General features: G+C 46.6%; 1 protein-coding gene across 1 annotated transcript; it reads right to left on the reverse strand.

The window, feature by feature from the left end:
* Window positions 1-25,961: 25,961 nt before the first annotated feature.
* On the reverse strand, window positions 25,962-53,296 carry LBH (LBH regulator of WNT signaling pathway). The gene is made up of 3 exons (XM_066378596.1): window positions 53,034-53,296; window positions 50,513-50,615; window positions 25,962-28,600 (listed from the first exon to the last, which is right to left on the reverse strand). The coding sequence occupies exons 1-3, from the start codon at window positions 53,057-53,059 to the stop codon at window positions 28,412-28,414; spliced, it is 318 nt and encodes a 105-aa protein (XP_066234693.1). The 5' UTR covers window positions 53,060-53,296; the 3' UTR covers window positions 25,962-28,411.
* Window positions 53,297-71,816: the final 18,520 nt, after the last annotated feature.

The raw sequence follows: 71,816 nt of genomic DNA on the forward strand, positions 1-71,816 counted from the left end.
TTTTTTTTGTATTTTTCTGAAGCTGGAAACGGGGAGAGACAGTCAGACAGACTCTCGCTTGCACCCGACCGGGATCCACCCGGCCCGCCCACCAGGGGCGACGCTCTGCCCCTCCAGGGCATCGCTCTGTTGCGACCAGAGCCACTCTAGCGCCTGGGGCAGAGGCCAAGGAGCCATCCCCAGCGCCCGGGCCATCTTTGCTCCAATGGAGCCTCGGCTGCGGGAGGGGAAGAGAGAGACAGAGAGGAAGGAGAGGGGGAGGGTTGGAGAAGCAGATGGGCGCTTCTCCTGTGTGCCCTGGCCGGGAATTGAACCCGGGACTTCTGCACGCCAGGCCGACGCTCTACCACTGAGCCAACCAGCCAGGGCTCGATTGACTTTAAAAAAAAAAAAAATTTAACTCTTTCTTTACCCTGGTATGGACAAAGTACATTTTCATCCCAAAAGTCGTGGTTCCAACAGTACACCTGATGAATGTTCTTAGAGCTCCTGCCAAAAAAACAGGAGAAAAGAAAGAAAGGGGGAAATGATATGTGTAGTATATAGTTTATGGAGGAACATTTTATTCTGAAAATAGAGGATGGATCACAGATTGGGACTGAACAGACTCTGTGGGCCTTGAGGAAAGGTCTCTGGCCCAAGGAGAACCAGGAAGGCCATTTCAACATTTCATGAATGAAATTCTTCATTAACATTTTGTCAATGGAGAGAGACAGACCTAATCCTAGACTGATATAATTGCAGTACCAGAGAGATTAACGTAGATTTTAGGCATCATATCACATGATAAAAATGCAGTGCAAAAAAAAAAAAAAAAAAGCCTCTAATTTGCCAAGCTCTACAGGGCACCAGATGGCACGTTTACACAGGAAATCTTTTCCTTGAACGGGAGAAAGTCTGTGATGTCTTAGGAGAAGACACGGATGCTCAGGATCTTGATGGGAATACTGATGTTCTTCTGAACCAGCAGAGGAAAGAGCGCAGCAGATAGATACCCGGAGGGGAAGCACTAGGTTGAATGGGTCCCAGAGCTGCCTCCTTCCTGGTATTGGTCTTTTGGTTTCAACAGACTCAAGAAGGGATGGTTGTAAACTCCTGGCTTCTGGTAACCCCAGTAATGGCTTCATGCAGATTTCATTTCCTCTGAACCCACAAGAATGCCAAAGGGGAAATCTTGGACCCTTTCAGACTCACCCTGTTCCCTCTTACTCTGCCCACGCTAAGCACCATGGATTCCAACCCTGGTGTTTCCAATGGTGTTGGCTGCTGCCTGAGCTCCAGTCTTTATTCCCTTGTCTAGAAGAGCCTGGGATCTGCTTGGGTCTCTGTCCTCCCCAGCCTTTCTCTTCAACCTCCTTCAGGCTCCAGCAGAGGTTTGCTTAAATGCAAATGCTATCACGTCCCTCTCTTGTTTACAAATCACTGCCTGGCTCAGGAATGGGAAAAGTTGGCCCTAAATTAATTATTTTGGGCCCACCTAAAAAGCTTCAAAGCAAATCTCCAAAGGTCGGATTGCTTCCAGGTAACTTTAACTGAAGCCCCAAATAAAGCTAAAAATATTTAAAGAAAAAAAAAATCATCATTCAACTGTAAAATTCACATTATCTGGCATTCAGGCATCAAAAAACCAGGAAAATAAAATCCATAATGAGAAAAACCAATTAATAGAAACAGATACAGAAATAACATAGACAATAGAAATAATAGACAAGAACATTTTTTAAAATTTATTATAAAAAAGACTTATAAATATGTTCAAGCAGATAGAGGGAAGCATGAGACTATTAGGAAAAACATGAAAGATACTTAAAAAAAAAGACTCAAATCAAATTTTTAGGGATAAAAAACAACAATCTCGCCTGACCTGTGGTGGTGCAGTGGATAAGGGTGAATAAGGCATTGACTCCGGATACAGAGGTCACCAGTTTGAAACCCTAGGATACCCCAGTCAAGGCACATACAAGAAGCAACTACAAGTTGATGCTTCTGGCTCAACTCCCCCCTTTCTCTCTCTCTCTCTTTAAAATCAATAAATAACATCTTTTTAAAAAATGACAATGTCTAGGATGAAAAACATTTGCATGGGTATAATACACACTGTGACTGAAGAAGAAAACAAATGAAGCTTCAGTAAGCTGCAGGGCAATTTCAAGCAGCCTAACTTGTCCAGGAATAACTCCAGCCCCACATTGCAAGGGGCAGGAAGGGATGAACAGAGCAAGACGTCAGTAGTGCTGCCCCTCACCGTCCCTTCCTGGGGAGGTCAAATCTCCTCCCTCTGTGAACCGCTGTAAAGCGGGACCACACCAGTCCCCATAGTCACGGTGACCTGCCTAGCGAGGGTAGACGTCAGGGAAAGTGGAAGAGAGAAGGTATCTGGGTGAAGGGCTGGTTTGCTCTTCACGTTGGGCAGGACTGGCTGTGAGAAGGGTGCCCACAGGGAGAGTTGTGGGTGGAGTGCGTGGGAGAGGCGCCAGGTCAGCGCGGCCCCCACACCACGGGTGGGCGTTTCCGCGGACTACAGCGCAGGGCCCCTTGAGTGATTATGGCACTGGTAGGATTTCCTATGAATGAATGAAACCTTTTCTGCTGCCCGGTAAAGAATGCAAACAAGTTGGGAGGGCCTTCCAGAGGGTAGAGATTCTCCTCAGGTCGCGGTGTGAGCTCAGGCCTAATGAAGTGCAGTGTGGCCTCCTTGATTCAAACTGAATTTGCCCTTCCTCCACCAAAACTTGGCCATGCACACAAAGCCAGAATCTAGCTCCCAGGAATGGTCCATCATGGCTGCTGGCGATGACCTTTGTGTCAATGGGAACTGTCATGATTGTGAGGGCAGTGTCCCTGGTGCTTGTTGGTGAGCACATGATGGGGTCAGACAGATGGGGACGCAGGACAAGCAGACATCTGAGCAGTGAACAAGGCCAATAGGGTGGGTGGGACCGAGGACGCTCTCTGAGGCCCAGATGAGCTGCTAGTCCCAGGGAAAAGTCCTTCCTTTAGAAGGAACAAAGGGCTCCTATCCCAGGGTGGGGGTGGGGGTGGGGGTGGCACAAAGATCCCAGGACTAGGAGCAGCACTTGTGAAGTGTTTAGTCATTTTAGGCGATGTTTTCCCAGAATTGGATTTCAGGGTCTCACATCAGAAAGGCCCACTCATGACTCCCCACACTTGACAACACATGGAAATCTCCTTATAGGTAAAGGATAGCGGGGCCTAGGAGGATCAGGGAGACTCTCCCAGATGTAACCAGCTGGCAGGGATGTCTAGGTCAAGGATAGGTGAGGCTCTGCAGCTGGGGCCTCGTTTCTTTCCCTCTCCTACTATTTCTTCCAGAACAGAGAACTCACCCGCAATCTACCCAAGTAAGCAGCCCAGAGTTGCCTGAGCTGTTCAGCTGTCCCCAGACCAGTGCCACAGCCACCAGCCAGACTCTTTGCCCCCGCCTCCATTTTCTCACTTCTCCCTCCACCCCACCCCACCCTACAAGAGTTACCTTCCTGCAAATCAGCTCCCTCTTATCACAGAGCAAAACCAATCATTTTCAGCCTGAATCCTCTGCCAATCTTAATTTTCCCTGAGCAGAAGTGATGTGCATTTCTACAGTATGTTTCCCCACTAGCCTGCCATAGCCTAGTTACCCCAGAAAGCACAGCCAGCGACATACACTTTTATTAGGGCATGCGTTTTGGGGAAGCAAGCACAAGCGGAAAGCTTGGGTGGGGGGCGCTGAGGCAGGAAGCCAGGAGGACCAACATGTGATCTGCTAAACCGGCCCCCACTTCTATTAAATAAACTTATTTCTTGATATTCTGGGGCCATCTTCTAAGAGGTGTATGAAGCTTTCAGTTTCAGGACAGCCCATTCATGGGGGAGGAAGGAGGAAGAATGTGTCCACTGTCTCTGGTTGCCATTGGTCAAAGGTCTGCCCAACCTTACTTAGCCTTTGAGGTTGTGCATCTGAGGCCCATTAATAGCATCTCATAGCTCAGATGAAACATGGAAGCCCAGAGGTGGGAAGGAGAAATACACTGTGCGGGCATGAGGCGAGGGGATTGCAAGATTGTGCCCCCTGCAGGTGGGCCAGAACTGCTGCTGAGCTGGTCACCTCAGAAGCAGCTGGGGCACAACCAGTAGCCCAGGACCCAGGAATGCTGAGGCTCCGAGGGTCGAGGCGGCCCACACAAGGTGCAGTTAGCCCCACAGTCACCACGCGCAGAGGGCTCTCAGGAAACATGTGAGAAGGGGTAGGATCTTAAATAGGACCATCTGGGTGAAGTGCTAGGCCTGGTACTTTGGAAATGCTCAGACAACTTAGCTTCTCCTATTACTATTATCACCCACAGGTCAGCCTCACCGTGACCTGGAAGAGCAGGGCAGTGCCCACTCTCCAGCACTGTTCCTAACACATTGGCCGGTGGTCCTTTCCCAAAGGCCACCCCTCAGCCCCCACTCACATCACCCTTGAGATTCAGGCTGTGGGGCTGGCAGAGGGAAGAGAAAGTGGGCCTGTGGACAGGCAGGGTGGGGCCATGCTGGGTGGCGGGGCCTCAGCTGCATCTCCCCAGGTGACACCCCCCCCCCCCGGCCTTGCTTCTGCTTCTCTCCACTTGGTCAGCAGACATGAACCACACAGTCACACAGTGGGCCTCCTACCCAGCTGCCCGGGGCCGGGACCCACATATACACAGCAGTGGTTCTGAGGGTGCAGAGGCTCTGCCTCGGGGCCAGTGCCTCAGGCAGGAGGGAGCAACTTCTGGAAAATACCAGGCACTTCCATCTCAGGAGCCTGGCCAGGAGGCACCTGTTCTTCATTTCCTCATCCTTGATGCAGACCGTCACCGCACTCCATCCTGCTGTGGTCTCTACCTACCCTCTCCAGTCTGGAACTAAGGCCTGCTGCCTTTGAACAGTTCAGTGGTTCCAAGTTGGGGCCTAAGGCAGGATGAGGCTCCCCCAGGAAAACAGATTACCAGCAATGGCGGCGGGGGTGGGCTGGGACTCCACCTCCCCATCCCCCATCCCTCAAGAGCAGAGAGTCCCATGGCCTTCCCCACACTAGAAGCCCACCCAATGGCCTGCATCCAAGACCTGCTCCAGACCTGTCTGGAGAAACAGAAGAGGAAAATCCCAGGCGCTCTGGCCGTGGGGGTGCAGCACAAGACCTTTAACTATGGTCCAAGTTCAGCACATATGTTGGGGGGCAATTCACATGTACATTTATCACTTTAAAGTTATAGTCCAGTAATGTGCTCACATTAGCTCAATCATCCAGCAAATAAATTCACAACACTGGAAGAAGAGGACATGATCGTGGAGTCCAGCTGCCCCAGGGAGAAGGCCCATAAGCAAGTCACTAAAATACCAGGAGAAGGCCTGACCTGTGGTGGCGCAGTGGATAAAGCGTCAACCTGGAATGCTGAGGTTGCCGGTTCAAAACCCTGGGCTTACCTGGTCAAGGCACATATGGGAGTTGATGCTTCCTGCTCCTCCCCCCCTTCTCTCTCTCTCTCTCTCTCTCTCTCTCTCTCTCTCCTCTCTATAATGATTAAATAAAATCTTAAAAAAAAAAAAAAGTAACTAAAATACCAGGAGAAGGAAAGACTATCAGTTTACAGAGAAGGAGGAAGCTAATTCCTGCCTGAGGGAACCAGGAAGGAATTGTGGAGAGGGGCCTTTTAATCCGGCTCAGGAAGGATAAGTAGTTTTCTAGGAGGGACAGTGAGGAGGCTGTGGACAGGGTTGGCGCATTCCAGGCAAAAGGAAAAAAATGTAGCAAACTAGGGGGAATGAAGGAACGTGTGTGTTTATTATCATTCTGTAAAATTGTATTAAAAGCCTATTGGGTTCCAGGTAATTGGATTAGGTACCAGGATGCAGAAATAACAAGGCAGACAATGATCCTTCTCTCGTTCTAGTGGAAAAACAGAAATCAAACAAACAAAAATCACACAGATAACTATATTTATAATGGTGCCAAGTCTGTGAAGGGGAGGAGGAAGCCATGGAGCACAAGTGGGGTGAGAGAGGGGCCCTTTTGATCTGGGAATCAAGAAAGGCCTCCCTGAGGAAGACAGCTACGCCATTCTTGAAGGACGAGTGGATTAGACAGGCAAAGCATTCAGGAAGAGGGAACAGCGTGGGTGATGGTCCTAAAGTGGAAAGGGCATAGAATCCAGAACGTGGATTCCGGAGCAGACAAGGCACCCAGGCTTGCAGGAGGCAGGCAGAGTGACATGGTGAAGTGGCATGGCTTCGATCTTTATTCTAAATGCAAGGGGAGGGCGGTAATGAGAATTCACCTCAATAAAGACCCCCCCTGGCTGCTCTGTAGAAAACAGAGAGGAGTAGTAATAGCTGTGGGGAAACCAGTTAGACCAGTGAGTCTCTCAGCTGTAAGTTAGAATTAACTGGGGAGTTTTTTTTTCTCTATCATTTATTTTATTTTATTTTTTATTAATTTTACTAGAGTGACATCAATAAATCAGGGTACATATGTTCAAAGAAAACATGTCCAGGTTATCTTGTCAATCAATTATGTTGCATACCCATCACCCAAAGTCAGATTGTCCTCCGTCACCTTCTATCTACTTTTCTTTTTTTTTTCTTTTTTAATAATTTTATTTTTTTAATGGGGCAACATCAATAAATCAGGATACATATATTCAAAGATAACATGTCCATGTTATCTTGTCATTCAATTATGTTGCATACCCATCACCCAAAGTCAGATTGTCCTCTGTCACCTTCTATCTAGTTTTCTTTGTGCCCCTCCCCCTCCCCTTTCCCTCTCCCTCTCCCCCCTCCCCCCCCGTAACCACCACACTCTTATCAATGTCTCTTAGTCTCACTTTTATGTCCCACCTACGTATGGAATAATGCAGTTCCTGTTTTTTTCTGATTTACTTATTTCACTTCGTATAATGTTATCAAGATCCCACCATTTTGCTGTAAATGATCTGATGTCATCATTTCTTATGGCTGAGTAGTATTCCATAGTGTATATGTACCACATCTTCTTTATCCAGTCATCTATTGAAGGGCTTTTTGGTTGTTTCCATGTCCGGGCCACTGTGAACAATGCTGCAATGAACATGGGGCTGCATGTGTCTTTACGTATCAATGTTTCTGAGTTTTTGGGGTATATACCCAGTAGAAGGTTTGCTGGGTCATAAGGTAGTTCTATTTTCAGTTTTTTGAGGAACCACCATACTTTCTTCCATAATGGTTGTACTACTTTACATTCCCACCAACAGTGGATGAGGGTTCCTTTTTCTCCACAGCCTCTCCAACATTTGCTATTACCTGTCTTGTTAATAATAGCTAATCTAACAGGTATGAGGTGGTATCTCATTGCAGTTTTGATTTGCATTTCTCTAATAACTAAAGAAGATGAGCATCTTTTCATATATCTGTTGGCCATTTGTATTTCTTCCTGGAAGAAGTGTCTGTTCATGTCCTCTTCCCATTTTTTTATTGGATTGTTTGTTTGTTTGTTGTTGAGTTTTATGAGTTCTTTGTATATTTTTGGATATTAGGCCCTTATCTGAGCTGTTGTTTGAAAATATCATTTCCCATTTAGTTGGCTGTCTGTTTATTTTATTATCAGTTTCTCTTGCTGAGCAAGAACTTCTTAGTCTGATGTAGTCCCATTCATTAATTTTTGCCTTCACTTCTCTTGCCTTTGGAGTCAAATTCATAAAATGCTCTTTAAAACCCAGGTCCATGGGTTTTAACTGGGGAGTTTTTAATAAGGATGATTGGGGCTGACTCCCAGAGATTTTTTTACTTGGTCTAGCATGAGGCTTGGGTATTAGTGATTTTTAAAAGACCTAAAGGTGACTTTATATCTAGGCTTGAGGACCCTTAAGTTTAAAGGATATTGCTTTAAAAAGAGAAGACTATTGCTCTACCCAGGGATAGAAGATGGCAGTGTGGTGTAACAGTTATAGAGCTGGTGAGCACACGACAGGTACTCCTAGGAAGCAGAATAGATAGCAGTAACCAAGAACTGCCCGATGTTTGGTTTGGGCAAGTCACTGAGGAACAAAATGCTAGAGAAGTACCAGTGGTGGAGTTCATGGCATCAGTTCAAGTTTGAACATGTTGAATGCAAGGCACATATAAGCCTTCTAAGTGGACGGCAGGCAGTAGAACACATGGACTTGAAGTTCAGAGAAGTCTGGGCTAGGGGTGCAAACCTGACAGTCACAAATGCGAGACAGTACCTGGGATGGGTTTGGGACTGCCTCCCAGAAGGGACATGTGTGGGTGGAGGGAAAGGAGAGGGCCCAGGACCGCATCTAAGGTCCTCCCTCACTGGAGCAGGAGTACAGGAGCAAGAGAGGGGTTGGCAGCAGGATCTCTAAGTGACAGGCTGGGCAGAGTCTTGAAACCCAGAGCAGTGAACATTTCAATGTCCCTAGAGATCAAAAAAGATGAGGTCTGGAGACTGTTAATATGGAGGATGCATTGTAGGCAATAAGACTGAGGAAGGGCTTTGGTCAGGTTGTCAAGGGCCACGCATCCAAAGTAAGGAATTGGAGTTTCACCCCTTAGACTGTTCGGAGTCGTGGGCAATGTTAGGCAGGAGGGTGGCAATTCATTTTTAAAAGGTTTACTTTGGGGCAGGCTGGCTGATGCCTTGGTTAGAAAGAGAGAGGAGGTTTGAGGAGAAGAGTCAGTGGCCATGGCAGTATTCTCAAGAGAGAATGGTGATCTAAATAGGAGATGGAGAGTAGTAATGGGTAGGGGAAAAATGGATTTAAGAGAGAGCTGAGCAATGTTACAGGTTCCCAGCCAGTGTTCCTGGTTGTGGCCCAAGGGGCCACCCAGATGAGGAGTTGAGCAGGGGCCTTGGGTATTTTAAACATTGGGAGAAATCTCCCCAATGTGAAGGGGCAGCTGTTTCCATCTGTGAAAACATGACAGTGCCCAGGGCTGGGGGGGCCTCAGAGAGGGTGGGTGGGGTTGTGGATGGGCCCAGTCATTCAAGGAAGGTGGGGACTTTCAGAAAGCAAAGAAACGTTTGGGGGAAAATAATGCAGATTTTTGAGAAGCCAGTGAAGGGTGGGCTGATTCAGAGTAACCAACTCAATAGGAACACTTACAAGGTAACAGGAGGAAACAGGAAGAAGTGAGCTGCTGGGTGGAACCAGGCTGGGTGGGACCGAGGTGGAGGCTCAGCCACAGAGCTTAGTGATAGGGCACTGTGCCAGGGAAGCCAGCTAAGTCATAGGCTTGTGGCTGGGTGAATTGAGGGGTGCGGGGCGTCATCTGGGGCAGGGTCATAACCACTTGCATTTATATCACATTTGACAACCCTAGAACATGTCCACATAGGTCCTAAAGTGATTTCACAGCAGCATGGAGAGATAGGCAGGGCACGGGGTTGGTGATAGTCTTTACCTCCACATTAGAAGTGAAGAGAGAAGTTCAGAGAATTCAGATGATGTGGTCAAGGTTATAGGGCTAATATGTGGCTGAGCTGGAGGGTGAACTTGGGGCTGCTGAGTCCAGGTCAGCGCTCTCTCTGTTTCACCGTGGCGCCTAAAATCAGCAGGGCACAGGCCTAGAAGGTCCCACTCCTCCAGGGGTGCTGATAGCCAAAAGAGAGAGCACTTTCCGGTCTGCAGAAGGAGCAGCAAGAGGGAGCAGAGTCCCAGAGGCTGGGCTCCGCAGCTCCCTTAGGAGTGATTATGGAGACATGCGGATGGCTGGCGACATCCAAGGGTAGGGACCCAGTGGGGCCCCTCCAGGGAGGGGCAGGAACCGGAGCTGTCGGAACTCCAAAGGCAGTCTCTCTCCCGACACCCTAGCCCCCAGACTGTCTTTGTGTCAGTCTCTCTGGCCTCTCTGCCTGTGTCGATCTGTCTCTGTTTCAGGCCTTCCTCTCTCCCCCTTTCTGCACATCTGCTTCACCATCACTTCACCAACTGTCTTCTCTGTGTCTGTGTGTAAATGTGAGGGCGGAGTGCAACGGGCTGTCCTAGGGCTCAGGCAGCCACATCACAGCTCTACCTGAGAACACACCTAATCAATAACGCAATCTCCCAGAAAATAGGACCCGACAGGCCACAACTGCCACTCCTGTGATTCCTAGAAAAGGGGGTGTGACCTGAGAACCAGCATCCTCAGCAGAAAGTATAGAGATTGTTTAATGCGGATACAGAAGAATCAACCCCCCCAGGCACGCTAGGTTGATTTACCTGGCCAGGCACAGACCTGGCCTCAGGGCCTTTGCACTTACCGTTTTCTTTCTCTGGAATGTACTTCTCAGATAGTCCCATGGCTCTTTCTCCCACAATCTCCAGGTCTTTGCTAAAATGCACCCTTTCCTGTGAGACCTTTCATGACCACCCAGTCTAAAATGGCCCTCCCAGCCCCATGAAGCATCCCTATCCCCTGCTTCATTTTTCTTCCTTACACATCAGGCCCACTTCAGGCTCACTATACACTTCATTGCTTATTGTATTGTCTCTCTCCTTCTAGAATATAAGGGTTGCAAAGGCAGGGATTTTCTACTGTTTTTTTCACTTCTGTATTCCCAGTGCTTAAACATACAGTCAGTGCTCAATGATGATTAGCTGAATGAATGAATTGTAATAATGTAATATATCTGGTCTTCCCAAATGCTCTCTTCCTGGAGAAGTAAGTGTAAAATGACTTTCCAGTGAAGTATGGGGGAGAGGGGTTCCCTGAATGGAAAGATAAGGTTATGAACCCAAAGAAATATCTTTAGGGAGAAAATCTTCCTTTTTCTTGTCCTTATGGGTCGGTAGAATTAGCTAATGGTTTGGGAATTAAAACAAATAGAGACTTTTAGGTAAAATAAGAATAATTAGAGATGTAACAAACTCCCTGAAATGGAATAAGTGGTGTAAATATTATTAGGGAGGGCTGTCATGGGGTGGGGTTCACTATGGCCCCTTGAATGACACTCCCTGAGCAAGCACCTAGCCTTAGTCATAAAAGACTAAAGCTGGCTTCTCACAGCCCTACTCCTCACCTTAGTAACACAAAACATGCTACCAAATGAGGAACTCTTGGCTTGAGTTGTCCTCACCCAGAGTGCTAGGAGGAGCCAGGTTAAGACTCAGGCAAGGTTAGGCCTGTGGTGAGGCAAGCCAGATGCCAAGGATACAAAATTTAAAGAGGCACCCACGCTGGAGTTAGTGACAGTGCAGGCTCGGTCCTGGCAGGAAGCTGAAAATGAGAGCCCCCTTAAATCCTGAGAGACTGACACAAGTCCTTAATAAGATGCTCACTCTTAGGGCAGTAGCCCTGAGGACTCCAGGCCCAAGGCATTTTGTGAACCCCTTTCTCCTTAACATATATATATTAACATTTATATTTTTAAGTTGAATTGATATAAAAAATAAAATACAAACCAGATTACATTCAGTTTGTTCTTCTGATTTTTAGATAAATTAAAATATTTTCATGGGCCTGACCAGGTGGTGGCACAGTGGATAGAGCGTCGGACTGGGATGCAGAGAACCCAAGTTCGAGACCCTGAGGTCGCCAGCTTGAGCGCGGGCTCATCTGGTTTGAGCAAAAAGCCCACCAGCTTGAACCCAAGGTCGCTGGCTCGAGCAAGGGGTTACTCGGTCTGCTGAAGGCCCGCGGTCAAGGCACATATGAGAAAGCAATCAATGAACAACTAAGGTGTTGCGATGCGCAATGAAAAACTAATGATTGATGCTTCTCATCTCTCTCTGTTCCTGTCTGTCTGTCCCTGTCTATCCCTCTCTCTGACTCACTCTCTGTCTCTGTAAAAAATAAATAAATTTAAAAAAATATATATTTTCATGGACCCTAAAATTGTCTTGGGCCCCAGGTGCAGAGCTTACTGTGCCTAGTGGATAAGTGGGTGCTGGTGGGAGTCACACAAGCCTGAGCGTGGGTCCTAAATTCTGCACCCCAGATGCCTCACTTGCTTCACCCCAGTCCCAGCCTTGTGCTCAGGAGTATTTGCAGTTCCTAAATTAGCAACCTCCACTGAGTGAGTTCATTTCCTGCACTTCCCTAAGCAGTACCTCATGTTTAAACTGCTTATAATCAAGTAAGAATTGTTTATTGTAAGATAAATAGGAGAATGTAATAGAATCACCATATGATCCAAAAATTCTACTCCTAGGTAATACCGAAAACAATTGAATGCAGCAACTCAAACAGATATTTGCATACCCATGTCTATAGCATCATTATTCAAAATAGCCAAAAGTTGAAAAAAAACCAAGTGTCCATCAAATGGCAAATAGACAAAATTCAGTACTATATACATACAATGAAATATTATTCAAACATAGAAAGGACTGAAATTCTACAACCTGGATGAATCTGAAAACATTTTTTCTAAACAAAATAAACCATACACCAAAGGACAAATGTTATATGTTTCCACTTATATGAATCACCTAGAACAGAGAAATTCACAGAGACAAAGTTGTTCAGAGTTCCTGGTTGGGATGATGAGAAAGTTCTGGAAATGGATAGTGATTATGGTTGCACAATAGTACAATTATTCTCCGTGCCATTGAATGGGACACTTAACAATAGTTTAAATGGTAAATTTTATGTATATTTTGCCACAGTAAATAATACAGGCATAAGCATTTTAAACAGGCTAAAATGTCATACAAATGTAAGAAATCTTTATCATGATTGATAATTACTGTATTGCTGTGTAGACAAGCGGTCCAAAGTTCACAAACAGGCAGGCTTAAAACTGCTTTGTCAACAGCCTTCTCCAGCCCAGACCTGTTGCTCGCCGCCCACTGCAGCCCACAGGTTTAATGACCAAGACCAGGAATGAATGGACAATAGCCAAGATTCTGGAAGCCCTGGTTATCGCGGTGTGCACTTTCCTCCTGGAGACCTGTCTTGCCTCGCCCTTCAATAGCATTCCCTTTGGGGGATCGGGGACCATGGGTTTGGCTGAATGCGAGTCCTGGTGTTGGTGGCACAAGGAATGATCCGCGAGAGAGGCCAGGCTACCCACCGGGCCCTGACAGTGGGCACTTTGTGTTGATGTCAGCCTGATCCAATTTCCTGGTTCGGAAAGAATGTCTTGGTATCTGACTGAGCTGAAAGGAGAGACCTGGGGGCGTTGCAACCTGGGTCAGGGACCCAGCGTCCTTGGAATTGGAGCCACTTCTCTTTCTAAAAGCAAGCTCGATTTGCCAAGATAAAGTCTTAGAAAACACACAAAAGGGGTAAAGTGGGAAAGGGGTCCCCAGGACAAAGGACACTTCTTGACAAATTCACCGCAGGGTTTTTTCAGATACGTATTAAGTCTGTCCAGTTCAATTTGGGTTCCAGGAACACCCTGCCTCTCAGGGGAACTCGTGAATTTCCTTTTCCTTTGTGAGCAATACATGGTAATTATGGGGAGAAAATCTATAGTATAGTTCCATTAGATCCTCAAAGGGGTGTGTTACCCCCCCAAATGCTCTTAATACCACTGTTTCTGTGAATTTAAAATGTGATCTTAGAGACGAGTGTTTAACTTAAATCTGGTTTTTAGGGGTCTTGATTGTTTCAAATGATGTGTTAGACTGCACACATCTGGAGTCAGAAGAGGCACATGCTCGGGGTGGGGAAGGAGGCATGGCTCAATCCTCCCACTCTCTTCTCCTAAGTGAAGCAATTGGTTTTTAAACAAGGAAGGTTTCCATTTTGGCACAAGCGCTGGCCCCAGGTGACAGTAAGTCTCCCAGTTGGCATGATTCCTCCCAGTTTTTGTACCTGTGTGTAAATGACACACCCAAGTCACCAGTCAGCCCAGAGTACTGAGCCCATAAAAGAACGACCCTTCCTGCCCCACTGATCCCTTTAATAACTCTTTGCCATCTATTTTAAGCCCCAGAACAGATCTTAGGTGACCTGCAGAACTTCTGGCCGCTGGCAGGCACCAGGCAAAAGCCAGCCTGCAGGGCCCTGCACTTCCCTCCTGCACAGGAGGGTCAGAACGAACAAATGGGTAATTTAGAGGCTCTGAAGAGTGACTCAGACATTCCAATGGGGCTTTTATTTTTCCTTTTTGTTGATGTGTAAAATGTAATTGTAGTCATTTTTTCCAACGAGTTCAGTTGATAAACAGTGATTATCTGTGGCAGCTTGTGAGCTGGGGCCATCATGAACCAGTCCACAGACCAACATTCTTCTCTCTCCCATCCTCAACACCTAAGATATCCACCCCCAAGCCTCAAGTTAGAAGTTTCTTGGTCCCAGGAATTTTAGCAAAGATGCAGGCTGCCAATGGGCAAAAGAGGCTCTTCAGGAAGGGTGGTCTTAAGGGGGCTGTAAGCTTATGATCTCACGCCTGACCTCCAGCTCCCTTCCACTTCCCTCTGTTACCTGGTGAAGAAAGAACAGAGAAATGGCCTGTTCTACATCAGAGAGATGGTCATCAAGAAAGGGACAGAAGACAGATAATGTTTGGTGAGCACCTTCTGTGAACCAGGAGATCAGCTAACATGCACCATTTCATATAACCCATATAGCAGTAGAGAATTGTTTAAACCTAGATGTCAGACATTATATATACCTGATCTTTACAATAATTACTCTACATAGTTATTATTGTCTTTGTCCAAGTTACAGACAAGGAAATTAAAACACTGAAGATTAAACCACAGGGCCAGTTAATGAGTGCTGGGGGAATCGGGACTTGACCCCAGATCTAACTCTAAACTCCATTCTCTTACCACTTCCACACATGGCTGCCCCCGCCTGGCAGCTGGTCTTGCTGGCCCATCATGGCCCAGCTGTGGCAATTTGGTCACACTTCCCAGAGAATTCATCAAGTAGCTGCTCATGGTTCCTTCCGTTCAACCACAGAGACACAGGTTTCCAAAGAGAACCTGCTTTCCTCATCACTGGTCGCTGGTTAACAGACCTGCTGGCAGTTGACAGTGGGCACAGCTAGCTGGGGAATCCTGCGGGGCATCTCTGCTGTGTTCTGTGTCTTTTCTCCCCTAGGCGAAGGGACGGTGGGGTGATGTCTTAAATTGCTATCATAATGCCAGGGACATAGCCCTCACCTCTGCAGGGAAATTCTCTTTGGTGGCAGGACTGTTGGGGGACCTGTAAGCCAGGATTCCATCGCCCCAGCCTACCTGGTGGTGTTGGGTAAAGGATGGAGAGGCAAGCTGGAATCAGGGTGTTTGGGGATGGGGAGCTGTTTAAGGGCATTCCAGCTCCACAGCTCTCTCTAACCCTATTAGTGAGAAGCCCAGCCATAGACCTGGGCTAGGGCAGTGGGGCCAGGCTGGGGTGGGCAGTAACAGTGGTGAGGATGGAAGGGGCATTTTGGAAGACGCTTTGGTGAAAGTTTGGGGAAGGGAAGAAATCAGGAGACCCAGAGGTGAACATAAGATCTGAGGCAGATTAGAAAAATGACAGGGCCTTTTTCTAGTGAAGTTTGTACTAAAGACTAAGTGAGGTTTGGACCTCCAAGGTCAATTTTTAAGTAGATCCAAAAGCTTAATACTCATAATTTTTTAAAGGGAGGGGTAAGGTGGGGCCTGGTGATTTAGGGCAGAGAGCCTGGTGCCTGGGAGTTAAACTGCCAGTAGCACTGTGTGCTCTGAGCATCTGAGCCTCTGTTTCTCGGGGTTAAAATGGGGCTATCACGCCTCAAAAGTTGGTTGTTTGGTTTGTTTGTTATTGTTGTTTTTTGGTGGGGAGGGGTTCAGAAGTCACTTTGATATTAATTCCACTGAAGTTAATGGTCTTTTTTTTCTGGTTCTTTTAGGATTTCCTTCTCGCCTTGGGTTTTCTGTATTTTAATTTGTGTGTCTGGGTGTGTGTTTCTCTGTCTTTTGGGGGAGATTTAGCAGCCTTCTCAAATCTGTGAATGTTTCCTTTCCTTAATCATTTATGACAAATTATAATCCATTGTCTTGTTGAATATCCTATCCCTTTGTTTTCTTCCTCAGCTCTTTTGGAAGCCCCAGTGGACGTGATAAAATATTCTATTTCTCCTATGTTGTTGTATTTTTTACCTTTTTATATCTCTGATCTCAAAGTTCTTGACAATAATATCTTGTACATAGAAATCACATGGTAAATTACTGTATGCTTTCCCGGAAAGGTGGGAAAATATAGAATTATTTGGATGGGTGGGTGAACCTTATGTTTAAGAGACAAATTGAAAAACAAATCATTGCAAAATATGTTGATATGAAGAATTGGGAGGCAGAGAGAATGGGGCAGAATAGTCAGTCCTCTGTGGCTTTACTCTTCAAGGCCTGTTCCCTGGAGCTCACCAGTAGCCCTGGCCTCCCCCGCGGCTTGTTAGAAATGCAGACTCTATCAGGCCCTATGGGGCACCTGCTGGAACAGAATCTGCATTTGTAACAAGGGCCCTAAAAGATTCACATGTGAAGTTGGAGAAGCGCTTCTGCTTTGTAAACTTGGTAAGAACATTGGAACTGCCTGAAGGGTTTTACAAAATCCTAGCGCCTGGGTCTCACTCTTAGAGACAGTGATTTCACTGTCTAGGGTGAGGCCTGGATATTACGAATTTCTTGAAGCTCCCCCACGATTCTGATGTGCAGCAAGTGTTGAGAACCCCAGCTCTGCAGCCCTGCAGTTCCAGGCATGAGGGGCATCAGGCTGGGGTGGGGGTGGGGCAGAGGAAACCGAGGATGCCTTCTTAGCCCTTCCCCAGGCAGAGACCTCCGGGCCAGCAGGAGTCAGTCTTGGCTTTCGCCCAAAGGAGGCAGCAGGGTTTTTAAAGGGAAAATGTTGCCCTGGGATTCTGGATTCTAACCCCACTTCTGCCTCTCCAAACATGCTGTTTTCCTGAGCCAGGTCACTGCTGGTCAGATAAAGGAGCAAGCAAGTGAACTGTCCCTCTCTGATGAGTCCTGGAGTCCTGAAGTTCTCACTTGAAAATGAGGCTAGTGATTCCCTCCAGCAGTGAGGTCTAGTGTTTCCCCTACCTTCTCTGTCCAGTCCTCTCTCGGGGTCCTGCTGAAGTGGGTTTCTCCCAGCCAGGTTGTCAACACTGGACCATTAGCAGCTGGGCAGGGCAGGGTAGGGCAGGCATGCCTCTAAGTGGTACAGAGGGCGTGATTCCATTTTACATGAAGGTGATGGGGATCACAATAGTGGTCACTCTCTGGAGGAGTAACTGACAGTGAAGCCATACTTGGAAGTCTTCTGGGGTGTGATAACATTCTATATCTAGACCTGAGTGGGGGTTTTATGGGTGTATTAACCTTCACTGAGCTATTCACACGGGAACTGAGCGCTTTATGTAAATTATGCCTCAATTAAAAACAAAGAGCAAGTAGTACTTTACAGGCACCCAGGGAAATGGAAAGTTCAAATCACTTGACAGCCAGGAGCTGGGGACTTGGCTAGCTTGGGGAATAGGGTAGAAGGGGACAGAATGAGAGCCGGAGAAGGACCCAAAGAGACAGGTACAAACAGAGATGGACACATAGACAGGGAAAATGCTTATGGGAGTAAGTCGACCCAAATTCCAGGCAGTTGAATTAGTCCTAGGTAAAAAGGGGGGATGGTTCCAAACAGGGTGACCAACCACCATATTGATTGTCTAGGACTCCTGGTTTTAGCACTGAAAGTTCTGGGAAACATCTCAGGCAGAGGCAGTGGGGACTGTTCCCAGGCCAAGGGCTGAGGCTGGTGGAGCAGGCCCAGAAAGACGCCTAAGTAGATGGGCTCTCTCCTCTTCAGCCAGAGGTGGCTGCGAATCCACCGAGAGTCTGAAATGAATTAGTGACTACCTGCTTTGTGGCCTTCCCAGAACTTTACCAAGTGTGCCTCCTGTCTATACAGTGCCCGCCTTCACAGGGCCCGCCAGGCCAGTCTGCAGCCCTTTGTTTGCTTACGGGTTGTTCGCTTGGCTCCACGCCCCTGGAGAACTGGGACCCTCCTTCCCAGCTCTGCTCAGACCCCAGCACCAGTGCCTCAGGGGCCTCTTAATCTTTTTGTGCCACGGATTCTTTCAGCAATTTGGAGGGGTTTTAATCCTCTTCTTAGAATAATGTTTTAAATAAATATAATAAAATGTAGAGGCTTGCAAAGACAATCAATTATGCTGTAATACATCTATCAAAAGATTTAAAAAAAAACACGTTTGTGATAGGCCTGACCTGTGGTGGCGCAGTGGATAAAGCGTCGACCTGGAAATGCTGAGGTTGCCGGTTCGAAACCCTGTGCTTGCCTGGTCAAGGCACATATGGGAGTTGATGATTCCTGCTCCTCCCGCCTTCTCTCTCTCTCTCTCTTCTTTCTAAAATGAATAAAAAAACAAACAAAAAAAACCACGTTTGTGATAAAGTCATGTGTCCTTATTTAAAAAAATATTTTATTTATTGATTTTTTAGAAAGAGGAAAGGAGAGAGAGAAGCACTGATTCATTGCTCCACCACTTATGCATTCATTGATTGGCTTCTGTATATCTTCTGACTAGGGATCGAACCCACAACCCTGGCACATCGGGATGACACTGCAACCGAGCTACATGGGCAGGGTAGGGTCCTACTTTATTTATACTTTACTTAATTCGATCCAGCAGCAGGTGTGATGTTGATGTAGCCATGTCTACAGATGGTAATTCATGACACAGGCCACAAGTGTACTAGGAGAATGAATATCTGTGTGATTGTTACTGGTGACAATCACAGGTGCTGCTGACACTGTGGTTTGTGTCCTACTTTCCTAGCAGCAGGGGATGCTAAATTTCACTTAGTGGTTAATGAAAACATAGATGTAATTTTTGTCCCATCCAAATTCACACACGCTCCTGAGTTCTCCCCATGTGCCCAGTGGAAAGAATTCTGTGAAAGTGAATGAAAGATCAGCTGTGTGTATTGCAAACTGGGCACATTGTTCTTGTGAATTCTGTGAGTCTCTGAGGGATGTGGGTGCTTCTTGGATGGGCGGGGTTAAGCGGAAAAGCAGGCTCTAACACCAGATTACTAGCCAGCAAACTGTGAGGCCAGGAGCAAACAGGGGAGCTCAGTCTCTGTGTTCCGAAGCTGGCTGCTGATGCTCAATAGGCTTTGTTGTGGTAAACTAACATTTGGGTGACCCTCGCCTCCTCCCTTCATTCCCCAGTATGCTGAAGGAGGGACGGCTGGCAGAGCAGGGCACCTGTCTCTTCAGCCTAGAGAGGGGCTTTGGGTTCAGCCCAGGGTCAGACCTTGCCATCGCCAAGGGAGAGGCTTGGAGGGCTACCAGGGAGGGCTCCATCTTCATGGTGCCCAGCACATACCCACCTTGTGATAAACTTTGGCTAGGTCCTCCTAGGACCCCCTTTCAAGATATGAAAGACCAGCTGGGATAGGTGGTGCATTCAGAACGTAAAGTCTCAGCATGAATGCGTTTTCATATCATCTTCTGCAAGAGAGCAGGGGCACTGAGACCCTGGAGGCAAGTAGACGTGTTCCTGGCACCAGCCCAAATGACCTCCACCTGGAAAACTGCCCTCTAATTAGCAATCAGGAAATCAAAATGTAGCACGGTACTAAGAAGCATGGACCCCAGCCATAGCCTGGTGACATTACAGCCCTCTAGACAGCATGCCCTGGCCCCTGCATGACAGGGCTACAGACCCCAGGGGTTATTTTTGTCTAATGGCGCTATTGTTGGTTGTCTGGTAGCTGCTGTGGTGGGTTCCAGCAGCAGTGAGCTTGCAGCCAGGATTTCCTGTTCAGCTTCCTCCTCCTCCCTCATGCAAGGTTACCTCCCTCCTCAAGTGCTCGTGAGGCTACCGGGAGCCTAACCCTGGCTGTGAGGGAGACCAAGTGCATTGTGGCCTCCCCTGGCTTGTCCCTCCCCCAAACACACACATACGCTGGCCACCCAGGCTCTGCCCTTGGGTGCCCCAGCCCCATTTCCTCCGCAGAGAAGGAAATGCTAGTTGCCTCTCTCTCTCTCTCTCTCTCTCTCTCTCTCTCTCTCTCTCTCTCTCGCCCCACAGCTTTATAAAGTCAAAGCACTGCTTTCTAGAAAGTTAGGTTCACTAAGTCAGTGGCTCTCAAACTGTTCTGACTTTGACCTAGTGCAAGAAAAATATTTTTATGACCTCGTACACACATCCATATATATGTAGAAATGTAACAAAGATTTCAAGGAATAACACATAATCTTCCCATGTCTGTCATGCTTGGATTTTTTTTTCTGTTCTATTCTAGTCTTTTCTATTTGCTTTCTTTCTTTTTTTAAGAAAAAAAAATCTAGCTGCAACCCACAAATGAATCGATTTCACCACCTAACAAGGATTCATGATTCAGTTTGAAACACACTGTACCAGGCATTTCTTTCTGGAAGATTTCTTTTTTTCTGAATGAAGGGCGGGCACTAGAGTTTATAGAGGTCTCTGAGCCAGGCACTGCCCTGGTTTTGGAGTTACATGTATTTTACAGACAAGGAAGTTAAAGCACAGACAGGCTGAGAACCTTGCACATGAAATCAGCCATGATGGGAGAATTTATACCACAGAAATTAGCAAATGCTACAAATCAGGGCTTTTTTTTTTTTTTTTGGCCTGATTGGGAAAAGAAATCAGCACACCACTGATTCTAACCTGGCCCTTTCTGGTTTCAAAGTTGATATATTCTGAAGCCCTCTGACCTCAGCTTCCTCAATTATAAAATAATATTTAAAATGCCTACTTTATGGGGAAAAAAGTATTCATTGAGTGCATTCTGGTAAGTGAGAAGGACAGTGACTGAAAAGAAATATAAATGCAAATAACTGATTGCTACTGTGATGGAATTTGAAAGATTAAGTCCCCAAATTTCACCATCTTGTATGATTTTCATTATTGCTAAAGATAGTTTGTGCAAAAAAAAAAAATCTATGTATGGAAACTCACACTTTGCAAAACTGTTGTGAGAATTACAAGAAATGAAGGTAAAACTATAGCCCAATGCTCTGTAAATGGTAACTAGTATTTGAAAAGAATGAATTCACATTTGGAGGGGTGGAAAAGGAAGTATTACAAATAAAGCACATTTCAAAGCAGGACCTTCTGTCAAGGTAAATGGAGAGAAGGGATCATTCTGATTCATAGACTTTACTGATGAACATATCATACATTAATTACTAATTTTTAAAATTCTAGAGTAAGGGCTTTGGAGCCTCAAATTTATCCAGCCCCAGTGCCGTGGTGTCCCCTCCACCCGACAGACAGCTCTGCTGGCGACACCCAGAGAAGATGCGGAGCCTTAGGAAGGCATGGGCCCCGAGTGCTGGAGAGTGACCTTGCCTGCCTGGTACCCACCTCCCGTTCACTGCCATCCAGCTCTCCGAACACACACAAGAGTAGTCTGTGTCATGATCATCATTATCATAGTTATAATAACAATGGCTGTATTCTTTACTTATTGTGTCTCTTACAAATTACCGTGAAGCTAGTGACTTAAATCAACACGAATTTATGATCTTACCGTTTTCAAAGTCAGAAGTCTGAAATGAAATGGGTGTCACTTGACTAAAATCAGGGTGTTTCTGGGAGCTTTAGGGAGAATCATTTCCTTGCTTTTTCCAGCTGTTAGAGGTGCCTGAATTTCTTGGCTGGTAGCCCCTTCCTCTATCTTCACAGAGCAGTGTTTCATCTCCAAGTCTCTCCCTGACTTGGACACTCTTCTGTCTCTCCTTTCATCGTAGACAATTGTGATTAGATTAGGCTCACCTGGACAATCCACGCTCTCCCCAAATCAAGATCAGCTGATTAGCCATCTTGAGTCCACCTGCAACCTTAATTCCCACTTGCTGTAACATAACATTCATGGGTACCTGAGATTTGGACATGTCCATCTTTGGGAGTGGTAGGCATTATTCGGCCTACCACAAAGGCTAATGTTTCTTGATCACTTACTATGTGCATGGTACAGTTCTAAGCATGTTACTTGTAATAATGCATTTCAACTTCACCACAACTCTATGAGGTAGGTACCCATGTTATATTTGTGGAAAGTGAGACACACACACATACACACAAAAAAGTAACTTCACAAGCAACTGTGTATAGCTAGTAAGAGGTAGGACTGAGCTACAGATTTAGGAGTATAACCTCAGAGCCCATCCTATTGGCTACAATCTCCCTTCAGTAATTGGAGAACAGCTGTACAAACTGAATTCTACCTGATGTAATCCTTCTTTGATGATCCAGAAGCCCCTTCAGAATGTGATGGTGCCTGGGATCCATCAATATCAACTATTATTTGTCAGGAGTCAAATAACTTTGGAGGAGGGCCCTGGCCGGTTGGCTCAGCGGTAGAGCGTCAGCCTAGCGTGCGGAGGACCCGGGTTCGATTCCCGGCCAGGGCACACAGGAGAAGCGCCCATTTGCTTCTCCACCCCTCCGCCGCGCTTTCCTCCGCCGCGCTTTCCTCTCTGTCTCTCTCTTCCCCTCCCGCAGCCAGGGCTCCATTGGAGCAAAGATGGCCCGGGCGCTGGGGATGGCCCTGTGGCCTCTGCCCCAGGCGCTAGAGTGGCTCTGGTCGCAACATGGCGACGCCCAGGATGGGCAGAGCATCGCCCCCTGGTGGGCAGAGCGTCGCCCCTGGTGGGCGTGCCGGGTGGATCCTGGTCGGGCGCATGCGGGAGTCTGTCTGACTGTCTCTCCCCGTTTCCAGCTTCAGAAAAAAAAAATAATAACTTTGGAGGGACTGACCAGTAGACTTTCAGGGACTGGGATGCTGGGGGACCTGCTTCCTTACCCTGTGGGCTTCTCACAGTGGGCAATAGTGATTCTCTGTGGCATCTGACCATAACTATTTCTCTTTTTCTGTATTCTAGCCATGCCAGCTTCACAGATATTCCTTAAAAAAGTCAAGTTAATTTTTACCTCAGGGTCTTTCCACTGGGTGTCACCCCTGCCTGAAATCTCTCCTCAGTGTACACATAGCTCAACCATCCTTTTACAAAAGTCTCTGTCCAAGGATCACTTCTTTGAATGAAGGCAGCCATAAGGCTCATCTTGATGGAAGATGTCTCCCACTTCCCTCCCCAATATTTTGGTGGAAAGAAGGCATTAAAGTTCCCTTCTTTTTCCTGCTTTCTTCTCCCCAAACACCCATAGTGATGAACAAAAAGGGCAGACTTAGGGAGTTGTGTTTACAGGTAGGGAGGTGTCTTCATCTTGAAGTTCCCCTCGACTCTGCTGAGCACAGATGTCCCAAAGCAAGAAGCAGGGAAGAGAAGGCAGGAGCTAGTTCTGTAGACACCAGGTCTTCAGGGGAAAGAGAGAAAACTCCCTGACTCATAGAGCACCCACTGACTGCTCAATCTTCACACCCCTGTAGAGGAGGTACTAGTCTTATTTGTTTCATAAGGAACAGTGAGGATCCTGAACACTAAGAAACTGGCTCCAGATGATGTGTGGATGGGCAGAGCAGGATGCAGGTCAACCTGAATAACACAGAAAAGTTCACCAGCTGCCACCCAGTGCTCCTCCTTTAGGGAGAGAGGAGGTGACCCAGGATTGAAATGACTGGCCAAACATAAAAAAGGAAATAATTTCTAAATGAATAATTACTCTATTTATAAAATTGCATGTAAACAATGGGAGACAAGCAAAAACTCATGGTTCCATCCCCAGGGATTACTTGCAGATGAATATCCAATCATTCCAGTACCATTTGTTGAAAAAGGTTATCCTTTCTCCACTGAGTTGCCTTGGCACCTTTGTCAAAATTAATTGACCATATATGTGTGCATTTATTTTTGGACTCTATTCTGTTCTATGGATCTATTTGTCTATCTAGATGCCAATATTATATTGTTTTGATTACTGTAGCTTTGTAATAAGGTTTGAAATGGAGTTCTTTGTTGTTTTTCAAATTGTCTTCTTTTTCAAAGTTGTTTTGACTGTTTCAGGTTCTTTGCCTTTCCATAAGGATTTCAGAATCAGATTATCAATTTCTGCCCAAAAAAGCTTGCTGGGATTTTGAGTGTGTGGAATCTATAGTTCAATCTGGAGAAAATGACGTCTTAACACTGCATTTTCAGATCCATGAACATGGTATTCCTCTCTGTTTATGTAGGTCTTATTTAATTTCTCTCAGCAGTGTTTTGTAGTTTTCACTGAAGAGGCCTTGTATGTCTTGCCAGAATTACCTCTAAATAGTCTATATATATATAGACTCTAATAGTCTATATATATATAGTCTATTAGACTATATATATATAGACAGGGTGACATTGATCAACAAGGGTATGTAGATTTCAGGTAAACATCTCCACAGCATTTGAACAGTTGATTATGCAAAGTCAAATCATTTTCTGTCATCTTATATTTGTCCCTCTTTATACCCTCCCCCCAACCCCTCTTCCCTTCCCCTCCCCCTCCCCACAGCCCCTCCCCCCGTAAGTACTGCACTCTTAATTATGTTCATGAGTCTCAATTTTGTATCTCACCTATGTGTGAAATCATACAGCTTTTAGCTTTTTCTGATTTATTTATTTCACTCAGTATAATGTTTATATATTTTTATGCTAACATAAGTGGTATTTTAAATGTCATCTTCCAATTGTCTATTGATATTATTTAGAAATAGTCTATTTTTGTATATTGATCTTAGATCCTGCAATCACGCCTAACTCACATGTCAGTTCTAGTAGCCTTTTTTTTTTTTTGTAGATTTCATAGGATTTTCTGTGTAGAAGATGTCATCTGGAAATAAAGACAGTTTTATGAGGAGCTGTATTCAAGGAGGCTATGTTTTCATAAACCCCATCCTCAGGCTGTTAGAGGAAATAGGGGGACAATCCACAATGAAGATGGTAAAGGCCTGTAAGTTATCCTCAGGGCAGCAGATTCATAGATCTAATGGTTTTACTTAGGCTAATGTTAAAAGGGATTATTATTCTATTAATACTGGGGACACCCTCAGCAGAGATCACTTGATTATCTACATTCACAATGGTGATGGGCCGAGATATGACCTGAGAGAAAAATTATCCAGCCTCAGGTTAGAAAAATGTCCCAAAACTCCTTCAACAAAGCACTACCTTCTCTCACTCTGACCTCCATGAAGCCTCCTTTCTGGTCTCTGAGCCTTCCATCGTGTCCCCCTCAGTTCCATTTCCATAGAGCCAGGTTGTATAAAAATGTAAATTATACCTTTCTAGGCCCTGTACTCAGAATAAAACCCAACTCTTTGTCCAGGCCTATGCAGTCCTCCCTGCACTGTTTCCTCCTCCCCAATTCCACTCGCCAAGCTCACCCCAAGGCCCCTCTTTGCCAGAAGCACTCTCTCCACGCACGTCACACCCCTCTTCTCCTGCTCCTGGTCACGTCTTCAGATGCCCTTTCTGACCCTTCCAACTGATGCTCTCAATACCCTATTTTTCCTTTTACCTGCCTTGCACTCACCATATTTGTCATTGAATTTTACACTAATGCAGTGCCATGAGGGCTGAGACCACTATCTTGTTTTACCTCAACCTCTAAGTGGTAGGTACTCAATCAATAGCCTTAAGGAGTGCTGGAGTTTCCCGTAGCTGTGTAGACACCGTCCCACTCAATCCTCGTTTTTGTGAACAAACTTACAATATATCTTGGGTATTCCTCTTCCCTTAGAATGGTGGTTTTAAACCATGGCTGTGTTAAAAATAACCCCAGGTGATTCTAAAACACACTAATGCTTCAACTTCACCCCAACTTGTTGAAAGCCAAGTCTCAGGGTAGAGGACCTAGGTACTTGTCTATTTTAAAATATATATATATCTTGGTGATCCCGATGTGCATCCCGAGTTGAGAACCAAGGGCATAGGAAAACAGGCTGCTTTCATTCAGCCACGTGATAAAAAAGAGGTGTGGGCTCAGCCCAGAAGGGCCAGCAGGTAAGATAGGTAAGGAACTTCACATGGGACTCCCCCCAACCCAGCCCCCTACAAGGGTTGCACCTTGGTTTCTTCCGTGCTCTCTCTGTTCCAATGGAGCAGGAAGAAAGAAGGAAACCAGACCAGAGTGGAAAGCATTTTCAAACTTTATTTACAACTGTCACAGTGACAAAAAGTAGTTTGGAAAAAAAAAAAAAAAGCTAGTTTCTCCCTGAGCCTCAAAAAAGAACAGATAGAAGTTACAGGAGGTTCATCTTACAACAGGCATTTTTACTGAAATACTAGTTTTTTTTTCTCCAATACAATCAGTTAGAAATACACACAAGATACTTAAAAAAAAAAAAAAAAAAGGAGGCCAGACAGGAGCTCAGCCACTTGTTCAGAGTGTCTGGACCCCCCCCCCCCCAACAGGCTCACCGCTGAGGGTCCTGGGGCTGTCAGCCTCTGGCCTGCTCAGACTCCCAATGGTCACACTAAGGGGTCTAGCAACCAGCAAAAATAATAAACCACCCCATAAACACATATACACAAAGTACATCTGTTATGCAGTTTACAAGCACGTTCCTATCACACGGACAGATACAGGAGAGCACATGAGAAAGGGACATGGAAACACAGGATTTTAAAAGGCAAGACCCCATCCACAAGGGAGGCACAAGATGAGAAATGCTGCCACGAGGGACTGAGAGGCAGAGGAAAGGCTCTCTGCAGCCGGAGCAGGACAGGGAGAGTAAGAGAGAGACACCCACAGCGCCGGCTGCGGCCACTCCCCCTTCCTCGAGGAGCTGGAAGAAGTTATTGCCATCAGTGTGGGTAACACAAGCAGACGACACAGAGGAAGGGAGCGAGGGGGATGGGAGAGTGTTGGCTGCCCAGAACCAAATTCTGCTGATGTATGAACAGCACACCCTGGTCCTCCTGCCCAACATTCCCCAGACCTGGAGGTATTAAGTACAACCTTACTTATACACAAGTCTGAAACCGGGGTCAACCTGGATTGACTGGACACCTGAGGGGGCACACAGGTGCCTCAACTGGCAGGGCTCAGGCCCAGGGGGGCTCTCGAGCCATCTCTTGGAGGCACAGTCTGCTCTGAGATAGGGGTGGTTTAAAGAGCCTGTCCTGCACCCTGCTGCTCCTGGTGGTTCTGAACTATGACATGAAGCTCTGAGTCCAAGGCTAACTTCTTGTGGAACTAGACCCTTGCAGGGGACAGGATGGAGGTGGGGAGTGATGAGGACCACCATGCAGTGCTTCCTCGCCACACCGTCCTCCGTCCTGCATCCAGGAACACACGGGGAGGAACCAAGACCTCATGACACCCTTTAGTTTCAAACTCCATCCCTGGGCTGCTGCCCCAGAGCCACCTCGCCCCGTCCAGAAATTCCGAGGCTTCGCCAGCTCTCGGGACCTGCGCTAAAGCTCAGCTCCCCAACAAGAAACAGAGAAAGCCTACTCTGCTCTCTACCCAGCTCCCACCAGGAAGACAGGCCACATGGCAGTGGGTACTGCGGCTCACCAGGCTTGCTGGAACCCACCGCAGGGCTGGGAGCCGCCTTTGCCTGATGGCTGTGGCCAGGGGCCGGGAAGGGTCACAGCAGGGAGAAGAGAGGGCCAGCCTGGGAGAGCCCTCCTGCTCTGTGCCCCAGACTGAGAGCAGGTCTGGGGGGAGCAGCTGAAAAGGACCTTCATGTCCAAGTGTCCACGTCGGTCCTCCAACAAGGGCAGAAAGTACTCTCCCTAATCCCCAAAGGGCTGAGGGCAAAAAGGATAAACCAGGGAAGAGAAACTCAAAAGCAACTGCCTCTTAAAACGAAATAAAACAAACAAACAAACAAACAAACAAAAAACCCTCCAGATGACCGCAAGTATGTGAACCTGCCCCAGCCAGGAGCAGAGGGTCCCTGGAGAAGGAACGGGAGACCGTTTCCTTCCGGAGCCTCACCTCCAGCTGGCTCTGTGGGCAGCCGCGTTACACTGCCTCCTTTACCAGCCTCCCCTGCAACAGACAACACACCTGAAATAAAAGCAAAGGCTGGCGGTGGGCGAAGCTGGGGAGAGAGATGAAGACTTGGTTGCTGCCCCCAGCAGCCAGAGCAAATGCCACCGAGCTACAGGACTTCCTGGCTGCGCTTCTCTGCTCAATGTTTTCTTTAAAATGTGTATTTTCTCTTTCTGTCTGGCATTTGTTTTCTTACCCCAAATGTTGCTTGCTCGCTGAGCACCCCTTCCCCCCTCCCCCCAGAGACCACTGGAATCCCACCACTGCCTCTAGCTGCTTGAGTTCAGATAATGATCTCAAAGACCAAAGCTTCCCCGCACCCCCCACCCCTGCTCTAAGCAGCTTCCTTTCTCAGAAGGCCTTGCAAAGTGTCGCAGAGGGCTCCACTGCTCAACACAGTTCAAAAAAAGAAAAGAAAAGAAAAGAAGACCAACTCAGTGATTCGCAGGTGCAAAATGGAAGCCACTGTCTGACGTTTCAGAACAGTTGTGGCTCACTCTCTTCTTCCATCACAATGGGAAAGAACACAGTTCAGGTACAGATGCCATCTCGTGCGACCCGGTGGAGTCGGGGACTCTACTGCTCCTTGTTCTCTTTCTCTGTCTCTTCACAGTTGTCCTGCTCATCCTCCTGGACCAAGAACTCCTCAGGGGGCCACCGCAGCTCCCCACTCTCCACCTCCCCCTCTGTGGGCTCCACCACTATGGAGGGCAGACGGTCCTTCAGTTTGCAACAGCGGTCAAAGTCTGACGGGTCGGGGAAGATCTGAAATAGAAGCAGATCAAGCACCTGGTCATGTATAGATCTAAAAAGAGAAGTTCCATTCCTTCATTTCACAAACACGTGCAGGACTGAGCACGGGCTGTGTGCCGCAGACTGTGCTCCGCCTGGGGTACTGGGGTCCAGGTGTAGGGCAGGAGCCAGGCAGTGAATTCTGGGGCAGCATGAGACACCATCCTTCAGCTTGAAGCTGAACGTTTTCAGAGTAGCACCACTGGTCCAAAAGATGGGGTAGCTCTGTTTGCACCTTTTGGTTTATTTTATTTCTGATAAAAGAATTCAAAACTATGTCATCCCCAGTAAGTCACATCTGTTTATAGTGAGCATTTTACTCCAGCAGTCCAAAGCGTATAACAGGTCCCGTACGCTAAGTTCCTCCCGGGATCATTATTGGCACCTAATATGAGCCAGCTACCTGGTGCTTTACATAAGTAATTTTGAACTAACATAGTCATACTGAAAAATAGGTGTTGCCAATACTATCTTAAAGAATCTCAGACTTGGAGAAACAGGTTGCCCAAGCCATGCAGCCTGGAAATGGACGGTGGGAGGAGACTCAGACCTAGGTCTGTCGACCCCCATGCCCATGTCCCAATACTACCCCCGCTCCTCCAATAGATGGGTCCTGATCACTACGCAACTGTCAAATCAAAGCCAGCTACGGGATGAGGTTGTGGCCCCAGTCACAGGCAAGCCAGGTACAAAACCCCAGGCTCCTTTCTCACCTGTGAGCAACTCCTGGCTCCTTGGCGGCTCTACACCTGAAAGGACTTAACTTCTCTCTCTAGAGTCCCATCAACGAGGCTTTTAAAAAAATGCTACTGTGTGTACTGCCCAGAGCTGGGAGCAACCCCAAACCAGGCTACAAAGTCGAAGGTCTCTATGCAGTCCCTTCGCACACACTGCCCTGTGACTACAGCTGACCCAATTCTTTGTCCAGCGGCTTAAGTACTTAATCCGATGGGCTGCTGGTCCCTTCCATTCACCTCGGTGACACATCCCGGAGCTGGGGAGAGAAGCCTCTGTCTGGGACACTGGGGCTCACAGAATAACCTTCAAGACCGTCTCTTTTCCAACCTCTCTATATGACAGATGAGGAAACTGGGGCCCAGAGTGGTCAGGAGGAGACTTGCTCGAGGTCACACAGCTTATTAATGGCAAAAGAAAGAAAGAGCAAAACCAGGACTGGGTGGAAACACACATTCAAAAAGATCATGGGGACTGCCCATGCTCAGGTCCAGACAAGTTCACTGCAACAGACAGGTGCCCTCTGCTCCCCAGAGGTAGAAGTGCTCTCCCACAATCTCCAACCTTCCCAGCATCTGTGGTGCTGAGAGTGCTGCATTTGGCTGCACCCAACACCAAGCAGTGCTGTCCCAGTCAAGTCACTGACCACGTCACAGGTCATGCAGGGCTCCCGGGATCATGGGCCTCAATGAAACCTCCCTAATCCCTGCAGACAAGTGATTATTAACCATTTATCCAATAAAGCCCTATTGCTAGGGATTAAACCTTAAGCCAGCTGCACAACCAGGCATCATTAAAGACTTAACAAGCCTTATAAAAAGTACCCTAATGGCAGACAGGAGGAAAACAAGGCAGCGGAGCGGCTAGGGGAGTGGGACTGAAAGATAGCACAGGGCAGGCTGACCCCCAGCGTGGGATTTCTCTTCCTGACGTAGCCAACCGTGCAGGCCAAACGTGCCTGACGTGGCCAAACGTGCCCTTGGACAGTGCTGAGCACACAGACTCACATGTGCTGAGCCAGGAGGTCACTCCTCACTTCATCTCTCCGTGGAGCTGGAGCCCCTCCCTGTGGGTGACAACACAGGGTGCCCTTCTAAGCACAAACTCAGGGAGTGAGCGAGGGGAGTCCCAATGAGTGGAAAGCAAGCTACAGCCTACAAAGCTCTCTCAGACATCACCTCCTTTCGGCCTCGCCAACCCCCAGGAGCAGTGAGACCCTGGGGCTCTGAGGGTCATGTGGATGAGGAGGATTCAAACCCAGATCTTCTGTTTTCCACGCCTGTACCTTCTGCAAAATGAATGGATGCCCCTGGGTGAACATGATCATTTCACAGACAGAAAACTGACCAGGGAAAGTGGACAAGATTCTGGGTTTTAAATGCCCATCTGGCTGCTGGAGGCCCTAGGATGCCCCTCTGGGCAGCTAGGTCCAGAACCTCAGCTTCCCAGTCCAGACGGTTGGTCTAAATCGTCAGGACCTGAGACAGAGCTGTGAAATATCAAAAGGGGACAGACACCTGGCCCAGGACAGACTCGGCCCCCTGTCTCTACATTCTGACCTCAAGCCCATGGCTGTGCTTACCTTGTGACTCCCCGGGTGAAAGAGGAGGCAGCCAGATTCTAACTATGGTCACCCAAGCTGAGCAAGAGTGAAAGGGACAAGAAGCAGCAAGGCCAACAGTAAGAGGAGGACAACAATAAGGGTGGAGAGCAGGGGATTTTGTTTTAAGCTGGGAATAGATAGGTCTTCAACTAAAATTGGTGGGCGGGGGGATGTTAAAATCATGATGATGGTGGAAGATATGCCGGGCATATTTGTTGATCAGAATCTCTATTTTCACAATAGTCCTATGAAATATGTAGTGGTGTGATCCCTATTGTTATAGATGAGGACACTGAAGCACAGAGAGGGCCAGTGACTTCCTCAAGGCCACGGAGCTAGGAAGTGGCTGATCCTGGACCCAAACACAGACCTGAAGGACTTCAAGTAAGGAGTTCATTTGATAAGACACTGGGTCAAGCCACAGATCCCAGAGTCTCACTGTGTCCTTGACATCACTTGTATAACCCAACCAAGTCCTCTCAATCACCTGTTCCTCAGTTTCTCCCTTTGAGAGGCAAAGTGACTTTCTTATCTCACTAGATGGATGCAAGTTCTTGGCAAATGCAAATATAACAAAATACTTTGAGGACATAAGCTAAATTCAAATTGGAATGTCCTTTTTGGAGCAGTTTCAACAGGACTAAGGTAAGTGTTCAATCTGCAAACAAGAGGCAGCAATACTAACAGAATAATTAAAAGAACTCCAAACAATGCCTTTCATACCAGGAGCTGCACAATTTAGTCTTTTAAGTCCTTAGGGGAAGTCTGAGAACTTTGCTTCCTGAATTGTTCAAAGCAGGCGCCATCAAATTAAAAAAAAAAAAATTTTTAAAGCCTGTTAATTATATTTTAAAAAATTACTATGATAATCTAACCCTTCCATCAGAGATTTTATTTTATTATCAGATAATACCAATCTATGCCTCTGAAAATTGCAGCTCTCTCCCAAGACAAACAAAAGGCACCCAGAGGCAAACAGCATCTCATTTCCTTACACACAGACAGAAAGCCTTGCAAAGTACTGCTGAGTATCTTGCCAGCACAATCTTATCTACAACAGCTGCTTAAGAGGCTGACCCTAAGGAGGTCAAGATTTTTCCACTAAGTCATGCTTTTTAATCATCTAGGCAGCAGAAAAATGAGAGGTTGCAACTGCTATTTAACAGGGTGGGGAAGGCAGTGGAAAAAAGGACTCAAGTCAGCCTTGCCAAGCACATGACAGGTAGGGTTGAGGCGGCAGGCCAGCCCGGCATGCTGTTTGCCTGCAGGAACTGGCAGGGAATAAGGAACTGCCTCGTTCCAAGGAGAAAGTGCTTCTGGTTAAACCTCTTACCCCAAAGCGCCCCTTCTCCCTGGACATGGGAAAGGCCAAAAACAAAAACAAAAACAGCCCTTCCTCTTCATTCTGCAGCAAAGGCTCATGCCAAGAGGTCCAGAAAGGATGATGGGAGGCTCTGAGAGGCATTGCGCACCCTCGCTCCCGGGACAGGGGAGAGTGAGAAGCATCCATCCCCAGCTGGGACCCTCTCGGCTCTGTCCTCTGCTCCCTCTGCCATCCCCGGATTCCACCTCCAGCTGTCACAGTCAGCTGTCAGGGCCGATAGCTGGGACAAAACTAATAGCCACTCCAAGTTTCCTCTTTTGCAAACAAAGTGATGTTTTGAAGATCACACACATCAAGAATACCCCGGGTCCCATGTGTCCCACGGTGGCGAGAAAGCAGGCATTCATTCGAGCTTGGTAATGGTGCCTTTTAGAGGCGACACATCTTCAGATGTTTTAGGAATTCAAATGGATTCACTGGAAAGGTCAAGAGAACTTTAGGACCTTCTAGGAGGAAGAAATAATCTGTGAGATGTGGTCTGGGTGCCAATACACTAGAATATCTGGCTGTATCGATCAGAGCTGCCTGACAGAACTTTCTGCGTTAATGGAAATGTTTCCTGTCTGTGCTGCCCAACAGTAGCCGCTGGCCACATGTGGCTACTGAGCACCTAATACAAAGTTAAAACTTTTAATTTTCTTTGATTTTTATTACTATAAATTTATAATTTACTAATATAAAATTTATCATTTTTATTAATATGAATGTATGCGCTATGTTTAAATATAAATTTAAATAGCTACCTGTGGCTACTGCATTGGACAGCACAAACATGAATGAGGACCACAAAAGCAGGACCACCCGAGAAAACTCAAGATGGTTGGCTGATGGACCGGCACAGGCAGCCTCAGAGCAGACTGAAGCTGAGCCCCCAGAGATGAGGAATTAGTCAGCAGGCTTTTTGCTTCAGTATAAAAGTTGCCTGTCAGCTCCCATTTCAGCCATGGAGGGGGAACTGAAAGGCAACACCCAGGCTCCAAAGGCCTGAAATTTGGGGGCCTAGCTATCAACTGTCTGCTTCTAAACCAGGTGACCTGAACCTGGCTGTCTCCGGGGCAGGGAGAGGAGAGAGGTGTCTGGCACTTCGGATGGAAAATGTGAGTGATTCTGGTTGGACCAGCCCTCCCCTGTGTGCATGGCGTCCCTCAGCCATCATCCCTGGCAAACAACCTGAGCTGGCCACAAGGAGGGCGGAGGGCTCGGCAAAGAGCTGAGAGATGCTAATAGGGAAAGCGGACACCGGCAGGTAGAGGAGATGAAATGTGGTTAACTGGACACAAAGGGCTAATTACCAGCTCTGCAAGCTGAGACCTCGGGAGCTTGAACATCCTGCTCCCTCGTGCTGGGGTGGACGGAGGCGTGCCAGGGTGGGGTGGACAGGGGAGGTAGAGCAGGCAGAGGGCCTGAGATGAATAAGCAGGTAGCGCCCTGAGGAACCGAGAGGGATCTGCTTCTATGTATAAAACCGCACAGTGAGCCTCTCCCCTCTGGTTTCAGAGCTGGAAAAAGTCAGCTTCCAAGCTGCTATGGAAAATGGCCACTCCGACAGCAATCTGAAAGATCTAGCTTCTACCTGGCCACAAGTCATATTGTCTCCATGACCATGATAGAGTCATTTTAACTTCTCTGAGCCTCAGTTGCCTCCTGAATAAAATGAGGAAGGAATTTTCACTTTACAGTATTGTTGGAAGACTGCCATGATGCTGCATGTTGAGCACCGGCACGGTACCTGAAAGGCTCAAAGAAGTGGAGGCCCAACCCCTAGCTCTTCATCTATAAACTGGGATTACTGCTAATTCCCATCTTACAGGGCTTTTGAGAGAATGAAATACAGGTATGTGTGAACATGTTCTGTAAATTTTAAATTCCTAATGATGGTTTTTATTAGGTAAAGCTTGGGTCTCCAAGGACCATTTAGAGCAGGGGTCGGGAACCTTTTTGGCTAAGAGAGCTATGAACACCACATATTTTAAAATGTAATTCCATGAGAGCCATACAACGACTCGTGTACCTTACGCATTATCCAATAAAAATTTGGTGTTGTCCCGGAGGACAGCTGTGATTGGCTCCGGCCACCCGCATTTATGAACAGGAGCGGTAGGAAATGAATGGATTGTAATACATGAGAGAATGTTTTATATTTTTAATGTTATTTTTTATTATTATTAAAGATTTGTCTGCAAGCCAGATGCAGCCATCAAAAGAGCCACATCTGGCTCGCGAGTCATAGGTTCCCGACCCCTGATTTAGAGTGAGGGACTGGAAAGTCAATAGCTAGGGCTTGGGACAGGAGCAAGTTAGCAGCCCTCCTGGGATTATGCTCACACATTCTAGGCCAGGGTCTTTGAAGAAATGGTTTGACTTCATTACTTCCCTCCCAGCACCTATGTTTTCCTAGGCTAGGGCATGGGTTAGCCAGCTGGTTTGAAAGTCACTGTCTTACTCAGATCCCGGTCTTACAGTGAGTGCCCCTAAAACTAGAGGTCTTCCCATTATGCACCTCCTCCTCAGCCTCCTGCAGGGGTCGGACCCGCCCACCCCTCAGCTTCCCAAAGTCTGGTTTTCTTATTTTTCCAGGAGAACAATGTTGGCTTGGTGTGTTTCTTCCTTCCTAGGAATGGCTGGTTTATAACAATGGGCAGATGTCTACCAGCAGTCCGTTCTCTAAAGGCTGAATGAATGAGCAGCAATTAATTCAAATGAAAAGTACACCCCGTCTTTTGCCCCTAACAATAAGTAAAGGCAAGAAATATGTTCTTTGAAATACTTATCTCCTGCTACTTTATCATCCTCTTCATCCTCATCATCATTATTTACATTCTACTGACTTTGCGAAGTGAATTGTGGCTGGTAAGAACATAAAAAATTATAGCAAAGGGGCAGAGTGGCTACTGACTAAATTCAGGGAGGGCAGAACATTCTTCAGTCTCCAATAAGATGTGAATCAACTCATTCCCCATCTTTGAGACTCTGACCTTGCTCAACTCTCCTCTGGACTTGGGCTATGGAATATTCACCTTCCCCTCTCCTACCCTTCTCTAGTGCTACTGATTCTATGAAAGACTTGCGCAGAGATTTGAGGCTGTATAACAACTGTTGGGTCTCCTTCCTTTGGATTAAAGATGCTTAAGCCTTTAGCCTGGACTTAAAAGAAAAGGAAATCCTCTGGATAAACACCATCTTTCATAAACATCTCTCAAACCCACACCCATCCTGCAAGTCAAGCGTTTCAAATTCCAATTAATTAGCACTAATTGCTACTGATAACTCTGTGGGCTCAGTGAACTGAGGGGGCTTTGGGAATGTTGGAGAACGTTTCTCCAAGTTCTCCAGAACAGTGAGAAAAGACTGCAGTTATCTGGCATAGATGATTTAAAATACCCACATCCTATCATGTATATCATCATTGTCCTTTAGAAAGAAGACTCCCCCGGTCACCTTTGGGCTCCTGGGGGTAACAGATATCTTTATCTTTTTCTCCATTGGTGCTACTCAAAGGTCACACTGCCACACCTCCTCTCTCTCAGAAAACCCAGACTGACATACTGCCTTTCCAACCATTCCCTCATTCTTCATTTTGGAGACAAAAATCTTGACAATTTGGCCTGGTCTCACAGCCTTCCATGGGAGCCTGGGGATCCCTCCCTAACCCCTACCAAGTGGCTTCCAAACCCACCCCTGCATGGAAACAACTCTCTCCCAAGTCTCTAGGGCTTCCTTACAGCCCCACCCCGTGGCCTCTGCCCAGCCTCAGTCACCAGCACCTCTGCAGCCTTACATTCTACATTCTCCTCATTCTCATGACCCTGCTCAGGTTCATCCGACCTGTCTAACCTCATCTTCCTTGTGCCTCTCTGGACTTGCAGTCATTTTAGAATTTTCTCCAGACTCAGGCAACTTCCTGACTTCACCTGACGGTTCCCCAGTCTACAGCTATACTTCCATCTTCCCACAAGCTGTGAAACATCTCCACTTGGATGACATCTATCACCTCCAATTCACCTTGTCCCAAAGTGAGGTCATCAGCTGATTTATGTATCTTTAAATTAAAATCTTTTTCCTTCCCAAACAGGAAGCCTTGCTTGATTGTAGGTCCTATAAAAGAGGCCTGGAAATTTTATTTGGTCATAACTACAGTATCAATGCTAAAAACACTGAAGCAAACAGGGCTATATTCCTAGTGGTCCACTCATCTCATAGACCCTGTCTATACCAACAAGAAGGTAAAGGACCTGCTGTCCTCTTATCAGACATATTCTGTCCAATCTAGAGCTCAATTCCCAAGGTTCTTTCAGAGACGGAGTATCCATGGAGTTAAACATTTTATTAATAATCCTAAAATGTTATTTGCATTTTTCCTGAGTTTAGACTTGCACTAATCGTATAAGAAACAATGGTGGGCGAAATTGCTGGCACCTTAGCTGGAACTCATGAATGCAGTGATACAAACTATACTTGCAGTCACTATATTCTTCACCACCTCATGCTCTTAACTAAAAAATAATGTTTGAAATGAAGCACTAATTTTATTAAATATTGACTCTTGAGCGCATGTTGTTTTAATATTCTGTGTGATGAAATGGAAAGTCAGCATAAAACACTTGCTGCATATCAAAGCACAATGGTTGTCTGGAGGGGGAAAAGCACTTACGTGACTGAGCTGCAGGCTGAACTAGCCACTTTTTCCACGGAACACCATTTTTATTTGAAAAAATGACCAACAAACTAGGGTTGTGCAAATTTGGTTATTTAGCAGACATGTTCTCAAAAATGAGTAAAATGAGCCTCTCAAGTCAAAGAAAATGACTGATGTTATTTGTTACCAGTAATAAAAATTGAACTTTCAAGCAAAAATCAGAATTTTGGAAAACTTATATTAGTGACTATAAGCTTGACAGTTTCCCAACATTCGAAGAACTTCTGATGAAGCCAGTGGAGATATTAACAAAGTGCTTTTTTGACATAAAATGAAATGTGTCAACATTCTGGAAGATCTGCATAACTCAGTGAGTCGATATTTTCTAAATGATCAATGTACCATATTACAAAACCAAGCATGGGTAAAAGAGTCATTCAAAATGCAAGACAGGCTAATGAATTTTAATGTAAGAGTACAGGAAATTCATTGATAAGGTTTCAGATTCCACATGGCCACTAACCTTTAAGAAACCACCACTTGCCCTGGCCAGTTGGCTCAGCGGTAGAGCGTCGGCCTAGCGTGCGGAGGACCCGGGTTCGATTCCCGGCCAGGGCACACAGGAGAAGCGCCCATTTGCTTCTCCACCCCTCCGCCGCGCTTTCCTCTCTGTCTCTCTCTTCCCCTCCCGCAGCCAAGGCTCCATTGGAGCAAAGATGGCCTGGGCGCTGGGGATGGCTCTGTGGCCTCTGCCTCAGGCGCTAGAGTGGCTCTGGTCGCAAATGGCGACACCCAGGATAGGCAGAGCATCGCCCCCTGGTGGGCAGAGCGTCGCCCCTGGTGGGCGTGCCGGGTGGATCCCGGTCGGGCGCATGCGGGAGTCTGTCTGACTGTCTCTCCCTGTTTCCAGCTTCAGAAAAATGAAAAAAAAAAAGAAAAAAAAAGAAACCACCACTTGTTGAGTTTAGGTAAAATATTAAAGAAAAACATATTAAAAGGCTATTAAAATATTTCTTCCTTTTCTAACTATGTATCTGCATAGGCCAGATTTTCTTAATTTACTCTAACCAACACACACAACAGACAGAGGGCAGAAGCAGATAGAAGAATCTAGCTGTTTCCTATTAAGACGGATACCAAACAGATTTGCAAAAATGTAAAACAATGCTTTTCTTCTGGCTAACCTCTCTTTGTTTTGAAAAATGGATTTGTTTTTATTACAAACTGTGATTTATAGTAACATGTAATGGTTTTCTGCTATTTTTAAAGGAATTAAGAAATAGAAGTTTTTAAAGATATAATCCATAAAAGATATAATCAGAAGATCTAATCCACATAAACAAATATCTCTGGGGATCCTAAATCATTTTTAAGACTATAAAAGGGACTGAGACCAAAAAGTTTGAGAACTACTGGCCTGGAGAAGACAAACCCCCTCAGGATGATGACCATGTGAGTGAAGGTTGAGGGTCAATATATTTTAAAACTGGAAAAGATTTAAGGGGAACATAAAAACTGCCTTCAATATCTGAAAGGCTGACATAAGGAAGAGAGCAGATTTTTTTTTTTACAGATACAGAGAGAGAGTCAGAGAGAGGGACAGACAGACAGGAACAGAGAGAGATGAGAAGCATCAATCATCAGTTTTTTGCTGCTACACCTTAGTTGTTCATTGATTGCTTTCTCATATGTGCCTTGACCGCGGGCCTTCAGCAGACCGAGTAACCCCTTGCTCCAGCCAGCGACCTTGGGTCCAAGCTGGTGAGCCTTGCTCAAACTCGATGAGCCCACGCTCAAGCTGGCAACCTCGGGGTCTCAAGCCTGAGTCCTCCATGTCCCAGGTCGACGCTCTATCCATTGCGCCACCGCCTGGTCAGGCAAGAGAGCAGATTTTTTAACTCCAGTGGCCGATTTAGGATCAGGATGGCAGATTTCACTTCACAATGTTCTAATAAAAATGATACAATTGACTCTCCCCTGAAGACAGGGGAATCAAGTCTCAAACAGGTGAGGTGAATTGCCTGAGCTGACACAGACAGTGGCAAAGCCAAGATTAAACATCAATTACCCAGATTCGTAGTCTGTAATCCCACTGTGCTGAGAGGATTTGAGCTGTGTTACTGGCAATATCTAAATAACACCTACGTGACCAAATGCCATGCTACTGTGGAGCGCATTCCCACAGCTGATAGGGGATTGCCCAGTCTCAAAGGCGCCCTCCCACCTGACATCCTATAGTAAATGTTCAAAATTTTGTTTGTGTGTCCCCTAAAAGAATTTTGGAAAACTGTGTCTCCTTTCATATGTTTTTAAACTGACACCTAAAATGTCTGCTATGTTATAAATCTTAACATTTTAAAATAAAACTTTTATGCCAATCTTTTGAATGTACTCAGTGGCTGATCAATACCACAGCAACTTGATATCAACAATTGCCTATTTAAAAAAAAACACTCATAAACAAGCCCTTAAGTCAAATCTTATTCTTTTCTCAACTTAAAACTGTCTTTCCAGTCTACTTCCCTATAGGAATTTTCTTAACATATTTTTATGTTTGAAAGTTTTAAGTCATTAGCGTTTCATACTTTTGTGCAATAAAAAAATGTACTTATGTATATAAACTGATTTAAGGTTTTGTCTTATGTCCCTAAGGCTTATTAATAAAAAAAATTCTGAATGGGCTTATTGCAGCTGTTAGTATACAGCTGATCAATGAACATACCACAAATAATTATTAAACACAAAGGTACATTTTTTGAGATTGGTTTCTTAATGTGATAGATAGGAGGGATTTATAGAGCTTCCTAGACAGTAACATTTTCAATGATTCATTAGATTTCTATATGTTGGGGAAAAGCACCTTAAAATATTCAGGAGGGTGAAAAGCAGGTCCTTATTTTATCAGAGGGGGAGGATGGTAACTGTGATAGGAAAAGTAGAAAAAGAAAACTGGAAAAGCCTGTCTTCAGGAAATGCAATTTTAGAAAAGCAACAGAAGGAAGTTGAAGATGTGGAAATTGATTTTCCAAAAACACTCTCTGCTGTCATATCCCTTAGAAAGTTTCCGTGAACCCCAGGGAAACTTTTACTCTCATTTTAACACTTTGTTAAAACATGAAGTAATGTATACATAGAACATTTTAGGTATTAAAAAGTAGTTTGACGTGAAAACATCCAATATTAAGGTGCCAAAGGAAACAGCCAGGAAGGATCCTGACCTTCAGATGTGATATCTGAGGGGTCAAATGACTAAAGAAATACAGAAATCATAATTTAGTACTAGCTAATCTTTAAGAATGCTTCCATCTGAGAGGATACATTCAACTTTTAAAAAGAAATTCCTTCATGGTAACAACAGTGATGTCAGGAAGTCATTGTTCCTCCACATCTATGCACACATTATGGCTCAATTATATTTTTACATTGCTCATTTGTTTAAAAAATATATATATATATTTATTTATATTTTTTTTTAGTGAGAAGAGGGGAGGCAGAGAGACAGGCTTTCTCCCACATATGCCCCAAATGGGATCTACCTGGCAAGCCCACTAGGAGGTGATGCTCTGCCCATCTGGGGCATTGCGTTGCAACTGGAGCCATTTTTTAGTGCCTGAGGCAGAGGCCATAGAGTCATCCTCAGTGCACAAGGCCCACTCACTTGAGCCAATTGAGCCATGGCTGTGGGAGGAAAAGAGAGAGAGAGAGAGAGAGAGAGAAGGGGGGTGGAAAAGCAGATGATCACTTCTCCTGTGTGCCCTGACTGGGAATTGAACCCAGGACATCTACATCCCAGGCCAATGCTCTACCATTGAGCAAACCAGCCTAGGCCAAAAATATATTTAAAAAAAAATAAAACTATCACTACATAAATGGAAAACTAGTATTACTTATTATAGGTAGTAACCATAAAAATACAGGAACATTTTTAAAGTTTATCTGCGTAATGCCTAAATTAACTTTTGAACCATCAGGAGTATGTGGACCTTACTGGAACACTAGCTAAGACTGTTTACTTGTTGTGAACTGCCTGGAGCCTTGCAGAGTTGTTGGGTTGATGGCCTGTGAGCATGGGGCCCAAGACTTCCATTACATCCAGATCTACTTCTAAGATCTCAGTTCATCCTTGATTTTAGTGAAACAATATTTCTTTTTTTTTTTTTTTTTTTTTTTAGAAAGAAGAGAGAGAGAAGGGGAGAGGAGCAGGAAGCATCAACTCCCATATGTGCCTTGACCAGGCAAGCCCAGGGTTTCGAACCGACGACCTCAGCATTTCCAGGTCGACGCTTTATCCACTGCGCCACCACAGGTCAGGCCGAAACAATATTTCTAAACCATGAGCCAGACCTGGAACCCCAGGAATACCAAGATGGCTCAGGGGACAAAGCGTTCAACCTTCATAGGTCTCCAGGCTGAGGCAACTTCACTGGTCTTCCTTAAAGTCACACCATGCTCCAATGTCATTAATAGAATAAAAGAGGTAAGCAGGGCAATCTATAAATAGTTGTATATGTTTTATATGTTTATAAATATGTAAATAATATTTATATATTAAATTTACTATTTACATATATTTATATATACATATATATTAAAGTTTATATACAGTGCTCACAAAAATTAGGGGATCAGGGAATGTGCAGATACTCCAGTACTTTCAGCCTTTTATATATATAGTGCATTTTCACCAATGAAATAAAAGTTGGTTTTGTATCTCATTTGCATAACTGAACAACTTTCTTTGACTTGTCATCTGCTTTTCTGATGTTCTTGTTTAATAAAAAAAAATCAAATGGTTCTTTTTTTATCGCTTCATATTCATTTTGAAATATCCCCTAATTTTTGTGAGCAGTACGTACATAAAACATATACTCGTGATTTTGTCACCATACCCCTGGTAGGCACAAGAATGTTGCCTGACCAGGCAGTGGTGCAGTGGATAGCGTGTCGGCCTGGGATGCAGAGGACCCAGGTTCAAAACCCCACGGTTGCCAGCTTGAGTGTGGGCTCACCAGCTTGAGCGCAGAGTCATCAGCTTGAGTGTGGGATCACAGACATGACATCATGGTTGCTGACTTGAGCCCAAAGGTTGCTGGCTTAAAGCCCAAAGTCACTGGCTTGAGCCCAAGGTTGCTGGCTTGAGAAAAGGGTCACCCTTTATGCTGGAGCCCCCTGGTCAAGGTATATATGAGAAAGCAATCAATGAACAACTAAGATGCCACAATGAAGAACTGATGCTTCTCATCTCTCTGCCTTCCTGCCTGTCCATCCCTATCTGTCCCTCTCTCTGTGTCTCTCCCGCTAAAAAAAAAAAAAAAAAAAAAAAGAATGTGATCACCAGCTATTTTGCAATGCTGGGTAATTGCCTAAACATCATCAACTGCTATCATCTCTGCTCAAAATAAGCAATTAACAAGCTAGAGGAAGATGTACAACATCTCTTAACCACTTTCAAATAACCAAACACCTTTCTGATTCAATTCACGAAGCTCTTCCATTATTCTATTTCTCTAGATTTTAGACCCTGACATGCCATTTGCTAGAGTTTTCAATGCTGGAAGTTTATATTTTGATAAACTTTTATTTGTTTTGTTTTTAAGGTAATACATAATCAAGAGGCTTAATATTATGGGGTCCTCAGGTTACTACACAGTTCCATCCCTACGACAGTGACATAACCTGAATTTTGATGTAAGCCGAAACACACCCTAGCGGAAATCTTGTGCTTTTAACAGTCCAAAATGGCGTAGCTGAGCGTACTGGGGGACACCAACTCCTTCACTCATATGTCCCATTACTGTGTATTCTTCCACCGCGCACACCAAGCTAGTTCACCCATATAGTCTGTAAGTGTAAACTGAACACTCACGTCCCAATTTTTTAAAGTTTTTATGGGTGTGAGTGTTGTAAACATGAAACATCATATGTTGAGACTGTTATAACCTGAGGACCTCTGTAACGCTGAATCTCCTTAAATCAGCAACTCCACTTCCAGAAATTTATATCAAGGAAACAAATCAGACCTATTCAGACTTATATAAAACAAGGCTCAGAACAGTGCTCTTTATAAGAATAAAACATGCCACAACCTAAATATATTCAGCAATAAGAAATGGTACATAACAAAATGAAATGCTATTTTACTAAGAAGACCAAATGACAAGAACCTAATCACAATATTATAGTAAGTGAAAAAAAAAGATTCACCATAGCAGTATTATCTCAATTTTTAAAAATATGTAGATGCATAGTAATATTCTAGAAGTAAACATAACAAAATGGTCCTGTAATAAGAATATGGATGTTCTTTCCTTTAAAATTTTTTTTCTTCTTTTCCAAATGAGATGAGAGGAGATAGAGAGACAGACTCCCACATGCACCCAGACTGCAATCCACCCAGCAGCCCCGGTCTGGGGTCAATGCTCTGCCCCTCTGGGGCCATGCTTGCAACCCCCAGCTATTTTTAGCACCTGAGGTGGAGGTTCCATGGAGCCATCCTCAGTGCCTGGGGCCAATGTGCTCCAACCAGTTGAGCCTTGGCTGCAGGAAGGGGAAGAGAGGGAGAGGGAAGGAGAGAGAGTAGGGATAGGAATAGGGGTGGAGAAGCAGGTGGTCACTTCTCCTGTGTACCCTGACCAGGAATTAAACCTGGGACATCCATATACCAGGCCAACGCTCTACCACTGAGCAACCAGCCAGGGCAAATGTGCTTCTTTATACTCTATACTTTCCTAAATTTCTAAAAGGAATAAATGTTATCTTTGTAATTACCACACACACACACACCCTTGGGAAAGCCAAAGATGCTTCTCAAATCCAGTAGTGGCTAAGCAAGTGTTTCCACTCTCCAAAGTAAAGGCAGAAGGTATACTCTTAATTCTGCCTGGGAACCACTTTCAGGCGCATATTTGAGGCATGTCAGACCTAGAGACCTCTGGATTGACGTTAGTGAATGCTTTCCTTGCTCAGGCCAATTCTACTTCAACTGAGAAATCCAGAACCTTCCTTCCCACTGGCGCCAATAAAATTCCTGGTTAAGAAGCAAGTAGTCAATGTTGCCTCAGCTAAGTGCCTGGGTGCCTCTTCTGCACAGTTTACTGAAAAGGACCTTCTGACAGTGCAAGGCAATGAATTCTAGCAGGGAGGGGGCCGAGGAAGTTCCCAAACATCCCTTGAGGTCAAAGTGCTAGCTGGACAACAGCCTGGGGACACGCTTAGCTAATTTTAATTTTATTCAAGGACAGGTCTGTACCGTAAGGGGCCCTCCCCCAGCTGAAGAGGAAAGCAGCAGACACAGGCTTTGATTTTCTGATCAGGAATCCTCCTGAGGTGGGCTCAGCAACAAGGGAAGGACAGGTGGCGAAGTGACAGGCGGCAGAGGTGGCGCAGGCTAGGAAGGGAGTGAAGCCCCGTAGCTCCGAGCTCCCTGTGAATGAGGGACTGCCTTTATAACCTCCCAGGATTATTTTAGGACTTGGGCCTGAAAGATCATTTCAGGACATTCACTAGACACCCAGGAATAGCTCTTGGCTCCAGTCACAAGATCCGCCACCCAAACTCATCCCCTTCCCTAATGGTCCAATCCTCCTTTCTATCCAACTTGGGAGACTGAGTTGATGTAGAGAAAATGCTGATCCTGTAAAAATCTGCACCATGGGATGGGCAAGACAGAGGGATCATTCTCAGTGCAGGAAAGGGAGGGAGGAAGGGTCTAACCAATCACTCAGCACTCAGTAAGCGACTATTGTAGGACATTGTGTCCAGCATTGTAGGAACAAACACAGTCTAAGACCCAGACCCAGCTCTAGGGAGTGACGAACACACCAGCACTTAAGTCGTCAGTCCTAACACAGGCCCTTTGAGAGAAGGCTGGTTGTATGGTTCTAGTGTGCAATGTGTTGGCTGGGAAAGTGAAGAAAGCTTGTTCTCTCCCTGGATGGGCTACAGACTCACTCTTGTGACCACGTGTGCATGCTGGGAGGGAATCCCCCATGGGAATAATTCCAGCTCTCTGCAGGCCCTAACCCAGGGGCATTCCAAAACAGAGCACACAATGTTTGTGACAGGCTTTGGACCTAGGAAGGAAGGTGCTGGGTCCCTCACACAAAGTGGGCTTGATCTAAGCAGAGTGTATACTGACCCCAAGAGAGGCAGACTGTACAGACACAGGCCCTCAGTGAAATGGACCCCTTGTGCTTCTGAACCATGTGACCCTAACTGCCTGTTCTGCATCACATGATTATGATTTGTACCAAGGAGGGAGCGGGATGGAGGTCTTAGGGACAGGAGAAAGAAAACTCGCTGTGATTCCAGGAACATGGCGTGTCCCTGGCTGGACATCTCCTGCCAAGTGCGTTGGAATTTTAGCTTTACGTCTCTCCAGGGACAACTGAGGCCTTTTAAGTCTGACGTTGTGAAAGATGATTTCCTAGTGACCGTGAGACTTCCCAGCGGCTGCTCAGCCAGAACATGTGGAGTTCCACAGCCTGGGGGTGGGGGGTGGGGAAGCGTAACCAACAAGACAAGGGGTATGAGGCGGAAGGGACGAAGGTGGCCAGTGAGTTATGCCCAGAATGGCCTCGTGAGCAGGGCTTGTGGGAGACAGAGGCAGGGACACAGAGCAGGAAGCTCTCTGAAGGTTTAACTCAGAAAAGAAGCTCAATCCATCACATATTACATCATGTGCATTTACACAGGTGAGACCGGCTCAGGGAAAAGCCGGTCTCGGGGTGGGGTGGGGGTCTTCATGAAGGATGGCTCGGCGCAGGTGGGAGTGAAAACAATGTGTTTCTGAGCTGCTGCCTGACTTTGTTGATTAAACCGAGCCTGTTCTTTGGAAGAGGAGTCACTGCTTCGGATCAAGAGTGAAGTAGGGGAGAGAAGGGCGTCGCCTATTGTTGGGCCAGGAAGATAGAAGAGGCCGGGAAATTCGGTCCGGGGAGAGGCTAGCTCTCAGCCAGCACAGTTCTTTAGACCTAATGCAGAGCTAGAACCGAGGCTCTTGGACTGCCAGAAACAGATGACAGGGCTATGGCAAGAAGAGGCTGCTGCTGCCCCACTGTCCCTCCCCTCCTCCCCACCGTATAAAACATCAGGGAATCCCTTCCTCCTGCCTTGAGAAATGCAAGGGAAGATGCAGGGAAGCTCTGAGCTCAGTGGATCAAAGGGATGGCACAAGGCACAGCCCGCAGGGCACGGTGACGTGTGAAGACCCAGCTCCAGCTGGTTTATAGCACGTCTTCCCCGGCTTCCCTGAGAAAGACAGCCGGCTGCCTGTGTGACTGTGGATGGACATCAGAGGGTAGGAGTATGTGACCAAGAACAGCAGAAGGAGTACAAAGGGCAGCTGGCAAGAGAAGAATTTAAAGACCTTAGGGAAGGATCAAGTTATCAGGTCTTGGTCCAGATGCTTTAGCATGGACAGTTGTAAACGCAAACTAAGGAGCCATAGCTCCAGCTAGAACCGAGCAAGTGCAGTAAGACTGCAGAGCTTCAGCATGCTGTGCTGGGGCCCTTTGGTTACGGCAGCATCAGTGTCCCCAGGCAAATGCTCAGGACCCTTTCCCATTCAGGACCCAGGCCAATCAGGGGCAGTGTGGAAGGAGACCCACTGAGAGAGGCATTCCAAAATCCCATGTTCTCAGAGCCCCTAGAGCCAAGGGAAGGCCCTACCAGGCAGCCACTGGCCTGCCTCCTTGAATTAGGAAAAGGAAGCAGGCCTTTGACTGCAACCTTCTGTCCCAAGGCAGGACAACAGGAGGCCCACAGATGCAGTGTGGGAAAGGAGTTGCAGCCACCAGGGACATAAATGTAAGGAATTTATTAAGGAATGAGACCCTCCCACTCAGTCCCAGTGAGCTGGCTGCCACCCACAGCCAGCCCAAAATGTACTCAGACTTTCTAGTAACCATTTACTCACTCACCTGGTGGGTGTTATAATTCATGCCAAGTGAGTACGCACACATGAATTTCTCATATTGGATTGATTCTCTAAATGAATGTTAAGACAAAACAAGGCACCGGCTCTGTCGATTTTTATACATGCTCACAAAATAGCACTATCTCCTTAAGCGCAAGAGAGAGGGCTTACCTGAATCTTTCAGGGGGTAAAAAGGCATCTATGTCAAGCCATGACAGGCACAGGACTGAGGAGGCCTTTTACAGATCCTAAAGCAGGAGCGAGGGTGGCCAGCTTTAGAATCAGAAGCCTGGACATCATTGAAACAAACACCATCCTCTTAGCACCTGCTCTGGGAAGGCCCTGAGCCAGCAGGCACCTTGGATTGGAGTGTAGGAAGGGTGATGGCTGATGGGCACAGAGAGGGTAAGAAGTCATTCCCTACCCTCAGAGACCTGGGCAGGGAGAAGGTAAGGTGGAACCCATATCCTCAAAACCCAGTGCAGCATGATTTCAAAGCACAGCATGCCACAGGTGTTGAAAGAGGTCATATCTGGGGCAGAGAAATCAGGAAGGCTTCGCTCTAGGTAGGTCTGGAAGGTGGGAGAATGACTGGCAAAGCCCAGAGTGCCTATTTATTTTACGACCTTGTTTCAAGGTCAAGTCACAAGCCTGAGATTCTATTTCATCTGCCAAGTCGGGATTGATGTCTCCTTCCCACTTTCAGTTCCTTGGAAAAGCAGGTCTCAGTAAAAAGCCACGTACTATTATTACCCTCAGGCAGAATGCCAGGAACAGCGCTCTGAGATCTTCCGCCCCCAGATCTGAGCCCAGCCTGAGCACGCACAGCAGACCGGCTCTGGCCAAGTGCAGTCCCAGCCAATCCCCAGAGTGCCGGTGGGAATGTGTTTAATTGGAAGGCACTAGCTTTAAGCAGGCCCAGAGAATATCTGTCATATGGCAACTGTCAAGTCAGCTCTCTGCAGAGCCCTGCACCTGACACCAATAGGGGCAAGCCAAGGGATATCTGGAGATGCAACAAAATTTGATTAGAGATGAAGGTGCCTTCTCAAAGTCCTAATTTTCTTTCAACACCAGACCCAGTCTGACCTCAATCCAAGTTTTGTCACTGCCAGCCACACGTGGGTTGGGCCTGGCTTCCGCACTGCTCCACCAGACTGCTCGTGTGCTGGTTGTCAGGTACCTGCTGCTCCCCCCCCCCCCCATGGGCCCTGAGCCCTCTCTATGCAGACACACAGCACAGCACATTACCTATAGCAAGTGGCCAATAGATGTTGCTTGGTTAAAGATGACAACCTCTCCCCTTTCTCTTCATCAGGCAACACCTTCTGAAGACCTTTCAGAAGACCTTTCTGAAATCTGTGACACACTGCTTTGAAGTTCCAGGTAAGATATTTTGGAACTGGCCAGTGACCCCCAACCAAGCAGAAGGGACAAGTTTCCTGAGGGGCTGTGAGAACTGGGTGGTGGCTCTCGATCTAGCCCCACAAGGGAGATTTGAGGGCCCTTTTCTTAGGCAGCACCAAGACATTTTAGGAGCCCCGAAGTGATCTGCTTTTTCTCCTGTGGTGGGGGCCCATCTCTGCCTTCCTCGCCCAGTGTCGCACTCTGTCCTCCGTTGTCACTTGCCCTCTTCCTCAGACCCAGAAGAATGTTCTGAAGGACTCAGAGAGCTGAGAAAGGTTCCCTGCAGGACCTGGCCCTTTATCCTGGGACATATTCAAAAGGAGAATATAAAAAGTACACTCAATACATACCGGCGACTATGTTTGGAAAGGTTCTGTGATGGAAATCTAAAACTCAGAACTGAAAGAAAATCTTACCTGTAGCCACAGAGAGATTCAGTCTGATTCAGTGGCTTGGAAACTGGTATTTAAAAACACCCCAGCTGGTGAGCCAGGAAACTTCTGCCCTCCCACAGGCTGTGGGGCTTTCGATTCCAGCTCAGACTCACTCTGGACATGGAGGGTATAAAACTACCAGGAAAGGGTATTCCCCTCTTCCCCCACACCCTTCAGGCCACCTGAATATTTATTTACATCCAGCAAAAGGGGGTTGACCACACAGACACAAAGTAAAGAGGCCTTCTTGAATCTCCCAAGCACATCTGTGGGTGTCTCTGCTGTCACCTGCCAATCTACCTTACCCAACCTTAGCTTTGCCCTAGACAGTCTTTGATCACCCTCCCTCCATTGCACCTACCTGGCTTTCTATTAGTTTCTTCCTTTACAATCAAAATGCCCCTGGAATGGTTCTAAGGAATGACCAGGCAGAGCAAGTCTGGACTCTAGCCAAGAACCAACCCAAGGTACAGACTCATGATCCATCAGAAGAGCAAGGCTTTGTAGTTCAGATCCACGTGACCTACTCAGTCTGAGTCTGTTTCCTCATCCATGGAACAAAGCCAGAATTCTCCCTTCTGAGCTACGGTCAAGAGCGAATGAGCATCATCAGTAGAGTGCATGGCCCACAGAGGATATTCGATTAATATCTGCCTACTGAGCCCACCACACCCTCATTTTTCTTTCCCAGGCTAGCCACCCTACACAATTTTCCCAGCGCCAAGGTCTGCCCTTAAAAACAGACTCTTTCCTCTCCCAAATATAACAACCTAGGTCTTCTCCTCAGAAATCTGCCCCACGGGTAACCAAAGGTGTTCTGAAGCTATCCGGGAGCTGTGGGAGAGCAACATGGCAGGCCAGAAAGAGCACTGTGCTGTGAATCCAAAGCTCTAACTTAGGTCACTTTTTGGGTCCTTTATGTATTTGAATCTACCACACAGGACAATTTCTAAGCTAGGTTCCAGCAATGGCACTCCTGAGATAGCCTTTCTTTGGGAAAAGCTCTCCTCAACTCTAAGTAGTTTGAACATTAACTTTGTTGGAATCAGTTGGTCAACCATGAGCTGGGGGAAGAAAGCGGTGTTTGACAAACCTATTCCTCCACCAGCCCACCCTTGCCCATTACTGCCCCTCATAGCGATGTTCCCACTGCCTAAGGTATGGCTGGGAAAGGAAGTTATGCCTGAGCTAACTGCACAAATTACTTCCTCCTTAGCTGCCATGAATGAGAGAGTCCACAGCCACCAGGATGACTAATTAATAGCATTGGTTCATGTTTGCTGAACCGTTACTGTGTCCCACAGACTATGAGTGCCTTATACCCATCCTCTCATCATGTTGAATCTTCATCACAATTCCATGAGGTAAAGAATATTGTTGCCCCATTTTGCAAATGAAGAAGTAGAGGCTTACCAGCATTAGGGGACTTTGCCAAGGTCATGCAGTTCCTATAAGTGGCACTGGGATGCAGAATCAAGTCTGCTACCAACCCCAGCAATAGCCACTAGACACTGAAGAGCTAGCAGGGGCCTGACCTGTGGTGGTGCAGTGGATAAAGCGTTGACCTGGAAATGCTGAGGTCGCCGGTTCTAAACCCTGGGCTTGCCTAGTCAAGGCACATATGGGAGTTGATGCTTCCTGCTTCTCCCCTCCTTTTCTCTCTGTCTCTCTCCTCTCTCTCTCTCCTTCTCTCTCTCCTTTCTAAAATGAATTAAAAAAAAATTTATTTTTTTTAAAAAAGAGCTAGAAGGAACCCAGTACTGAACTCACCTGATAGGAAAGGCCATCCTTTCGGGGGTTGAGGCCAATCTCCTCCATGGACGGGGTGCTCATCATCACCTCAGTCATCTCAGCCGATCTCAGATAGTCAGGGCTGCCAAGAAACCCAGACCAAAAGTCAACACAAAAACGTTCACATTCCTACTCTTGGTGCACTCTGCTGTTAGATCAAGGGACAGTCTGGAGGCAGGAAGAGAGGTGTTCAAAACAGAACTTGAAGAAAAACAAGTTCACACCCCGAGGAAGTGCCTTACAAGTCAAGAGCATCAGGGCTCTCAACCTCAATCAACAAAGCCCATTGTCTGAAAACCTCTCTGGCAAACCTCCTCTTCCCTCCTCTCCTGTACTAGCCTCCACTGGCACAGAGTGACTCTGGATTTTCTTTTGAGTGACAGAACTAGAAAAAAAAAAGTAGGTAGCTCAGTCCATCTGTCTATATCAAAACGGACTGAACCCTTCTCCAGCTGTACTGCATATTACATAATAACAGGTCAACCTCAGGGAAACCAAGTCTAATAATACTGCCCTCCTAAATTTCTGTCTCTCTGGTACTTTTTGTAAAATGTCTCACTTAAAGCCCCCAAGGGGTCAGCTTTCTGCAAGCTTCACATCTGCCATCCAACCCCCTTCTCTAACCCTAGCCACAGCAGCTGCAAGCTTACAGCTTGAAAAACATCCTCTGGATTAAAAGCCTTAAGGATGCCCAGACTCTGATTGCAAAGGAAATTTCCAGAGGGGCCAAGCTGGCCCACCAACGGCAGACATGTGAAAGTGCTTTGTACTCCGTAAGCAGGATACAAACATTCCATTATCTTCACACAAGCTGTGGGCACATTCAGGGTCCCAAAAGCATAATGCCAAATAGCACAACCAAAGTCAATGTACTCTCTGCACAACACTCAATATTTTCATGCCTTTACACATGGTTTAAAAAAAATTAAGAAGTGTAACAGGTTTTAGAGGGACTATGCCTAAGGAAACGGGTACCAAACTCTTCTTCATTTTATGGTTATTATAGACTAGAATGGCATTGGATTTGGAAACAGAAGTAATAGCTTCTGGTCCAATCCCCGCCACTCAAGAGCTGTGTGATCTTAACAAGGCACATAACTTCTCTGAGCCACAGGTGCCCTCCCTATTTGTTACCATGATGCTTAATAATGTACATCTCACAGTTATGCTAAAGGACTAATGGGGGGGGGGAGGGTTGCAAACTATGAAGCGCTAATCAACTATAAAATAACACCAAATCTTAACTTCTCAGAGGATAAGAACCCTGACGGGCTCTAAGCAGTTAGAGCCTTGGCAAGTTTTGAGTGGCCAGGGGGCACAAAGCCTCCAATAGCCTTCAATTTCACCCATATGGCACCTGGCTCACACACCTCGAAGGTTGATAAGGAAGGGGAGTCCAGAAGGAGAGAGGTCTAAGAGAAGATACTAGGTTTTGGAGCAAGTTTCGGGTCAGGATCTGGGACTCCGAAGGCAGTTTCCTCCCGGGTCATGGAAAGGCTGCCGCCGACCCCCACCCACAACCCCCAAAGAATTGGGCCAAAGAGCGAGCGCGCACAAGGCTCTCGCCAGGTTCTTCGCGCGGACCCGAAAAGTTGAAGCGAGAAGCGTGAACTTTCCGGTGCCTGGGCTGAGCAGGACCGCACCAAGATAGAGCCAGCGGGGCCGGCTCTCCACGCCGGCACCTGAGAGTGCGCTCCGAAGCCACCAGCGCTACCATCCCCCCCCCCCCCCCCCCTCCTCTTCCCCAGAGCAGGAAGGAAGCAGCAGCCGGCGCGTAAGTCCCAGTGGCCTGGAGCCTCGCTCTGCAAAGAGCAGGGCGTCGTGGCGCATCCCTCCTAGTCAGTCGGGTGCAAACCTCCGCCGCCCTTGCCCGGCCTAGGTTCCTTCTAGCCGGGGCCAGTGAGGGCCGCTCCTCTTCAGCTTAGGCCCCCACAAAAGCGCGTCCGTTGTTAAGGCAATGGAAGGAAAGCTTGCGCTTGTGGCTTCAGACGGGTAACGTGTGGGGAGTGTTTTTCACCCACCCTTCCGAGATCTGCAAACGCCGCGGCTGCACCAGCTCAGCCCCGCAGCAGCCAGACTCGACGCCAAGACTTGCAAGCAAACAAAAAGAAAAAGGGGAGGGGCCCGGGGAGAGGAGCCCCCCAGCCCCAGGCACAGCTCGCGCCTCCTACAGCCCTCCGCACAGGGAGTTTTATTATCGGGGTTCAGGCGTGACCTCTGGTTCTCCCCGATCCCATCACCACCATATATACACCTTTCCAGACGTCTCTTAAGTGAGGGCTTTGAGTTCACTTCCTTTGTCTGGATGCTCTCAGCACCACCTCCCCCCACCCCCATCTTTGCAACCTTGACGTTGACTTCTGCACGGGCTAGGGCGGCGGGTTAGCGCCCGGCGCCCGCGCCGCCTGCTCCCCTCGCACCCGAGCCAGTACGAACAGGCGCCGGGGCCCCGCAGCCACTGCCGCGAGACGGATGCCCACCGAGGGCGCAGGATACTCACCAGTGAATGGGGAAATATACAGACATGAAGTCCTAGGGGAGGCTGACCCACGCCCTTGTGCTTTAAAAACGGTCACTGCGTCCCGAGTAAGGATGTCACGGGCGCAGACAGGCGCGGCAGGCAGGGAACAGGCGGTCGAGTGCGGGCACTGGGCGTTCGCAGGTCCGCCTTCCGGAGACAGCCCCACTGCCAGCTGCGTCTGCAGAGCAGACGGGGCGCTGGGTTCTCTACCGAGCTCGCGGCCCCACAAAGAGCCCGGGAAGCAGTATTTATAGGGACGGGGGCGGGGCTCAGCCCTGGGAGACCCCGCCCTCCCTCGCCCACTCCTGGAATAACGTCACCAAAATCATGAATGGCTACAGCGCTCGCAGATCCTGCGGGCGGCAGCTCGGGGGCGCGCTCGGCTCTGCTCCTCGAGGGCCGTGGTTTGCTGCAGCTTCTAGCCCGGCTCTCTGCCCACGGCTCACATACGCAGACAGGCGCGTGGATACGAGCGCGCACACACGCACGCACTGGGGCTGGAGTTCAATGTCAACGCCACTTAGCACATAGAAACCCGCCTGCGTTGGTGCCCCCTTTCCTGCACGCACCTCTGGGGACTCGCGGGAGGGGGACTGTGGGTCTGAAGAGGGCGCCGGCCCGCTCCGGACGTGACCGCTTGGCTGCCGCGTTGCGCCAGAGGAGGGCGCCATCCTTCGACCCTGAGTACCTGGCGCCAGCGCTCTCCTTTGCACCCATTCACCGTCCCCAGCCCCACACCTTGAGACCCTGCTCTAGCATTCATCCCCCAAAGTAGGCCTCTCCCTGGCATCCTCGCCTGCCGCATCTCGATCGCTGTGCCCGAGGTGCGTCCCCTCTATCCCCTGCAAGCTGCGTGGAAATGAGAAAACTGCTTAAAAAGAGACGTTGGGAGGTGGGAGGGGGCGCGGAGCTGGGAGGAGGGGAAGCGGGCCGAGAGACAGCAGGGGTCGCGTTAGCTTATGAGGGGCTAGCCTGCAGCCCTGAGATCATAGAGGGTTTTGGTTGTGTGAGAAAGGAAGTGGTGTCGTCTTAGGGTTTTGGCACTGGACACATTCACACATGCCGGCGACGTAGGGCAGGGGTGCGGGTGGGTGCCGCTGGAGCATACACCCCCAGCATTGGCTCCCAGATCTGATCCAAGAAGAAACAAAGAGCTTCAGCGGAACCCCTCCACACTGCCCAGGAATTGCAGCTCCGGGAGTCTGTGGTGGTCAGTCTGCACAGCCCCCAGAGCCAGGATGGCAGTCTGCCCCTCTGTGGCTGGAGTGCATTGCTTCACACCTCTGCTCCAAAAACTCCTGTGAAATGGCTTTATAAACCTAACCTATATGTGTACTAGGGATGTAGGACGTGTGTGTGTGTGGGGGGGGGGGGGGGTATAAAAAACTTGGCAAAATTAAACGTGCTTTGAAATCAGTCATCTCTTTGAAAGGTTGTGAATGTTTTGAAACCATGTGTATGTGCTTAAAAGTGGAAATACATTCTGTCTCAAGGAATGGCTAGGATTAATGGTGAGGCTGTAACAGAGGCCCTCATAATTTTCACCAACCTTCCCAAGCCAACCCAAACAAAAGAAATCGATAAGATCTGATAATGATTATTGAATGTGTATATAAAAAAGAATTGAGAAGAATAATTAAAAAATGTTTTGGCCCTGGCCAGGTAGTTCAGTTGGTTAAAGCACTGTCCCCATACAACGCCAATGTTGTGCGTTCAATCCCAGTCAGGGCACATAGAGAAATTAACCAATGGATGCATAAATAAGTGGAACAACAAATCAGTATCTCTCTCTCCCCCCACCCCCTTTCAAATCAATCAATAAATATTTTAAAACACAATAAAAATAATTTTGCTATTTTTAGTCATTCATAAATACAACCTAAGTGAAAGCAGTGTACTTTCAAGGAAAATGCAGCTTCAAGACAAGACCCACCATTGCTCCCTCCAAGCAGTGACATTCAGGAGCTTCTCCCCATCCCAACCCCACAACCCCACATAAATCAGAAATTGATTTGTGCTGCCAAGTACCATCTTCATTCTGCTCCTCTGGAGATAGTGTCCAGATCGAGGGCACTGCTTCTATAGCCAGGAGCTGATGGGGGATGCTCCAGATCTGAAGTTCCTGCTGGGGGTAGGGGCTGTTTGTGTCTTTTGGGTAGGGTAGAGAAGCTTCTCAAGATTGGGTGTGACATTATCGTTTATGTAGCCAGAGGAAAAACCAATGGAAAAAATGTAAAAGACAAAAAAATAAAAACAAAAGGAAAAGCCAATGCTTGGAGAGCTGGTTTCTAGGCTGGGACTTTTGGGGCCCTGAGCTACATTCTGGGTGAGCAGGACAGATGCCTTCTGCTATTTCTCTCCAGTTGCCATCCCTGGAAAGATGTGGACAAAGGATTTGTCTCACTGCTATTATGTATCAATAGCCGTGCGCTACGTTGTTGTTATTATTGCTTTGCAAAACTTTCAAAACTCAGAAAGCGACACTCCCCACCCACCACCATACACACATATACTCCTGAAGTGTCAAAATGGTCTCATTCTGGAGCAGAGTGAGAAGTGGGAAGTAAGACCTTCTCTAGCCAATATCTGGCCTCTGGAAAAACTCCCTGCATTGGAGAACACTGAGGTCATTACCTGATGTGCACTCTAGAGCAGTGGTCCCCAGCCTTTTTTGGGCCATGGACCGGTTTAATGTCAGAAAATATTTTCACAGACCGGCCTTTAGGGTGGGACAGATAAACGTATCATGTGACCGAGACAAGCGTCAAGAGTGAGTCTTAAATGGATGTAACAGAGGGAATCTGGTCATTTTTAAAAATAAAACATCATTCAGACTTAAATATAAATAAAATGGAAATAATGTAAATTATTTATTCTTTCTCTGCGAACCAGTACCAAATGGTCCACAGACCAGTACCGGTCCGTGGCCGGGGGTTGGGGACCACTGCTCTAGAGGAAACATATTAATGCTCTTTCAACTAAATTTCACCTCATATTAATGCCCATTTCAACTAAATTTCACCTCTGTCAGTAAGTTGGAGTAGAAAGTAAGCCTTAGGTTGTGACCTCAGATCTACACTTTCTGTTTCCTTTCTGGGGTCACAGTGACACATTCATTCATTTGGAAATATGGGAAGCACAGGGCTGAACTTTGATACGACCATAAGAAGTATGCCGTTTCTCAATCATAATACTTTATATGGTCCCCTGTGGTTTTTCAAAGCATTTTCATAAACTCAGCTTTCAAAAGAACATAATAAGAATAACATAGCATGTCTTATAGCCCCCAGTTTACAAATATGCAAGCCAAGGCTGCAATAAATGAGGGGATTTGCCAACAGTCACACAGCTACTCTGTTACATGGTCTGGGTTACTGCATTTTATTCAGATCTCTAAAGACACAAGGTATTTGTCATGCAGACTGACTATTTCTTCCTAATATCCTATGAGATAGGTTCCTATCCCCACTGCCTTTGAATAAATGTAGAAAAAGAAACACAAGCAATTGAAGTTACTTAGAGCCTCAGAAACTTAGAGCTGAAAAGAGACCTTTCAAATCGCCTAATCCAGTTTCCTCATTTTACAGGTGAGAAGTCACCTAAGAGATTAAATGGCAAGTCCAAGGTCACCAAGCTATTAAGTGGTGTAGATGGAACCTGAACGCAGTCCTTCAGATGGATGGTCAAATGTTCTTTCCACTACAACCCTACGTCTTGCATTGCACTTGTCAAGAAGTCAGCAGCAAAAGTCAAATACATGATCCGGACTCCCTAAACCACCTGAGTCCACCACCAACATTTCATGAACATCTATGTGTAGATCAGTAAACTAAATACCCAGTCAGAGCCCTCTGCATCCCCTCCTGCCCCCCCCCCACGCTTGTCCCAGGAACTAAAGGGTTGAAAACAATTCTGCTTCAATAAAAATCCAAGTGTAATCAGAACTGCTTTGCTTTCCAACATTACATAAATCCAGTTTTCCAGTTCCATCTCTCCCACCCCTAAAATAAGGATTTTTTTAAAAAGATAAAGAGGCCCTGGCCAGTTAGCTCAGCGGTAGAGCGTCAGCCATGCATGTGAAAGTCCCAGGTTTGATTCCCGGTCAGGGCACACAGCAGAAGCACCCATCTGCTTCTCCACCCTTCCCCCTCTCCTTTCTCTCTATCTCCCTCTTCCTCTCTCACAGCCAAGGCTCCATTGGAGCAAACTTGGCCCTGGTGCTGAGGACGACTCCATGACCTCTGCCTCAGGCCCTAGAATGGCTCCAGCCACAATGGAGCAATGCCCCAGATGGGCATGCCGGGTGGATCCCCGTCAGTTGCACATGGGAGTCTGTCTCTCTGCCTCCCCGCTTCTAACTTCGGAAAAACATAAAAAGAAAGAAAGAAAGAAAGAAAGAAAGAAAGAAAGAAAGAAAGAAAGAAAGAAAGAAAGAAAGAAAATAACTTTTATAACTTATTAGGGTTACTTTAGGTGCCACTGTGCCATGTATGCAGGACATGGAGTTAATTTTCTTCGAGTAAAAATGTTCCCATTTAAACTCATTTAGCAACATAATCCCACGCTTTTTCTCCCTTTGGGCTTGCAAAAAAAACCCATACTGTATTGCAGTTAATGTGCCTAGTCATGGTGAAGCCGGTCCTTTGGTTAGCTATAAGGAACTTCACTGAGTAACAGTTGGCAGAGCTATACCTATATCTGGTAGCACATTTATGCGTCATAACTACTTTAAGCCATTAGCACCATTGCCCCATTTTACAAATGAAGAAAGAGAGACTCTGAGAGGTTAAGTAACTTGACCATGGCCACATGGCTCTCAAATGGCTGAATAAGTATTTGACTTGGGCTTATTGGTTCCAAAACCTATGTTTTCCCACAATACCACACTTATCCCAGCCTCTGTGGTTTTATTTGTTTGTTTTAACGGCTTAATTATAAACTAAATACAAAAGTGTTGGTTGCAATAGCAAAGTCCAGGACTACTGGTGTCCATCAGTGGGGCACAGCTAGCAAAATAAACACATTTCCCACCTGGGGAATCTGGGAGCTTATTAAAGGTATCAGTCAAAGGCCTGGGGTTTAAGAAAAAAATAGAATGAGTAGGAGAAGGGGAGTTTCTGGCCAATTTTTCGGTGAAACTTGTTTGAGTACATGAGAAATCTGAAAGGCAAGAATGTGTGTGGGTTGATGTGAGGCTGAAATGAGATAATGTTATGAAAACATTTGGTGAGTTGGAAAGCACTGAGCAGACAAATGGCTTGTTTTTAAGGTGTTTGGGGAAGAAAAGAGGGGGTTCAGCAGAGCTGATTGCATTTGCATTAGTTTTTCCCTCATTTCAACCACACATTGCCCCATTTTCCCCTGGAGCCCCTTGAGAGAGTTTCCAGCTCTGGGGGACAGGGGTACGTAGTAAAACTGCCTGGTGGGGCACTGCTGTGATCCCAGTGTCCCAGCATCTCCCCACAAGCCCCCTCCAAGTTCCTCCAGTCTTTGGTGCCTCCCAGCAAGGATCCAGCTGGAGTTTGGACCGATGATGAATGGGTGCAGCCCGAGAGTGCGGGCATGCTTCCCCTCCTTGGCTGTTAGGGAAGTAGCAGTTCACAACACAAAGCAACCCAAACCCACCAGACCAAACCCTCTAGCCTTTTGCATTGGCTTTGCTGGAAGACCTTAGGCAAGTTGCATGACTTCTGTGTCTCAGATTCCTAAAGCAATAAAGCAGGCAATAGACGTCTTTTTTTTTTTTTTTTTTTTTTTTTAGCTCTCAGGGTGCTAATAAGGCTGAGAGAAATTTCTTCTATAAATGCTCAAGAGGCAAGTGCTTTGCAGCCTATCATCAGGGCTCTGCGGCCCAATATAAAGCCTGTGGGTACTCTCACCATGTGCCATCTCAGCAGGAGCCTCCTGCTTTCTACCCAGAACCCTCTCACCCCCGTAAGAAGCCTGGGATCTAGCAGTTCATGAACTCTTGCCTTTCCAAATATCAAAGAGATTGAGCCCTGGTCTTTTCTTTATTTCTATCAAGGGGCCTTTGAACCAAAGGGATTTTTCAGAGAAAGAAAACTCTATGGCATCTTTAGGGTCCAGGCTCTTAAAAGAAAACACTAAAACTGGAACCAGTTCAAGCCTCTCGTGTCCAATTAAGGAAATACTCACATTCCTGTCCTAGCTCTGACTCGAGCATGCTTTCTCTCTTTCCACAGCGACACAGGAATGCACTTTAACAGCCAGAAAAGAGGTTACTATCACCAGGACACATATCGTATAGCAGAGGGCTCCTCGGGGCAGGCTCCTGCGGGCTGATACCTTCCCCAGATTAGACTAAGAGCTCGGCCTCTCGGAAATCCGTGTTTCTCTCATACCTCTCTGTCCAGTGCCCACCCCCAGGCCGTTTCACCCACAACTCTGGACCAGAGATCTCCACTGGACCTGGGGGGTTACAAAAAAAAAAAGAGGAAAACACTCACAATAGTTTCTTGTGAAGAAATGCACTTTCAGTTTTCTTTTCTAATATACAGGATGTCGCTAGCTTCCTCCAGGGCAGCTGTGTCCCTTCTGACTTCACACCCCCTGCTCCTCCGTAGAGGAGCAAGCAGTGAATTATGCACAGCGGAGCAGCTCTTTCTGAATGCCCCTGCCAACTCCGTAACCCGTAACCCGAGCTCCCCACCGGCTTGCTGGAGTCCCAGGTGTGCTTCACACCCACATGGTGCCCAGCCCAGGGATCAGATAGCTGGGTCCCTATTACACCTTCATGCCATTTCAACAGTTCTACCAATGGGAATTAAGCACCTAACATGGACCAGATGATGCTGCTTCCAAGGAATTGTGTTGGGAGAACTGCACCTCTCCCATTCTCATCACCCCCAAAACCATCCCAAAGAAACACACACTGAAAGGAATAGGCCAACACAGCTTTAAGACCCATTCCCGAAACTGCTCCAGTGATGCCCTACATAATCACAAAGCTGAGTGGAAACGGCACACTTGCTATGCAAGTGCAGTTTGCATAGAAGACCCCGAGCTTCTGCCCTTCCTATCAGATTTGCTACTCCCGAGTTCCTTTTCTGAAGAAACCAGGGGCTGCCTCTGGTGTGTGGCATGGTGTCTGTCACTGGGGGACTGGGAGGACCAGAGGCCAGCCCCCTGAAAGACTGACCATGTGATAACAGCTGCAGTAGAGGCATGTGACCATGGGGGTGGTATGATTACTCTTGTTTTGGGGAGAGGGGTGCTGACTACCAGCTTATTAGCTCTGGAAGGATAAGAATTGAGTCCGCTTCCTTTTTTTTTTTTTCCTTTTGTGACTGAGACAGAGAGAGAGGGACAGATAGGGACAGATAGGCAGGAAGGGAGAGAGATGAGAAGCATCAATTCTTCATTGCATCTCCTTAGTCGCCTTAGTTGTTCATTGATTGCTTTCTCATATGTACCTCGACTGGAGGGGGCTGCAGCAGAGCGAGTAACCCCTTGTTCAAGTCAGCAACCTTGGGCTCAAAACGGTGACCTTGGGCTTCAAGCCAGTGACCTTGGGCTCAAGCCAGCGATCATGAGGTCATGTCTATGATCCCACGCTCAAGCCAGCAACCCCACACTCAAGCCGGTGAGTCCATGCGGTGACCTTGGGGCTTCAAACCTGGGACCTCCACGTCCTAGTCTGATGCTCTATCCACTGCGCCACCACCTGGTCAGGCGAGTCTGCTTTCTTTACTGCTGTACCTCTACCTCCTGGAAGCATGCCTGGTACATAGCAGGCATTCAAGAACTATTTGTTGAATGAATGAATGTTGGGGAAAAGATGCCACTGATCTGGCCTCAAAGAAGGTGTAGAAGCCAGGGATGGGACATCCTAGCAACAAGAACACCATAAACAAAGGCAAAGGGTTGAGAAAGTGCCAGGGGTGTGCTGGGAAGAAGGAGTGAGCAGAAGAATCTAGATCTTGGGAGGTTACATTGGGGTCCTCACAACTATAAGTCCGCATGCTAAATGGAATTCTTATTTCTTAGCAAAGGGCCTTATACTTTGCAACATTGATTGTGCACAGAATTTTTAGCAGGAAAAACTTCGTCACTTTTATTAGCCAAACCGATCCCGTTTCCCCTCGCATCTCCACGACTTGAGTTAATATCAGCATTTCTTGTGCTCTTAGGTGGGGCCTAAGCAGAAGTGTTAAGTAGGTCAGATTGGGTTTATGTGAAATGTGTCTTCTGAGACTTCCCCTTTCCATTCCCTCTTGTTTCACACCTCTCTTTGACCTGCCCGAGGCACCCACTGATCTCAAAAAACCCATGCTCCCTTCATAACAACCCCAAACTCCAAAACCATCCCTTTCTATTCCATTGAAATATTCATCCTCAGCTCCCTTCATCTCAGGCAGCTGCCTTGAGGCAAGCGAACTTGATCTGACACATAAATTCACACTGTTGTGAGAATGACATGCTTGCAATACCACCCAGGCTTCTGTCCGATAGCAGTATCTCAGGCAGGGTCAGTGGGCGAGAGGGAAGATCTCTGTGGTCTGGAAGCTGATGATGGCGGAGGGTTAATGAGGGGAAACCAAGCCACAGTCAGATGGAGAAGGAAGTGAACCCCTCAGAAGGGCTGGGGTGGGTGCCACCAGTGGACAGACATATAAAATGATTTTTCCTATTGGTCACAGCACTGTGAAGGGATCTGATTGGAATCCTTGCCTCAGCTCTAATATTAGTGAATTAACTCCATTGGTCACTACAGTGACTAACAGGAGGGGAGCAAAAAAAGGTCTCAGCAGACCCTTTTCTTCCTCCCTTACTAAGAAAGGTCAGAGCTTCAAACCAACAGGGACAACTACAAGGGGTCCCTGAGCACCCAGCGTCCTTGCGCCGACCCAAGCCAGGCTCAGAAGTCCAGGTATGCAGCAGGAGAGGTGGCTCTGACCCCGGTGCAGAAGTCCTGTGCCAGTTTGAGTGAAGCTGATGACAAGTCGTAATGGTGAGAAAGGCCAAATGCCTTTTCACATGCTTAACAAGGCCCTCCGGACAGCAGAGGCTTCCCTGAAAGGGTTCTAAGCCTAGTGGGCAGACAGCGTGGCACATTGGGGCTTGGGGAGGGTAGTGACATGACTGCTTGCCGCTACTGAGGACAGTGAGGCAACTGGCCTCCCACACCTTCTGCCCTGACTGCTGAAGCCTGAACCATTCCAGGAGGCTGCCGGGTGTCCCCACCCACCCTCCCAGCTTGCACCTGGCTGTCTTGCCCCTTCTTCTCCAGCCCTATCCTAGGAAAGGAACCCAGACAGATGGAAGGCAATTCTCCTGAGGCTGTTTCCCACCTTCACTCCCTAATTCCTCTGATGTCACTATTGAAAAAAAGCTAGAGTTGTGTGTTTGAGTCTTTCACAAGGTTGTGGGGGGCGTTTCCCCCTCCTAACCACCCACCCATTTTTGTTTGAAGGTGGTTGGAGAGTGTACTGTGAGAGCCCTGATTTCACTCTGCTTCCAGTTCCACACTAGACAGGGTTCCCTTCACAGTACCAGGGTCATTGTCATGATATTGCCAGGTGATAACATTGTCATGTTATCACCAGGACCCTCAATCTTCCACAATACTCACTCATTTCTCCATTTAAAAAAGAATACAGAAACTGATGAATTACACACCAGATATGATATGGTCTGATATTCTTAATAAGAGAACAAATAGCTCTCTTCACTTGCCTGGCCTCAGTTTACCCTTCTGTAAAATGGGCCTGATATTCCTTGCCCTCGGCTCATTGCTCAGTTGGGGAACAACAGCGGCAAGCACTGGCTTTCCTTGGCAGAAAGGTACAGTATTAAAGGTATCCTCTGTTGGATCTGCTTGCAGATTAATACTAAAGAAGGGAAAGTAAAAGCCACATCAATTATTTCTTTTTGTTGCTCGTTAGCAGGAAAACATAATAGAGGCAGCAACACCCTTTGGTTTGCTGAGAAAGAGAGGCCAAGCCAGTTGTCTTAGAAGAAAGAGAATGATGCCAGATAGAATAATGTATACCCTATCTCGCCCTTTTCCCAGCACATTTCTTGCACTATTTGTACCGGGTCTCAGACTTGCCAATACCTTGGCTGGAAGCACACAGGTGTGTGAGTTGTCATATTCCTGGGGCAGTCTAGTGTGGTTTATACTAGCCCTCACTGGCAGGCATACAGCTTCCCACCTTCCACATATGGGGACATGGGCATCTAAAAGCTATTTGTTTAACAAGGAACATTAAGACATACCCTGGTATCGGCTGCCAGCAAGTCACCCAGCTCTTTTGTTCTTGGGACCTCCACATGTCCACACAAGCACATATACTTGCATGCCAGGGGCACCGTGGCAGTTGAACAAGTGCCCTGTTTTCTGGATCTAAGTTAGGGAAATAACACTGACCTCAATCCAAATAGAAACAGAAACCTCTCATCCAATTCACATTGTTTTACCACCTCTGTTTGTGTTTGGGTATTTGTCACAAGCAGCAACGAACACCTTCCAGTGACTTCAGGGGAAACAGGTGTGAGGGACTGGTGTGATTCCAATATATCTGGCACCTGGTATTCTCTTCCTTCTATAGAGCAATGACAGGGAGCAGCAGGGGACATCTCCGTGATAGGTACCCTCATGGGGCCAACCTTCTGAGAGTAAGAAAGGAGGGGGGTGATCGGGATAGAGGGAGGTCAGCAAGGGGGCTGCTGTGATGGCCCAAGAGGGAGGTGTGTTTGTGGGAGGTGTGGATGATGGTGAGAGGCCATGCAAAGACAGAGGCTTCACAACTTAGTAACTGTTCGGATGTGGGAGCAGGAGGGAGAGGAAATTGGAAGAGGCTTGGAGTTCCTGAGCTTGGATGACTGGAAAACTGGCACCATCCACTGGGAAAGCAAATTCCAGAGGTTGGCTTGGGAAGAAGAGGGTTATTTCTGGTTTAGACGGTTGGGACTGCCATGTGATGATTGCCCCTTGAGTTGCAGCTGTGGCTGCAAGTGCTCTTACCCTACTCATGCTAGTTGCTTCTCTCGCTCTTGGGTCTATGGTGGCTAAGGCTTCTGTTCTAAAAGGCATGTATGTGGCTAGTCTCTGTGCTGTGGGCGCTGGGCCCTGTTGCAGACTGGGTTTTTCAGAGGCAGATGCAGGAATAGAGCTTGGGGCCGACATTAATGGAAGGAAGGGGGAAAAGCAGGCTTGGGCCAAGACAAAAGTCTAATTGAGATGTGGGCTCAACAAATCTCAGCCAAGCCTACACAGAGCTTTGGAGCGAACATGACCTGTCAGAGTGCCGTGCATTGTGACAAAATGCTGGAGCCTTTGTTTCCCTGCCTCTCTGTCTTAACGGTGGGCTGTCCTAGGAAGGGCTTGCTCTTGGGAGAGGTGGGTCTCTTTGGTAGAGGCTAACCTTGAAGGAGCTGACTGCTGGAGGTAGTTTGTTGACCCCGTTCACCACAGCCGATCAGCAAGTCCTCGCCTGAAAGGGGACCCATGTGACACATTTTTATTTCCACCAGAGACCCCAGCATTCACAACGCCCCTTTATTGCCTTCCTTTGGTTTGCCATGTGGTACAGAAGACGGCAGCTGAGAGAATCCCCAAGGAGTGACAGGTTAGAGGCTAGTCCATAGTCTTCATTTTGCAGGCAACCAAACTAAGGTCCAGAAAGGGGTTGCCTTTTCTCAGTCCTGACCGCCAGTGGGTGGTAAACTCAGGACCAACAGCGGGTCCTCTGGCTCCTCAGCCTATGCTTGCCCCAAGAGAGGAAACTGCTCTGTGCTCAGTGGGTCTGGAAGGGAAGATCGCTGCTCCCAACCTGTGGATGGGCTACATGCGGTGTCCTCTGTCTTGCCCTCCGGTTTTGCTGGGAGTGCTAGAGATTCACTCCCCAAAGCACTGAGTGAAAATGTACCAGTCTCGGGGACAAAGCTAAAATCAGATTCCCAGAAAGTCAGGACAGGAAGGAGGTGCTTAGAAATTGGCAGAGTCCCAAAGCAGTTTCTTGCCTCTGATTTTTATCCTGGGATTAAGTCAGTTCAGCAGGGATCATTCTGGAATCTTCTATAATTCTTTTCAACAGTCTAGGCATTGACATGGCTGTCAGCAAGCATTGGGGCAGTATAGGAGACATCCCCATGAAATGACCCACAAGGTTTCCCACAGAGCTGGTATTGAGGACGCTCTTCATGACATTCCACTGTGTCTTCTGGTTGTCCCTTATGAGGCCCCATGGGGAGGAGCCTCAGCCCCAGGAATACCTATAGATGTGCTTCCCCGAAGCCTCTGCTCCACTTTTGACATCACAGGTACAGTGAGTGCTGTACTTTTGGTTTTAGGTTAGGAAGCCAGGGCTTGATTTGAAGATTCCTCAGTCCAGGTGCACAGACCTTACAGTATTTGAGACGATACTAACCACACCAGACTTTGTTTTCTTTTACCTTTTATTTTCCCTCCTCCCTATAGTCTCCCTTCTTATTTTTTAAACTTCACTCTATTTTATGTGGTTTCTGTAAACTCCCTCAAATACTTTCTAGAATGATGTAATATGTAAATAACAAAATTAAATATGACTTCTTTGCCGGCCTTCAATTTGCCTTAGGACTTGCCGCTCTGAGTATGTTCTCTGTGTAACAACTTCCAGGGACGGAATTGTGATGGACCTCCAGGAGGGCCTGAACCTTCCCCACTCTGCTGTGCAAATCATGGTCTTATCTTGGAACTACTGTGGATGAGGTTGAAATGCTAGTGGAGTCCTGGAGCAGCCCGACCTATTGAATGGTCACCAGAATTCAGGTCTTCCAAGGGTCTCAGGGAAGAGTCTTGTATTTTTTCCTCTTGGCCCATGTATAGTATATAGTCAGGGCCAGCCAGTCGAGCCACCTTGCTCCTTGAGAGCCAGATATGATGCAAGTTCATACCTGCAAGCTGTCTGGGTTTTGCAAGGGCTCATCCCAGTTCTTCGAGGTATTTAATTATTTATCTCCAGATGGGTCAGTTAGTTATAATAGCCTTCACTTTGGTGTTTCTACAAGCTGGGGCATATTTTTTCCCCTCCTGCATCCTGAATGGCCCTTAAGAGGCATTCTTTCCAAGCTGACTCATCAAAGCATCTCCTGGTATTAAGAACCTCAAACAGCATGTCCTAGGGGTGAACATATTAGCACTAGGGGGGTTTAAAAACCAGACTTGTCCGCCTTTCTGAGCAACTATCTCTATTGAGGCTGGGACTTACCTGGTCAGACATTGATTCTAGGATTTCTGAATTCCTGTGCTTGGACCTGATGATTCTGTATAAAAGAATTGCTCATTCTCAGGGTCAAAGGGGCCAAGGGCCACAAGGAGATAATGCCCAGCCCTACCACAGGGGTGTCCATTAGCCTTTGTCTTTGGGTTATTTCAGATCACTGGGAAGGGAAGGTAGTAACAACACCTCTTAGAAATGACACACATACAGCACAAATTAACCTCTCCGCTTGAATTTTCTTGCCTGCCAAGGAGGGGCAGGAACAATAATGCCCAGCTTGCAGAGTTGGGGTGCAGAGTAAGAGAACTCTGACAACAAACACCTGCTACAGCACCTGTCACAGAGGCAGACGGAGCCCCTTGTATGGTAACTGTTTTGATTGTGTAAGTGCACACGGTCATTGAGCATTCAGGTTTTGCTAGCTCACAGTGTGGACCTTAGACCAAGCATCGTCAGCATCATTCGGCAGCTGGTTAGAAATGCAGTTTCTCCACCCTGCCCCAACTTCTGAATCAAAAGCTGCATTTTAATGAGACCCCCAGGTGACCATATGCGCATTACAGTTTGAGAATCATCAAATGAAGGGATACCAATTTTACCTGTGAACCTGGTGGCTTTGATGGCATTTCTCTTGGCAACCAACTGTCAGTAAATGAGTCCGTCAATCAAATCAAGGTGATATTTACCCAACACAGCCGCTCAGGGGCCAAGCTGGCTCTGCAATGGCTCTGGCCAGCTCTCAGCTCACCCTGCTAACCTGCCTCCTGCGGTCACCTGCTCAGTGGCCTAGGCTCCAGGGAGATTGAGGGCTCCTTGTTTACCGGGCAAGCACAGATAAGGTTTCTCACAGCCCCACCTGAGCGCCCATGCCAAGGTAAACTTGCTCTCCAGAATTGCTCCCTGACTGGAAAATGTGTCAGTCTATTTATTTCTCACTCCCACTGGAAAAAAGGTGGGGTTGGGGCGGGGGGAGTGGTTGTTCATGATGTCATTCTTTCCACGGAACTTCTCAAAGGCATCGCATTTCACGGTGACTTCAGGCACCGCTTGTGCTTGCTGCACAATGCGGAGCAGAACCGGCTGAGAGCGCCGCTTTCTCTTCCTTCTCCCAGCACGCTGCGCCCCGCCCGCCCCGCCCCTTCTGGGGGTTTTACTCCCTGAGGGTTTTGCAAGCAGCCCGGAAAAGGAACCTGGAATCCAAGAGGTGTGGGAAAGTTTTATTAGCATTTCTCACAAAGGCAGCTTCAATCCGGGGAAACAGTTGCTGCGCGACGGACATGGAGGGCAGGTGCTGGCTCTAAGAGGGCCAGGAAGGGGACAAACCTACTGATTTCAGACACATCAGAGACTTGGGAACAAAGGGGGAAATACTTTTTCTAAAAGCCATACGAAGTGTCAGCAATAGTTGAGCCATTGCCGTTATCACGGTTCTTGTTTCCTTTTCTCTGGAGAAGAGCGAAGACTTTCTAACCAGGTTTCTGGCTCCTACAGGCTGATAGCTAGCAAAGAGCACCGGGGGAAAGCTGGACCCATGCTGGCAGCACTGGGGATGCTCCTGCGGTTCAACTCTGCCTCCATCCCACATCTAAAGTACTTAATAAGAAAATAAGAGTCAATAAAATAAGAGAGGGGCCTAGCACGGACCAGTAAAGATAATGTGCCATGAACTGAGAAATATAATCCAGCCCAATCTTAAAACTGTTTTAAAGTTTTATGTGTAATATTTTAACATGTAGAGAAAAACCACACACTAATACAGAGAACCCTTGTGAACTCACTTCCCAGTTTTACCAGTCAGGATGAACTTGGTTGTGCTTTGGTAACAAACATCCCCAAATCTTCATGGCTGAAAGCAACACAGGTTTATTTCTCATTCATCTACTTGTCCTCTATGGGTTACCTGGGGATAGTACACAGCTCAGGGACCAGGGAGGGGAGAAGCTTTGTCTCTGGGCTGCCATGCTGACCAAAGCTTTTGTGTACTGGCTCATGAGGCCTGAAACCAAAGTCCTTTCCTCTCCAGTCCATTGGCCAAAGTAAATCTCTAGGGCACCCCAAATTTCAAAATAAATGGGAAATGCAATACTACCATTGGCCTGGAAAACAGAGGGCCAGAAATATTTGGTGGGCACCATTAATGATGACCGCATCAACTTTAGCAAATACTAGCATATTGCCTCATTTGCTTCAGGTGTTTTTTTTTCACATTAAAGAGTGAATATTTAAGATATTACTGAGTTTCTTCCTGTATTCCTCTCTATCTCATTCTCCTCCCTCATTTCCTAGAGCTAAGTACTGTTTTGAACTTGGTGTTCATCATTTTCATGCCTATTTTTCTATATTTTTACTATTTTTATGTATCCATAAACATTTTAAAGTATATCAAGCTGGCTTTTAACTATATATGCATATACAGTATTACAATCTTCTGCATTGAGCGTTTCTTCTTGAGTGTTTATCTATGTTGACACATTTGTTGTAGTTCACTATACACCGGTAACACAATTTCACGATTCAGTCTCTTGGTGATGTACACTTGGTTGTTTCCATGCTGCAGCAGACATCTTAATACGTATTTCCTTGTGCACACATACAAGACTCCATGCTTAGGAGTGCAATTTCTGGACATGACCACCTACACTTTACTAGTGATTGCTTACATTGCTCTCCAAAATACTGGTATCAACTTATGGTCCCACCAACAGTGGGTGGATGAAGCTCTGTGATTTAATAGATCTTTGCTAATATTAGCATTGGCTGACATAAATTTCTGCAGATCTGGTGAGTGTGAATGGTATTTAATTATTATTTTGATTAGTATTTCTATGGTTAATAATGAAAGCAAACATCTTTCTGTATTTTTAGTGACCTTCTGAAGTTCCTCTTCTGCAAATTGATAGTTTATGTTCTTTGTCCATTTACCCCCCTGTTAACTTTTTCTAATTAATTCAAGAGGTTTCTTTACACGTTATGCTTATCCTAGGCTGTGGCTTGTTTTTCCACTTTATTAGAGTGGCTTTTTGTTGTGCATAAGTTAGTTTTAATGTAGTCAAAATTATCAATTTTTTATGGTTTCTATTTTTTGTGGGGGTTTTTCCCTAGAGGAATCCCTCATTATCTTAAGGTCATGAAGAATTTTTCCATATTTTCATCATGTGTTTTAAAGTTTTGCTTTTTATTTTAAGCTCTTTAATCCACCTGGATTGAATCTACCTGATCTAAGGTAGAAATCTAATTTTCTATTTTTCATATGGATAAATGTTGTTCCTAGAACTCATTTATCAAATAGCTACCCTTTCCACACTGTTTTGTAACATCATCTCTGCCTGGTATTTTTTCCAAACTGGATGAGCCGGGGACTGGGCTCTCTATTCTGCTCCACTGGTCTATCCTTTTGCCCCAACTTTATTGTCTTCGTTACTAAATATTTTCGTAAGTCTTAATAGTGCAAGTTCTTCCAATTTGTACTTTTTCAAAATTGCTTCTCAGTTATTCTTGGCCCTTTGCTCTTCCAACTCAATTTTGGGATCAGATTATCTAGTTCCAAACAAAATAAAACAAAACACCCTTTGGAATTCAGCAAAAATTCTACAGATGAAATTGACATCTTTATGATTTTGAATGCTTTGTTTTATTCATGTCTTCTGTATGGCATGTGCTTGTAATCCCCAAGCCCTCCACAAGACCCCTCACTCTCTCCTTTGCTCCCCTCTTTCACTTTTACTTACTTTGACTCAGGCATTGCTTTCTTCCTATTTCTTGTTGTGGCTTCGGTTTCTTTACCGATAGTAGTTCTCCCTTTCAAAGGTCTCCTAATTCTTCCAACTCTTGTCAGTGTGCCAAAGGTAAAACCCAGACACATATTGCAATGGTAAGGGGAGAAGGGGCAAGGTTTTGATGGTCTCCTCTGAGGAGATATGAGAGCATATTTACATATTGGGGGGGAGTACAGAATAATTGTTTTTGAGCTTCAGGAGGTAATATAGGTAGTGGCTAAGAGGCAAACTGCTGAGCTTGAATCCCAGCTCTGTCATTTAGCAACTTCAATGTTGGTCAAGTTACCTAACCTCTCTGTGCCTCAGCTTTCTCTTCCGTAGTGTTGTTAAGATGAAAATATTACCTGATAACATTAGTGTGAGGCATTAATAAATTAATATATATAAAGTACTTGGTACAGTACATGGTGTAATATGTTGTCTATTATTGTCATTACTAAGATAGGATTTTCATGACACACTGGGAATGTGGCAAGTTTGAATGTTCCAATGAGATAATGCCAGAGTAAATCACTAATCTTGACACCAAACAAGAACTTGCTGGTGTTTATTTTCCTGTTAAGCAAAAGGGCAGCACCCACAGAGTTGAAGATTTAATCATTAGTGATCCTCAGTGGTGATAGTTTAGTGTTAACCATGTTGCAAATTTCATAGAGTCAATGAGTTGAGGGTAGAATGTTGCCCAAGATAATCTAATCCAATCTCCCACTTCATTCTTGAAACCTTTTTTTAAAAGCTATTAAAAAGAAAAGACCAAAAAAATTTTTTAAAAATCTATAGAAAAGGTTTTTTTTTTTGCAAGAGAGAGAGAGCGAGCAAGTGAAAGTGAGTGAGCAAGCAAGCAAGAGAGACAAGAAGGGAGAGAGATGAGAAGCATCAATTCTTCATTGCAGCACCTTAGTTGTTCATTGATTGCTTCTCATACTTGCCTTGACCGAGGGTTTTAGCCAAGCCAGTGACCCCTTGCTCAAGCCAGAAACCATAGATTCATGTTGATGATACTACGCTCAAGCTGGTAATCTTGCGCTCAAGCCGGTGATCTTGCGGTTCTGAACCTGGGACCTCAGCATCCCAGGCTGATGCTCTATCCACTGTGCTACCACGGGTCAGGCAAAAAGGAAGACTTTTATGAAAAGAGATTAAAAAGGCAAAAATATTGAAAGGGCTTTATAGCTACTTAAAAAAATAAATAAAATTAAAGAAATGGTAGAAAAAGCATGAATCGATTAGGTTCAAAGTTTGTTGGGAGTAGCCATTAAGAGAAGCTGAAAGTGAGGGGGTGGTTCTAGAGAGCTGACAGCCTCAGTCCAGAAGAACGCATACAGAAAAACATCCGAGCCTGAGAAACTACAAGACTCTGTCTACATCTATGCCTAAGTGGGCTATCTGAGGGACTTACAATATCTCCTGATACCATGCCAGGCTGCCAGCAGGCCTGAAATTTCCACCAGTGATGCCCCTTTGGAGTAAGACTTTGGGTGCCCTATTGAAAGAAAATATATGTAACTTATGAGGAGTAAACCCATATAATCTATTATCCAGGAGACCTTTAGACTGAATTCCTCAGTTTAGGCCTAGCTGAGAGCAGGGTCATAAGGTATAGCAAAGGGAGTTCTGCTGGGCAGGGGAAGAAACGACTCAGAGGGTGGGACCCTCTTACAAACAAGGAAGGCCAGAATGGGGACTCAGTGATAAGCAGAGGAGTGGACGATCAGGGGGATAGACTGGGGAAATACAGTACGGGGGGGGGGGTAGATAAAGGT

The sequence above is a fragment of the Saccopteryx leptura genome, chromosome 3, assembly GCF_036850995.1.
Source record: "Saccopteryx leptura isolate mSacLep1 chromosome 3, mSacLep1_pri_phased_curated, whole genome shotgun sequence".
NCBI classification, from domain to species: Eukaryota; Metazoa; Chordata; class Mammalia; order Chiroptera; family Emballonuridae; genus Saccopteryx; species Saccopteryx leptura.

What these genes read in the sequence shown, in the direction of transcription:
- LBH (XM_066378596.1), bottom strand. Translation starts at nt 53,059, where the DNA reads ATGTCTGTATATTTCCCCATTCACTG. An exon ending in GTATATTTCCCCATTCACTG is followed by an intron (nt 50,616 to 53,033) that starts GTGAGTATCCTG and finishes GTTTCTTGGCAG; the next exon opens with CCCTGACTATCTGAGATCGG. An exon ending in AGGATGGCCTTTCCTATCAG is followed by an intron (nt 28,601 to 50,512) that starts GTGAGTTCAGTA and finishes CTTCTATTTCAG; the next exon opens with ATCTTCCCCGACCCGTCAGA.